General features: G+C 45.9%; 1 protein-coding gene across 1 annotated transcript; it reads left to right on the plus strand.

Annotated features, from left to right (window-relative positions):
• Positions 1–5,871: 5,871 nt before the first annotated feature.
• On the plus strand, positions 5,872–47,681 carry LOC144667692 (bone morphogenetic protein receptor type-2-like). Its single transcript, XM_078529145.1, has 9 exons — positions 5,872–5,890; positions 6,201–6,281; positions 7,498–7,586; positions 19,179–19,406; positions 20,379–20,493; positions 20,854–21,005; positions 22,168–22,315; positions 45,677–45,813; positions 47,183–47,681. The coding sequence occupies exons 1-9, from the start codon at positions 5,872–5,874 to the stop codon at positions 47,309–47,311; spliced, it is 1,098 nt and encodes a 365-aa protein (XP_078385271.1). The 3' UTR covers positions 47,312–47,681.
• The last annotated feature ends 19,951 nt before the right edge of the window (positions 47,682–67,632 follow it).

A 67,632-nucleotide genomic window follows, 5' to 3' on the forward strand; every position in this document is an offset into this window, starting at 1 on the left:
ATCAAGTGGGCTGCTGTGTCCTGGACGGTTTCAAGCTTCTTGAGTGTTGTGGGAGCTGCACTCATCCGGGCGAGTGGGGAGTATTCCATCACACTCCTGACTTGCGCCTTGTAGATGGTGGACAGGCTTTGGGGAGTCAGGAGATGAGTTACTCGTTGCACGATTCCTAGCCTCTGACCTGCTCTTGTAGCCACAGTATTTATATGGCTAGTCCAGTTCACTTTCTGGTCAATGGTAACTCCCAGGATGTTGATAGTGGGGACTTCAGTGTTGGTAATGCCATTGAACATCATGAGGCAATGGTTGCATTCTCTCTTGTTGTAGATGGTCATTGCCTGATACTTGTGTGACGCGAATGTTACTTTCCACTTGTCAGCCCAAGCCTGGGTATTGCTCAGGTCTTGGGCTGCATCAGTGTCTGAGGAGTTGCGAATGGTGCTGAACATTGTGCAATCATCAGCGAACATCTCCACTTCTGACCTTATGATGGAAGAAAGGCCATTGATGAAGCAGCTGAAGATGGTTGGGCCAAGGACACTACCCTGAGGAACTCCTGCAGTGATGTCCTGGAGCTGAGATGACTGATTTCCAACAACCACAACCATCTTCCTTTATGTGTAATGGGAGAGGTCTCTCTTACATCTACGTAATGTATGGTGAGGGTTGTGCCCCCTGGTTTGTCCCTACAGACCCCTTTAAACGCTGTGAGCAGCCCTGTCAGGTCTTCTCTCTGTTCTATGTTTAAATTTGAGTATTGTGTCTAATCTCCCTAATAGTTTGGCACTAGCTAAATGGACAGTAGGGGGCTCAATTTGGTAATTTTCCAAGCTTCATCCTCACTATCCCTTTTGTCCTCCATTATCTTTACTGCCTGACAGACCTGCTCTTATTTATGCTCCTTCCGGCTCTGGTACTATTTCAGGGTGTTGATGTGACACAGCCTGCTCCTTTTACTGCAGTCTGGGTATCAATTAAATAATTCACCTCACCATTCCTCTTTGCTACTCTATATGGGCCACTGAATTGGGCTTTCAGCAGTTCACCCCTCAACACTAACACATGGTCCCCTGGCTGAAATGTTTGGGTCTTGGCATGCTTGTCTGTTCGTCTTTTCAAGTCTGCCTCCGGAGTTTCAAAGTGCTCCTGAGCTAATTTACAGATTCTCCTGAGCCACTCCATAAGACCATAAGACATAGGAGCAGAAATTAGGCCATTCGGCCCATCGCGTCTGCTCCGCCATTCAATCATGGCTGATAGGTTTCTCAATCCCATTCTCCCGCCTTCTCCCCGTAACCTTTGATCCCCTTACCAATCAAGAACCTATCTATCTCGGTCTTAAATACACTGAATGACCTGGCCTCCACAGCCTTCTGTGGCAATGAATTCCATAGATTCACCACTCTCTGGCTAAAGAAGTTTCTCCTCATTTCTGTTCTAAAAGGTCTTCCCTTTACTCTGAGGCTGTGCCCTCGGGTCCTAGTCTCTCCTACTAATGGAAACATCTTCCCCACGTCCACTCTATCCAGGCCTTTCAGTATTCTGTAAGTTTCAATCAGATCCCCCCTCAACCTTCTAAACTCCATCGAGTATAGACCCAGAGTCCTCAAACATTCCTCATATGTTAAGCCTTTCATTCCTGGGATCATTCTTCTCCTGGAACAGGGATCACTCCTGGAACAGGGATATTTAATCTAACATGGAGGATTCGTCCCTTTGTTCTCAGAACCTTTCCTTAATTAGTTTCACAGGACGTCTGACGTCGTGTCATAAACTAATTCATAGGGACTAAAGTTGGTGGATTTATTGGGTGAATCCTGTGTGGCAAACAGGAGAAGTCCCAGCCCTTTGTCCCAGCCATGGGGTACTCATGGCAGTAGGCCCTGATTATTGTCTTCAGGGCCTGATGGTACAGTTCAAAAGCCCCTTGTGACTGTGGGTGTAGGCTGAGGCCTTTAGCTGGGTTATACCCAGATTACTCATGTCTTTCTGGAAAATTTTGGACATAAAATTGGTGTCCTGATCCAACTGGGTCTCAGCTGGTAATCTGTATCAGTCAAAGATCTGGGTTAACTTCTCCACTCCTACCTTGGCAGAAATGGTTCTCAGGGGAATGGTCTCTGGGAACCAGGTAGCTGGAGAATACTGCTGGCCCTTTTTTGTTTTCAGCAGGGGCCCCACACAATCTACCAACACCCTGCTGAATGGTTCCTGAAAAGCTGGTATGGGAATCAGAGGTGCTGGTTTTAATTACAGGTTGAGGTTTCCCCACAATCTGGCATGTGTGGCATGTATTACAGAACTGTGCCATGTCCTTGTGGAGGCATGGCCAGTAAAAATGCTGGCTTATGTGGGCTTGGGTCTTCTGGATAACCACATGCCTAAACAAGGGGATTTCGTGGGCTATCCTCAATACCTCCCTATGGTTCCTTGGTGGCACCACTATCTGGTGGACCACAATCCACTTGTCACCTGCGTGTCTGTGTGGGGGGTCTCCATCTGCACCCCATTTTAAAAATAGTGGCACTCCAGAACTCCCTCTGCTTCAGCTTCAGTTTGGGCGATTTGTACTAATTTTTTAACCTCTGGGTTAGTTTGCTGAGCCTTGACCAGGGTCATCCAAATTTCCAAAAAATATGTTTGCGATTGCCAGATGGCAGAGTCATCCATCTGTGGTTCCAATTTAGCCTTTGATAGGGCCTGTTTGGCTGTCGGCCAGATCACTACACAGATAGGGAAAATGCCAGGAATCTCTTCCTTAACTGCTCTGATTCCTTGACCTCACTTGGTCTCTCTGAAACTACTGGGGAAGTCACTATCTTCACCCCCACCAAGTAATTTCTGAGGAGTAAGTCGATTCCATCCACAGGTAAACTATGGACAATCCCCATAGTGACTGGCCCAGACACTAGGTTGCACTCCAGATGCACCCAATATCTCCCAATACTGTTCACTATAACCTTGGCATTCAATGCACACTTTGGCGGAAAGGTCATACCTTTCTCTAACAAAAGGATTTGGGTGGCCCCTGCTTCCATACATGTGAATATGGGTTTACCTGCCGCACTTGAGGGGTAGGGAGTCATTTTTAGGGTATCTGTCAAGGACCTTGTTCACCTCACCTGCACCCATAGCTACGTTTTTACCGGGACTTACTACCACGGACAGAGCCATAGCTTTGTCTGCTCTGATTTCAGTCAGGGCCCCTGTTCCTGCACTGACCTGGTGTACCCCAACAAGGTTTTCCATGTAACTTCTAGCAATCAGCGCAGAGATGTCCTATCTTGTTGCAATGGAAGCACATAGGCTTTTGGGCATCACTGACTCTCAGCACCTTCCTCTTGGCTTGAGGAGGGGAATCCCTTAAATTCCTAGCTTTCTCTTCTTGCCCTTAGCTGTTCACCTTCCTTTCACCCTCCCACCTTCTATCCTTCTCTGGCTTGTGGGGGTGGCAGAAAAAGGTTTTCTTTGAGTTAAGGGCTTGTGAACAAGCTCATAATCATCAGCCACCTCAGCTGCTTGTCTAGCTTTTGAAACCTTTTGGTTCTCTACCTGTGTCCTTACAGAAGTAGCGAGTGAGTTTTTAAATTCTTTGAGGAGAGTTACCTTTCTGAGGCTTTCATAGGTGGTCTCTAATGTCATTGCCCGCATCCAGCGGTTGAAGGCAAGTTGCTTGAACCTTTCAAACTCAGCGTAAGTTTGTTCAGCCTGTTTCCAGAGGGTTCAGAATTTCTGTCTATAAGCTTCACTCACTAACTCATAAGCGCTAAGGGATAAAAGCAAAACATTGCGGATGCTGGAAATCTGAAACAAAAACAGAAAATGCTGGAAAATCTCAGCAGGTCTGACAGCATCTGTGGAGAGAGAAATAGAGTTAATGTTTCAAGTCCATATGACCCCTCTTCAGAGCTGAAGAGGAGTGGAAATATGATGAAATTTATACTGTTTAAAGGGGGTGGAGCAGGTGAAGCTGGATAGAAGGCCAGTGATAGGTAGGGGCAAAGGAGAGATTGACAAAGATGTCATGAACAAAAGGACAAAGGGAGTACAATGGTAGTGGTAAGGGCTAAAAAAAAAGGTGCTGATAGTGGCACTATCAGAACTAAGGAATAGCCTTTCTGGCTATCTCAATCTGCTGAGGTCTCCTCAGAAATCATGGCATAAACCTTGTGGGATTTGCCTGTTAACCCACATTGCATTAGCAGCAGCCAGCTTTCTGCTGGCCATTTCATTTGTTTTGCAATTTTCTCAAATTAAATGAAAAATGCCTCGATATCCCTCTCTTCAAGTTTTTGGAGGCTTGTGCAAATTCAAACAACTCAGCACTTGATCTTGAGTTGGGGGCAGGTCCCTTCCTATTGGTACCTTCCCTGGATCTAGGGAGAGTCTCCCGCTATTTTAATTGAAACTCTCATTCTTTCCTCTATTCCTGCCTCTCTCTCTTCTTTTTCTCTTTGAAATACTCTTTCTCTTACCTTTTCCTGAAATTCTAGCTCTAGCCTCTTCTGTTCCAAATATTTGCGAAGGACACATACTGCTTTATGGAGACACCGAGTCAATGGAGCTCTCTGACAGGTCACATGTTCCAGCTCATGGGTGAAAGGATACTGAATTTAGAATAGCCAGAGAGAGAGAATAAAGAGATATAGAGTAAGGTTATTGCTAAAGCTAGTTTGTCTTTTTTCGGTTCCATGCTTATCTCTAGCTCTTTCAATTCAAATTCAAGATTGCTGGCCACTAGTTTTTGAATTTCTTGTTTCCTCACTTTTGGTCAAAATTCTATCTCCAAGTGCCTAGCCACACTTTTCAATTCATCAGTGGTCAATGCCTTTAAACTGTTGCAAGTTATTCCACTCTGTTTTAAAAACGCACTAGTATAGAAAGTGGGCATTTTGGTTAATGTGCAATCACTCAAGTAAACAAGAAAACTGTGCTGATATTTTAAAATTATGTCAAGGGATTAATTTAGTTTCCACTTCCACTTATACTCATTTGTCTATAGTTTCAAATGCAGAACATAAGCACCCAAATACCTGTTACAACCAGGTTAGCAGGATTTAACTGACTTCTCTCTTTGTCCTACTCCTGAGTTGGTTATAACAGAGTTTGAATTTAAAAGGGAGGTGATATTGCCAATTTAATATATATATTATATATATCTGTATAACTTGGTACAAGAATTAAGCCAGCCAGGTTCCTTAAGTTAACAAGTAAGGAGTTAGTTTTATTGCTAAAACTCACTCAGGTAAGGCTGCAGAATAACCAAGCATGCAAAAAAGTAAAACTCTGCAGAGTATCAAATATTAAAAAACTTGGCAAAGTAACAAGTAATGTTGAAAAAAAGTACCCAGATGCTTGTTCACAGCTGAAGGGTTCCAGTCACAGTAGCTGCTGGTTCTTGGGGTTTCTCACTAGAGACAGTGGTGTTGTTCAGAATTCCTGTTTAAGAACTCTTGGCTTGCAGCAATGAGGTCTTCTGGTGGGTTTTTCAAATCACTAAAGCTCAGCTTTGATGAGAGGGGTTTCAGAAGAAAGAGATATAGGGTAAGGTTGTTGCCCCTGTGGGCAAAAACTATTCTAAATTCGGTATCTTTTCACCCATGAGCTGGAACATGTGACCTCTCTTTGAGAGCTCCATAGACTCGGTATCTCCATAAAGTAGTACGTCCTTCACAAATGCAACATAATGGCTGCTGTAAGGCAGTGTCCTTTGTTCAGGAAATGTGTTCTTTTCAAAAAAGTTCAATATATATGTACATCCGACCAATAACATAAATTAATATTTTGTACAACATCTACATAACAAGGCAGAAACTCTCACCATATTTACCAAGTACTTTGGTGTTTACTTGAAGAACTGTGACCTGCAGGACTATGGACCTACTACAGGAAGGTGGGAATGTGGGCAGCTCTTAATCACCAGCGTAGACACAATGGGCCAAATAGCCTCCTGTCTGTCAGAAATTTTCTCTGATTCCTTTGTGCTGTTGACTCAATGTGATTTGATAGTTCCAGCAGAGGACACCAGCTGTACACTAGTCCCAGTATTGGAGCGTTGTTAGTTCTCACCTCATCAGCACCTCTCTTGACCTCTCCACTATCTCAGGTATCATTGCTGCTTGTTTGACATCCAGTCCTGGGTGAGCAGACCTTCCGTAAGAGATAATATTGGCCAGCCTAATGTTTTTCTTGTTGAATTGTAGGGTTTTTGACTGGAATCCTCTGCCTCATTGTGATCCTACTCATTTCAACATTCCTGGGACTGTTCTTCATGTATGCTGGAGGTACGTCATCATATCTTAGCATGATAATATCACAGACGAATTTCCACAGGGGGCCTGACAAACAAAGATTCACAGATAAATTGTACAAATGAAATAAATGCCCCTCTGTTCTTTCATGGATCCTCCAGATGTCACCATCCACTAACATTCAGCCCTGAAGCCTTTGTTTGGAAATCTGTCATGTGGAACTTTATTAAAAGCTTTCTGAAGTTCACATGAGCTGTATTTTACAGAGGTCAACTCCTTGTTTCATTTTAGTGTGCCCTAAGATGTTGAATTAGTCTTCGACACTGCGGCGCTCCCTCAGTACTGGCATTCTGACAGTGCAGTGCTTCTTCAACACTGACCCTATGACAGTGGGGTGATCCCTCAGTACTGCCCCTCTGACAGTGCAGTGCTCCCTCAACACTGACCTTCTGATAGTGTGGTACTTCCGCAGTACCGACCACCCAACAGTGCGGCTCTCCCTCAGTTGCGATCTGCCAACAGTGTGGCACTCCCTCAGTTCTGACTCTCCAACAGGGCAACGTTTCCTCAGTCCTGATCCTCCAACACTGCAACGATCCTCAGCCCTGACCCACTGACAGTGCAGCACTCCCTCAGTACTCACCCTCTGACAGTGCAGCGCCCCTCAGTATTGACTCTCTGACCTTGTGGCACTCTCTCATATTTACCCTCTTGACAGTGCGGCACTCCCTCAGTACTGACCCTCCAACAGTGCGGCACTCCCTCAGTACTTACCCTGCGACAGCTCAGTGCTGTCCACGGTGATGCAGATTTGATGAGGGCTGTAGATTCAGCCCCACTGAGTCCCTCTATTGCCAAATGGGATCAGATTCAGCTGGTGAGGGGCTTTCATTTGTCGCCCAAAGACCCTGCTGCTGCCCCCACAGCCCCTTCCCCAATGATTGAAGAGTCCTAACTCACTCTGCCCGCCACTGTCCAAGCACCTCACCATCACATCTCCTTCCCCATTGACCCAGGATCCCTCCCCTCTCTCTCCCCTGCTTTTACCCCAGACCTCTCCCAAACTCTCCCTTCCTATTTCTCCTCTTCTTTCCTTTCCCAAGCATCCCTCCCTCCCCGTAACTCCACCATCACCTAAGGCACCTTCCCAACATCCCCTTCCCCAACGCCACCCTGCCCCTCTCCAGCCCCAGAACTGAAAATAATAATGTTTCCTTTGTACACTGTCCATTCTCTTTCTCTATTCCAGTGCGAAAACAGCTAAAGTGCTGCTTCTCCTCTCGCTCAACAGCCCCACTCATTGATAAGGGAAATCCGATGACCATTGAGCTCACTGAGGTAAGAATAACATTTATCTGCTGCCCTCTTTATAAGGGCACTCACAGTCCAACAGGGGTCAGATCCGCCCTATATACTGGGGTTAATGGGTCTGATCCCCCCTGTACACGGGGTGTTTTGATCCTGGACCAAACCCCCAAATTTTTGTCATGATCTGATTAGGGACCAGTAACTTTTTGTTAAAGTAGACTAAGTTTGAGATCCAAGGTTGTTACCAAGAGAATAAACTGATTCGCTGTCTCTCGCACCCGAAGCTCAAAATGAGTGCTTACTGGTGGCTATAAGCAAATAAAGGAAACATGTATCCCTTCTCCAAAGCTCATAAAAGGGTAGAAGAGAAAACAGATTATAGCCATATGAACTGAGATAAATACTAACATGCTTACGAACATATGAATTAGGAGCAGGAGTAAACCACTTGGCCCCTCGAGCCTGCTCCGCCATTCAATGAGACCATGGCTGATCTGAATGTAACCTCAACCCCACATTCCTGCCTACCCCCGATAACCTTTCACCTCCTTGTTAATCAAGAATCTATCCACCTCTGCCTTAAAAATATTCAAAGACTCTGCTTCTACCACCTTTTGAGGAAGAGAGTTCCAAAGACTCACAACCCTCTGAGAAAACATTTCTCCTCATCTGTCTTAAATGAACGACCCCTTATTTTTAAGCAGTGACTCCTATAAAGAACAAAGAAAAGTACAGCACAGGAACAGGCCCTTCGGCCCTCCAAGCCTGCGCCGATCATATTGCCCGTCAACTAAAACATTTTGCACTTCCGGGGTCCATATCCCTCTATTCCCATCCTATTCATGTACTTGTCAAGCTGCCTCTTAAACACCACTATCGTACCTGCTTCCACCACCTCCTCTGGCAGCGAATTCCAGACACTCACTACCCTCTGCGTAAAAAACTTGCCCCGCACATCTCCTCTATAGTTTTCTCTTCTCACCTTAAATCTATGTCCCCTAGTAATTGACTCTTCCACCCTGGGAAAAAGCTTCTGACTATCTACTCTGTCCATGCCACTCATAATTTTGTAAACTTCTATCAGGTCGCCCCTCAATCTCCGTCGCTCTAGTGAGTACAATCCGGGTTTCTCCAACCTCTCCTCATAGCTAATAACCTCCAGACCAGGCAGCATCCTGGTAAACCTCCTCTGCACCCTCTCCAATGCCTCCATATCCTTCTGGTAATGTGGCGACTAGAATTGCACGCAATATTCCAAGTGTGGCCTAACCAAGGTTCTATACAGCTGCAGCATGACTTCCCAGCTTTTATACTCAATACCCCTGCCAATGAAGGCAAGCATGCCATATGTCTTCCTGACTACCTTATCCACCTGGGTTGCCACTTTCAGTGACCTGTGGACCTGTACACCCAAAAGTTCTAGATTCTCTCGCAAGAGGAAACATCCTCTCCACATCCACCCTGTCAAGGCCCCTCAGGATCTTAAAGGTTTCAATTCTTACTCTAAATTTCAGTGGATGGATACAGGCCTAACCTGCCCAGCCTTTTCTCTTAAGACATCCCCCCCCATTCTTGGTATTAGTCTAGTAAACCTTCTCTGAACTGCTTCTAATGCATTTACATCTTTCTTTAAATAAGGAGAGTACATAGTACTCCAAATGTGGTCTCACCAATGCCCTGTATAACTGAAGCATAACCTCCCTACTTTTATATTTAATTCCCCTCACAATAAATTATAACATTCTATTAGCTTTCCTAATTACCTGCTGTACCTGTATATTAATCTTTTGTGATTCATGCACTAGGACAACCAGATCGCTCTGAATCTCCGAGCTCTGCAATCTCTCACCATTTACATAATAAGCTTCCTTTTTATTCTTTCTGCCAAAATGAACGATTTCACATTTGCCCACATTATACTCCATTTGCTAGATCTTTGCCCTCTCACTTCACCTATCTATGTCACTTTGTAGCCCCTTACATGCTCTTCACAATTTACTTTCCTACCTATTTTTGTGTCATCAGCAAATTTAGACACCATTCTTTCAGTCCCTTCATCCAAGTCATTTATATAAATTGTAAAAAGTTGAGGCCCCAGCACTGATCCCTGTGGCAAGCCACCCGCCACATCCAGCCAACCAGAAAAAGACCCATTTATGCCAACTCTCTGCTTTCTGTTAGCTAACCAATCTTCTATCCATGCCAATATGTTACCCCCTATACCACGAGCTTTTATTTTCTGCAATAATATTTGATGTGGCACTTTATCAAATGCCTTCTGGAAATCTTAAGTATAGTACGACTTCCGGTTCCCCTTTATCCACAGCACATGTGACTCCTTCAAAGAACTCCAATAAATTGGTTAAACATGATTTCCCTTTTACAAAACCATGTTGACTCTGTCTGATTGTCTTGAATTTTTCTCAGTGTCCTGCTCTAACATCTTTAATAAAGGCTTCTAACGTTTTCCCCATGACAGATGTTAGGCTAACTGGCCTATAGTTTCCTGCTTTCTGTCTCCCTCCCTTTTTGAATAAAGAAGGTATATTTGCTATTTTCCAATCTAATTGAGCCTTCTCTGAATCTAGGGAATTTTGGAAAATTATAACCAATGCATCAACTATCTTACTAGCCACTTCTTTCAAGACCTTAGGGTGAAGTCCATCCAGACCTGGGGATTTGTCAGCCCACACCCCAACAGTTTGCTCAGTACCACTTCCCTGGTAATTGTAATTTTCCCGAGTCCCGCCCTCCCTTCCATTTCTTGATTTACAGCTATTTCTGGGATGTTACTTGTGTCCTCTATAGTGAATACCTAAGCAAAATACCTGTTTAATTCATCCGCCATCTCCCTACTTTCCATTATCAATTCCCTAGATGCAGTCTCTGTAGGACCAATGCTCACTTTGTTAACACTTTTCTTATTTAAATATCTATAGAAACTCTTACTATCTGTCTTTATATTACTAGCTACCTTTCTCTCATACTCTAATTTTTACCCCCTTATTAATCTTTTGGTCATTCTTTGCCGTTCTTTATACTCTTTCCAATCTTCTGACCTGCCACCCGTCTTTGCATAGCTATATGCTTTTTGTTTAAGTTTGATACTGTCTTTAACTTTTTTAGTTAACCACGGGTGGTGGGCCCTCCCCTTGCAATTTTTCTTTCTCATTGGAATGTATATATTCTGTGTATTTCGAAATATCCCTTTAAATTTCTGCCGCTGAATCTCTGTTGACCTATCCTTTAACCTCAGTTGCCAGTTCACTTTAGCTAGCTGTGCTCTCATGCCCTCATAAAAGTTTAAAATACTAGTCTTAGATGCACTCATTTCTCACTCAAACTGAATGTAAAATTCAATCATATTATGATCGCTGCTACCTAGGGGTGCCTTCACTCGGAGATTATCAATTAATCCTATCTCGTTGCTCAATACCAGGTCTAGTATAGCCTGCTCTCTGGATGGCTCCAGAATATGCTGTTCTAAGAAACTATCCTGAAAACATTCTATTAACTCCTCACCCATGCTACCTTTGCCCATCTAATTTTTCCAATCTATATGTAGATTAAAATCCCCTATGATTATTGCTGTACCTTTCTGGAAAGCTCCCATTATCTCTTTTATACTCTGTCCTACGTTGTAGTTACAATTAGGAGGCCTGTACACCACTCCCACAAATGACTTCTTGACTTTATCATTCCTCATCTGAACCTAAACTGCTTCTACATCCTGGTTTCCTGAACTTAGGTCATCCCTCTCTAATGTGTGTTATAGCACAGCCAATGGTAAATGCTGAACTGCTCAAATCCCAAAGGAAAACTTGAAACAACTGCCACAACTGTTTTGCAGTAGCTTTTAGCTTTTTGTTTTTATCTTTGTGTTTAATTGACTGCCACCCCTCTTCAAGAAATGCCCTCTTTGAAGAAGTACGGTTCTGTCCTCCGACAGGATTTCCGACTGTCTCTTCTGCCCTGCTCACCTTCATTGCTTTCCATTTCTCTCCTGGTGTTTGACAAGGTGTTTACTAAAACCCGCTTTCACAGCCATATCTCCTTTCTCAGTGACTGTCTCCGTCTCCAACTCACCCCACGTGGATTTCAACTGAAATTCCATCCCTCTTGTTTCGAACCCACCCAGGGTTACAGGTATCTCCGGGACATAAAACGTTTCTCGGACTGCTGTTCCCGTCGCATTCTGAGATCCACACTCAGTGCCATGCGCCGCCATATGAACACACTCGACCTCTCCCTCCAGCAGCACCGCCGCACCCTTTTTCAAAGCTGCGCGTGCCCCCAGTTTCATTTTATTCTTCGCCTCATCCGTCGCCTCAACAAGAAACTTTTTCTCTTTCTCTCAAGTGCTAAGGAATGCAAGCTGCAACAACTCATCGACTCCAACACCCATCTGGGACCCTCCACCCCTGCTTGTCCCTCCGTCCTCACCCCATCTTCCAATCCCAGCCCCAGCCGCGTATTCACTATACCCCCTGACCTTTCCCTCTCCGATGCTGAACGTTCAGTGCTCAGCAAAGGACTTAGTTTCATACCCTTACGCCCTCATCTCAATGAATTTCGGGCTCGGCATGATGCTGAACTCTTCTTCCGCTGTCTTCGTCTCCGTGCTCACTTCTTTGGGCAGGAGTCCTCTCCCCGCTCAACGGATCCTTTCACCCACCTCCAATATTCTCCCTCCACTTGGACCCCTCCCTCTGGATTCTTATCTTCTCTTGATCTTTTCATTGAGAACTGTCGGCGTGACATTAGCCGTCTCAATTTCTCTGCTCCTCTCACCCATTCTAATCTGTCTCTCTCTGAACTCACTGCACTCCGTTCTCTCAGGTCCAACCCCAACATTGTCATCAAACCCGCTGACAAGGGTGGTACTGTTGTTGTCTGGCGCATTGACCTCTACCTCGCGGAGGCTGAGCGTCAACTCGCAGACATTTCCTCCTACCTCTCCCTGGACCATGACCCCACCACAGAACATCAAGCCATTGTTTCCAGGACTGTCACTGACCTCATCTCCTCTGGAGATCTTCCTCCCACAGCTTCCAACTTGATAGTCGCCCAACCTCGGACGGCCCGCTTCTACCTCCTACCCAAAATCCACAAACAGAACTGTCCTGGCAGACCGATCGTGTCAGCCTGTTCCTGCCCCACGGAACTCATTTCTCGTTATCTTGACTCCCTTCTCTCTCCCCTTGTCCAGTCCCTTCCCACCTACATCCGTGATTCCTCTGACACCTTACGTCACATCAACAATTTCCAGTTCCCTGGCCCTAACCGCTTCCTCTTCACCATGGATGTCCAATCCCTCTACACCTCCATCCCCCACCAGGATGGTCTGAGGGCCCTTAGCTTCTTCCTTGAACAGAGGCCCCAACAATCCCCATCCACCACTACTCTCCTCCGTCCGGCTGAACTTGTTCTCACACTGAACAATTTCTCCTTTAACTCCTCTCACTTCCTCCAAATAAAAGGTGTGGCTATGGGTACCCGCATGGGCCCCAGCTATGCCTGTCTCTTTATGGGGTATGTGGAACATTCCTTGTTCCAGTCCTACTCCGGCCCCCTCCCACAACTCTTTCTCCGGTACATCGATGATTACTTCGGTGCTGCTTCATGCTCTCGTCGGGACCTGGAAAAATTTATTAATTTTGCTTCCAATCTCCACCCCTCCATCATCTTCACATGGTCCATCTCTGACACTTCTCTTCCCTTCCTTGACCTCTCTGTCTCAATTTCTGATGATAGACTGTCCACCAATATCCATTACAAGCCTACCGACTCCCACAGCTACCTCGACTACAGCTCCTCACACCCCGCTTCTTGTAAAGACTCCATCCCATTCTCTCAGTTCCTTCGCCTCTGTCGCATCTGTTCTGATGACGATACCTTCAAAAACAGCTCCTCTGACATGTCCTCCTTCTTCCTTAACCGAGGTTTTCCATCCACGGTCGTTGACAGGGCCCTCAACCGTGTCTGGCCCATATCCCGCGCATCCTCCCTCACGCCTTCTCCTCCTTCCCAGAAACATGATAGGGTCCCCCTTGTCCTCACTTATCACCCCACCAGCCTCCGCATTCAAAGGATCATCCTCCGCCATTTCCGCCAACTCCAGCTTGATGCCACCGCCAAACACATCTTCCCTTCACCCCCCCTGACGGCATTCCGTAGGGATCGTTCCCTCCGGGACACCCTGGTCCACTCCTCCATCACCCCCTACTCCTCAACCCCCACTTATGGCACCTCCCCATGCCCACGCAGAAGATGCAACACCTGCCCCTTCACTTCCTCTCTCCTCACCGTCCAAGGGCCCAAACACTCCTTTCAAGCGAAGCAGCATTTCACTTGCATTTCCCCTAACTTAGTCTACTGCATTCGTTGCTCCCAATGCGGTCTCCTCTACATTGGAGAGACCAAACGCAAACTGGGCGACCGTTTTGCGGAACACCTGCGGTTTGTCCGCAAGAAAGACCCAAACCTCCCTGTCGCTTGCCATTTTAACACTCCACCCTGTTCTCTTGCCCACATGTCTGTCCTTGGCTTGCTGCATTGTTCCAGTGAAGCCCAATGCAAACTGGAGGAACAGCACCTCATCTTCCGACTAGGCACTTTACAGCCTTCTGGGCTGAATATTGAATTCAACAACTTTAGATCTTAAACTCCCCCTCCCCCCATCCCCACCCCGTTTCTTCCCCCCCCCCTTTTTTTTCAATAATTTATATAGATTCTTCTTTCCCCACCTATTTCCATTATTTTTAAATCTAAACTAAAACCTTGTTAGTCTTTCCACCCCACCCCCACTAGAGCTGTACTTTGAATATCCTGTCTTCCATTCTTAATTAGCACTTTTCTCAGACAAATGTCACCACCTTCGACACCTCTTTGACCCTTTTGTCTGTGACATCTTTTGATTATCTGCTCATCTCCACAATCACCACACCCTCAATGTGTCTCTCCGGCCCCCCCCCCCCCCCCCCCACCCACCTTAAACCAATTTATATTTCTCCCTTCTTCTAACTATGCTTCAGTTCTGCCGAAGGGCCATAAAGCTTGAAACGTTAACTGATTTCTTCTCCGCCGATGCTGCCAGACCTGCTGAGTTTTTCCAGGTAATTCTGTTTTTGTTTTAAACTTTGTGATGCATGACTTGAATTCAGTAGTAATAAGATCACCGAGTTTTATAGGTATCTTATGAAACTAAATTATACCTTTATTAGTGGAAGAAATTATTAAGTACATACATAGATCTACAAATTACTACTATGATAACTTCTAAATCCCATAGTTAATCTAACTCCCAGTCACACTTTCGTTAAGGCAACAGTAAGATAGATAGATTTTAAAAGATCCAGGCAAAGAAACACGATACCCTGAACAATCCAATTCAAAGTGAGTTTTCTTAACTTCAGTTCTTTGTAGACAGCAGCTCGAAGCTTGGAGGCTGGAGGCTTTTTCACACTTGTTTTAGATCTTAGAATGCCTTCCCTTGCACACAGTCGTCTCTCCCTTAACCTTATTTTCCCTTCGAATGCAAATCCCCATTGTTTCACTATGTCTTTGGACTTTACCTCTTATATAATAATCTGTCATAGTACCAATTTTACCAGTAATCTTTGGGAAAAATAAACAAACTGTTTCTTAACTTCTTGCTAGCTGAAACATTTCACCCCTCCTTTGAAATAAATCTGGTCTGGTTTATTTAAAAATGCAAATGTTCCCTTTACGCCTATGTTTACCTACTTAACATTTCAAACCTAGTTTATCTTCTGTTACATCAAAGCCTTCAGCCCAGCTGCCTTTAATTCAATTCAGTCACACACACACACAGTATTCTACTTTAGAATAATTTCTAATAACATCATGAAAATTATTGTATCTTACTGACATGTGCTAATACCATAATTAATTAACAGAGCCACCCCTCCACCTTTTCCTAACTTTCTGTCCTTCCTAAATGTCACATACCCTTCAATATTCAGGTCCCAATCTATGTTGTCCTGTAGCTATGTCTCTGTAATGTCTATCAAATCGTACTTATTTATTTCTATTTGCACTGTCAGTTCATCTGTTTTGTTTCCAATACTATGTGCATTTAGATACAGAACCTTTAGTTTTGTCCTTTTATTATTTTTGTAACGTCTAGCCTTATCTGCTGATTTACTCTTAGAATTGTACTGTCTGTCCCTTCCTGTCAGAGCCTGTTCATCATTTTCCATATTAACACCTATCTCACTTGCCTTGTCTCTACTCTTTGGTTTAGCACATATTCCCAAATTTGATCCCTTGCCCCGACTGTTCAGTTTAAAACCCTCTCCACTTCCCTAGTTAGTTGGCTTGCGAGGACTCCAGCACAGTACTTGTAGACCGCCACAACGGTACAGATCCCACTTTCCCCAATACTGGTGCTAGTGCCCCACGAACCGGAACCCACTTCTCCCACACCAGTCTTTGAGCCACTCATTAATTTCTCTAATCTTATTTGTCCTATGCTAATTTGCACGTGGCTCAGGTAATAATCCAGAAATTATAACCTTTGAGGTTCTGCTTCTTAATTTGGTGCCTAGCACATCATACTGACTATGTCATTGGTACCTACATGGACCACGACCACTGGATCCTTCCCCTCCCACTGCAAGTTCCTCTCCAGCCCTGAGCAGATGTCCCAAACCCGGGAGGCAACAAAGCCATCTGGACTCTTGCTCTTTGCTACAGAGAACAGTGTCAATCCCCCTTACTATACTGTCCCCTATCACCACTACATTTCTTTTTGCTACCCCACTTGGATGGTTCCTGTACCACAGGGCTATGGTCAGTTTGCTTATCCACCCTGCAGTCTCCACTCTTATCCAAAGAAGCTGAGAGAACCTCAGATCTGTGGGACAATTGTAGAGGCTCACACTTCTGCAGTGCTGCCCTCTGGGTCCCCTTACCTGCCTCACTCTATCCTAAGACCCTATCCTAAGTGGTGTGACTGCCTCCTGGTATAAAGCATCCAGGTAGCTTTCCCCCTGCCTGATGTTTTGTAGTGTCTGCAGCTCAGCCTTCAGCTCAATGACTCTAAGCGGAAGCTCCTCAAATCGCAAACACTTACTGCAGATGTGTTTGCCCTGGATCACAATGTTATCCAGGAGGTCCCACATGCTGCAGTCTAGACACATCACCTGTCCTGCCACTCTTACTGTGTTTTAAATAATTACTTAATTATATTAATCACTTATTTAATGTTGCTTTTGTATATACTTTATTAACTTTACCACAAAATTGTAAACTATTTTAAACTTTAGGGATGGAATAGAACTTACCCACTTACCAGATACTCACCAAACAGCTAGCTCCTCTCCCTGTAATAGAGCAAGAACCAATTTCTATGGGGTGAGAAAGATAGGGAGAGGAAACAAACAACTCCTTCTCCCCCCTCACTGAACTCCAAGTCTTCACTCTGTTAGTCGGCTGCACTAAAGAACCCTGAATTTGTAGTAGACTGAACTGGGGCTATAGCATCCATATTAAACCAGTTAGCTAATTAACTACTCAGCTACAACAGAGAGTGAGCTTACCTTGTCTAAACTGCAAGAAAGAAAGAACTTAGCCTGCTTACACAGTACTTTCCAGTTACTGCTAATTAGAGACTAGATTAGATCTTAACAGCAAAATTTAAGAACAAAATTAACACTTAAAACTCCCCTCTCACCAAACTCCAAGTCTTTACTCAGCTAGTCGGCTGCACTCTGTTTGCCAATGCAGTGGGCCAGGCGACCGGAAGCATGGTGTGGGCTCAGCACTGCCCGTTAGCCTCAGAGATGGCAGCGCTGACCTCAGTAGCAGCGACAAGGTGGCTTTTATTCCAACTTTCATTCACCACAGAGGGGCAAGATGAACTATTCCAAACTAGTTAACGTCTTTAAAGCCAGCATATAGCGCATAGCGTCAAACCTGCGGGGTAAGTCACTCACGTGCTGTGTTTATTTTCGATCCTGGGCAATTGAAACCATCCGCTTCTTATTTTATTTTTCTTCCAGTACACATTTGCAACTAACATTTGCTTAACTTTGGAAAATGTGCGAAGTCGAATTAATTATTGTGTCACATTTGTAGTTTTTTTTTAAAGTCATCCTCACTCTAACCTTTAGGCCTCAATGGCTACCCACCTCCCAGGGTTTCAATCCTGTCTCCTGAGACTGCATTCCCCTGGATTCCTGAGTCTACACTTCAGAACCAATTCACAGGCACAACTTCAGCTCCTCTGCTAAGCTGAGCAGAGCACTACTACTCCAAGGGTTATTCTTTCCCCAGTAGCCTGCAGCACAGAGTCACCAACCTTCTGCTGCCTTTTAAGCTCTCCAGGACTTCTCCTGAGCCCTCACTACTTGAAGCCTATCAACTGCAGCACTTATACTGCTTGTAGCCTCTTTGCTCTTCTCCCAAGTGGTTTCTCTCCCCGATGGTTCCTCCTGGTGGTCTCCTCCTCCGGGTGGTCTCCTCCCAGTGGTTCTTTCCCCTGCTTTGGTAGAAACTTCTCTTTGCCTGGGACCTCTCCCTGTCCCCTCTCCTTGGTTTCCCTACCCTCAGTCCTTGTGGTGTCCAAACCTGGGTCTTGTGATCAGGTTTTTGCACCGTTTTTCTTTGCAAGCACACTGCTGATGTCCTGGATGCCATTTAACTGAAGAAGGAAAAACACTAGAATGAAGCGTTTGCAGTTGTGACCTTGCCCACGCTCTGCGAATGCCCAGTACCCTTGGGCCTGCCAGGGATTGGAGTCCTCAGCCTCCGCCTGGAACTGGGTAAGTTCCTATTTCTTGACATGGAGTAAACAGGGGCCTGATCCCCCAAGGGTTAATGGGACTGATCCCCTTGGATACTGGCATTAAAACAGTCATCTGATTCCCCTGTGTCCTGGTGTTAACAGAGGACTGATCTCCTCTGGGCAAAGAATTCATCTGTAGCCCAGTGAGTGTCTGCAGCATATTCATCCAAAAGGGGTATTGTAAAATGAAATTGATCACGTTTTCACCAATGTGGATATCGAGGAGGTCTGGGATAAACGGCTGTTGTTTTCCCTGGGTAACCCCACTGGATCCAGCACAGAAAACAATCATCAGAAAATCATTTGTAAGTGCAATTTTGTATAAACAACAGGCTGGGGCTGAAAAAAATCCATATGTCTCTGAGATTACGAGCAGGGAGAGTAACCCCTGCTGAATTCCTAGGGAACCCTAACCCCTAGGATGAGCCCTGGGGTGATATCCTGGGCTTCTGTGTGTTTCTGTTTTGCCATCAATCTTCAATCTGTGACTCAGGAGAACATCCTGATTTATTTATAATAACACAGAAAGTGCTAGAAAAACTCAGTAGGACTGGGAGCATCTGTGGAGAGAGAAACAGTTAACATTTCGAGTCCATAAGACTCTTCTTTAGAACTGAGGAGAGGTAGGTTTCATGTTGTTTAAAAGGGCGGAGGGTCAGGTAAAAGAAGGGGGGATTTATTTTATTCTGATTTATTTTAATGGTCAATTTTTAAAAAAAATTCTGCAGTATAGCTCCTGCCCTGCTGCTGTCAATTAGTTTCTGATGGAGCTGCAGTGACATTAACACATTATGCCTTTGTGAAATGAACAGGTCATTGGTCATGGAAGATATGGCGTAGTCTGGAAAGGGTTACAGGCGCAAAGAGAGGTGGCTGTTAAATTGTTCTCTGCTGTCAACCATCAGCACTACACAAATGAAAGGAATTTTCACTCTCTCCCACTGATGGAACATGAAAACATTGTGAAATTTATCAATGCTGGGGAGAGGAAACACATTAACTCTGTGGATTACTTTCTCATAACAGAATACCATGCTCAGGTAATCACATTAACGCCAACACAGGGAATGCATAAAGGAGTCAAGGGGGTAGAAACCATTAAAATCACATGGGATAATGAGGCCATAAAAATAATCAAACAAAGCTTTGGGTTTCATTTCTACAGGGATAGTTTTGAAAAGCACATAAGTTGTGTTAAATTTGTGTAGAACCTCAGTTAGACTACACTTGGAGCATGGTGCAAAGCTCCAGTCTCCACATACTTGGTTAGACCCTCACTTGGAGGACTGTGCGTAGTTCTGGTGACCATATGCCTTGGTTAGAGCACACTTGGAGCACTGTGCACAGTTCTAGTCTCCATATTACCAAAAGGATATAGAGACATTGCACAAGGTGCAAAAATACTTTACAAGGATGATGTCACAACTGAGAGGTTACAACCATTAGGAAAGACTGAACATGCTGGGGTTCTTTTCTCTAGGAAAGAGAAGGCTGAGGAGTGACTTGATTGAGGCCTTTAACATTAACGGTTTCAATCGGGCAGACGTAGAGAGGATGTTTCCACTTATGGGGGAGAAAGACCAGAACTAGGGGCCATCAATATAAGATAGTCATTAATAAATCCTGTTGGGAATTCAGGAGAAACTTCTTGACCCACAGAGTGGTGAGAATTTGGATCTCGCTGCCACAGGGAGTGGTTAAGGTGAATAGCATAAATTATTAAAAGGGGGAAACTGGATAAACACATGAGGGAGAAAGGAATAGAAAGATATGGTGATGGTAGTGAGATGAAGTAGGGGGTGGGAGGAGGCTTGTGTGGAGCAGAAACACCGACATGGGAATGACGAGCTGAATGGCCTGTTTCTGTGCTGTGATATTCAATGTAACTTCTTTCCTCTTGCCTCCTTGGGGGGTCAAGATGAAAGAATCAAGTCAGGTGTCAAGTCGCTGAACGATAAAGTGACCTTTAATCTATGTTCTGAATTTTGTAAAAATGAGTTTCATTCCAACAGGGATCTCTGTATAGCTACTTAACAAAACACAGCAGTGACTGGAGAAGCACATTGAAATTGGCACAATCTCTCACCTCAGGCCTGAGCTTCCTTCACACTGAGAACTGGTGCAGAGGTGAGTTCACCATTTCTACAACTGTTAAAGTCACAGAAACAAAACAGAATCTAGGAGACTATTATTAACACAAGGAAGCAGAAAACAAGAACAGGAGGAGGCCATTCATCCCCTCAAACTGTTATACAGGAAAAGGAGGAGCCTATTCAGCCCCTCAAGCCTATTACACAGGAACAGGAGGAGGCTATTCAGCCCCTCAAGCATGCTCTGATCATGGCTGATCTGTATCTTAGCTCTATTACTACTGGAATATAAGAAATCCTCCCTCATCTCTGTAATCTAACCCATACCAAACTCCTCTCTGTCATTCCCAAGTGGTAAATATGTCATGGTAACAAAGGAGATGACTCTCTTCCCCAGGTTTATACAAACCAGCTATTGTCCACCGAGATCTAACCAGTCACAACGTCCTGGTGAAGGAAGGTGGAAGTTGTGTCATCAGTGACTTTGGTGTCGCAGCTGCAATGAGCAGCCATGGTGCGGAAACCTACAAAACCATCCGGGTATACACGGTAAATGAACAAACACATCTTCCCACTGTGCAAAAACTTGACTGGAATTACAAAAGAACATTACTATAGTGACCAAGTGTCACAGAAAGTAGCAGAAAGTCTCAGGAGAGAAAGGAAAGCCAGTTGTGAAGATAGGGAGAGAGGGACGAAGGCAGGACTTTTTTGTTCTAAAAATATACTTTATTCATGAAATTTGTAAAGATATGGAATCACAGAATTGTTATAGTGCAGAAGGAGGCCATTCAGCCCATTGTGTCTGCACCAGAGAAAAAAACTTTTTCACACAATAAGTGGCTCAGGCCTGGAATGTGTTGGCTGGAAGTGTGATGGAGACAGGTTCAATTGAGGCATTCAAGAGGGCATTAGATGATTATTTGAATAGAAACAATGTGCAAGGATACGGGGAAAAGGCAAGGCAATGGCACTAGGTCATAATGCTCATTTGGAGAGCCAGTGCAGACAGGATGGGCTGAATGGCCTCCTTCTGCGCCGTTAAAATTCTGTGAATGAGCAATTCACCTAGTGCCACTCCTGTGACCCTGGACATTCTTCCTTTTTAGATAACAGTCCAATTGCCTTTTGAATTCCTTGGTTGAAGCTGCCTCCACCACGCTCTCAGGCATTGCATTCCAGACCTTAACCATCCACTGTGTGAAAAATTTTTTTTTCATGTTGCTTTTGCTTCTTTTGCAAATTACTTTATATCTGTGCCCTCTCATTCTCGATCCTTTCCTTCCTATACATGACATAACAGTTCAAAATTGACATTAAATAAATTGCAATACAGATCACAGCAGGCCGTGGGTACAGTGTCAGAGCACTAGGGTTCAGACGACTAAAAGTTTTACCACTGATGGAGTGAATTGGAATGGGAGTGATGCACAGTCACAGGAGTCAATTCTCTCATAGCTCCAAGAATTGGTGCTCCGAATACTTTGGCCTGGAATGGGATGAAGGCCGGTAATGTAAGCTTGCTTAGGAAACTGACAGAATCAGACAGCAGCAGATCTGCAAAGAGACAGTAACTCCTAAAGTACCAGGTATCCAGCGGCCGTTAGAGCACAAAGATTCATCCGTTGAGTACAGTACACAAGCAATGGGTAAATGATTATTGATTTGGACAGAAGCATCATTCTTGTGTCTGGGTTCCATATTTCTGCAGGTGGGGACACACCGCTATATGGCCCCTGAAATTCTGGATGGTTCCATAAACCTGCGGGACTGTGCATCCACTCTGAAGCAGGCAGACGTCTATTCACTGGCTCTCATTCTCTGGGAAATCTTCATGAAATGTACTGACCTGTTCTCTGGTGAGCAATCAAGACAAGAAAGTCAAGGGCTATAGCGGGTGGGGGGCAGGCAACGAGGCTCGAAGGGCTGAATGGCTTACTCCTACTTCTGTTTCTTGTTTTCTTACGTACAATGCAGAAAGGGTTGGGCTTTGACTAAAAACATACACGAATTCCAATATGCAATGGAAGAAAGCTGGTTCTCCTCCCCACAATCTGCAGCTTGTAAACATTCTTCAATGTATCGCCTCCCAGCCCTAGTGGTGTCCCAACCTATTGGGAGAAAGACTTCCCCAAGTTACATAAAGTCACGTCTGGGATTATTTAGTGTCTAGCAGTAATAGTCACCATGTACGAAACGCTGTTGAAGGTGTTTTGCTATTTTAGTTTATTTGTTAAACCCATTTCTGAAGTTTGTTCCTCTGCCATTGGTTCACCATCACTTGCTTTGACAAATTAAAAACCTCCCTGCACTTGCTCACCTCAACATCTCCATCCCACTCTGACTGCAGGCTCATTAGGACACTCAGCAGAAAGTGGAAGAAAGCTGAGAGACAGGAGGTCATTAATGAATGATTGTCTTTGGAGAATGTGTGAGGAGAATGCCTGAGGTTCAGATCAGAAACTACAGGAACAGAAACATCAAATTTCCACACAAATTAATGACACTGAATGTCAGCTGTAGCTCACTGGGCAGCTCTGTTGCTCTGAGACAGGAGGCTGTGGGTTCAAGTTCCACACCAGAGAAGTGAGAACAAAAATCAAAACCGTCACTGCAGCCCAGGGAGCACTGGACAGTTGGAGAGTCAAAACTGAGGGAAGCTGCACTGTCGAATGGTCAGTACTGAGGGAGTGCTGCACTATCGAAGGGTCGGTACTGAGGGAGCACTGTACTGTCAGAGGGTCAGTTATGAGGAAGTGTTGCACTGTCAGAGGGTCGGTACTAAGGGAATGCTGCACTAATGGAGGGTCAATACTGAGGGAGTGCTGCACTGACAGATGGTCAGTGCTGAGGGAATGCTGCACTTTCAGAGGTCAGCACTGAGGGAGTGCTGCACTGTCAGAGGGTCCGTACTGAGGGAATGCTGCATTGTTGAAGGGTCAGAACTGAGGGAGTGCCACACTGTTGGAGGATCAGTACTGAGGGAGCGCTGCACTGTCGGAGGTCAGTTCTGAGGGAACACCGTTCTGAGTGAATGCTGCACTGTTAGGGTCAGTACTGAGGGAGTGCTGTGCTGTTGGGAATCTGCACTGAGCAAGCGTTGTGCTGTCAGAGGGTCAGTACTGAGGGATCGCTGCACTGTCAGAGGGTCAGTACAGAGGGAGTTCTGCAATGTTGGAGGGTCAGTACTGAGACAGTACTGTACTATTGGAGTGTCAGTACGTCGGGCCTGCTGGACTGTTGGAGAATCAGTACTGAGGGAGTGCTGCACTGTCAGAGGGTCAGACCTGAAGGAATGCTGCGCTGTTCAAAGGTCAGTACTAAAGGAGTGCTGCACTGTCTGAGGGGCAATACTGAGGGAGTGAACATTGGAACAGAAGAAGATAGGAATATAGGAGTAAGAGTAGGCCATTTGGCCCTTCGAGCCTGCTCCACCATTTAACTAGACCCTGGTTGATCTTCTACCTGAATGCTATCTTTCCACCCTATCCCCGTATCCCTTGATGTCATTGGTATCTAGAAATCTATCGACCTCTACTTTGAACATACTCTGAGCCTCCACAGCCTTTTGGGGTATAGAATTCCAAAGATTCACCACCCTCTGAATGAAGAAATTCCTCCTCACCTCTTTCCTTAATGGCTTACTTCTTATTCTGAGACTGTGCCCTCTGTTTGTGGACTCCCCCTGCAGCCAGGGGAAACATCCCCCTGCATCTATCCTGTTGAGCCCTGCAAGAATTTTGAACACTTCAATGAGATCACCTCTCGTTCTTCCAAACTCTAGAGAATACAGACCCAGTCTCCTCAGTCTTTCCTTATAGGACAATCCTGCTATCCCAGGGATTAGTCTGGAAAACATTTGTTGCACTCCCTCTATGCCCAGTATATCCTTTTTTAGGTAAGGGGACCAAAACTACACATAATGGGCGGAATTTTACACCAGTGGGATTTTACAGTCCCGCTGAAGCTAATGGATTTTTGAATGGCTCGCTGCAATTTACAGCCCCACCCACACCATGACAGGGCTGTAAAATTCTGGCCAATACTCCAGGTGTGATCTCACCAAGGCTCTATACAACTGCAACAAGACTTCCTTACTCTTGTACTCAAATCCTCTTGCAATAAAGGCTAACATACCATTTGCCTTCCTAATTGCTTGCTGCTCCTGCATGTTAGCTTTCAGTGACTTACTGGATACCAATTCCTCCCCATTTAGGAAATACTCTGCATTTCTGTTTTTCCGACCAAAGTGGATAACTTCCCATTTTTCTATATCATATTCCATCTACCATGTTCTTGCCCACTCACTTAGTCTGTCTAACTCTCCTTGAATCCTTTTTGCATCCTCCTCACAACTCACATTCCCACCTAGTTTTGTGTCATCAGCAAACTTAGAAATTTTACATTTGGTCCCCACATCCAAATCATTGATATAGATTGTGAACCGCTGGGCCCAATGGTATCCCACTAATCATAGCCTGCCAACCTGATAATGATCTATTTATTCCAACTCTGTTTTCTGTTCATTAACCAATCCCCAATCCATGCAGGTATCTTTCCCCCAACCTCTAATTTTGCTTACCAACCTCCTGTGTGGGATCTTATCAAAAGCCTTCTGAAAATACAAATACACCACACCCACTGGTTTGCCCTTATCTATCCTGCTAGTAACATCCTCAAAAAACTCCAATAAGTTTGTCAAACACAATTTCCCTTTCATAAATCCATGTTGACTCTGCCCAATCTCACCATTATTTTCTAAGTGCCCAGTTATCACATCCTTTAGAATAGATTCTAGCATTTTCCCCACCACTGATGTCAGACTAACAGGTCTGTAGTTCCCTGTTTTCTCTCACCCTTTTTTCTTAAATAGTGGTATTACATTTGCTACCTTCCAACCTGCAGGCACTATTCCAGAACCTATAGAATTTTGACAGATGATCCCCAATGCATCCGCTATCTTTACAGCCACCTCTTTCAACACCCTAGGATGTAGATCATCGGGCCCGGGGGATTTATCAACTTTCAGTTGCATTAATTTCTCCAGTGCTACTTTTTTACTAATACTAATTTCTTTCAGGTCCTCAATCTCACTAATCCCTTGGCTCCCCAATATTTCAGAAGGTTTCTTTGTATCTTCCTCCGTGAAAGGCCTGGATTTTCTGTGCCCGACGGTGTCGGGCGTGTTCAGTGGCGTGAGCAGACAATATAGTGCGATCGGTTTCACGACGGCGTGAAACCAGTTTGCAATCGTCTGCTCAGCTCGCCGATGGCAGGCCGCATTTCCTGCCGTTGGACGTCGGGAACCTCATTGTAATACATCAGCATATCATTATTAGGCCAGCCCGCTGGACTCATCCCCCCTTGCTGGATCGTCTGCCCACATCGGGAAAACATGCCGACATGTTTCACAACAGCACATAAGTGACATGCACCTGGTGGGCTGCACTTCTCTCGGGACCAACAACATAGGCAGGACAAAAAAGGAGGTTCTGCATAGTCAGTATGAGAACCTAGGTACCAAATTAAGAAGCAAAACCTCAAGGGTCATAATCTCTGGATTATTACCTGAGCCACATGCAAATTGACATAGCACAAATCAGATTGGGGAGATGAGTGTGTGGCTGAAAGACTGGTGTGGGAGAAGTGGGTTCCGGTTTGAGGGGCACTGGCACCAGTACAGGGGAAAGTGGGATCTGTACCGTTGGGATGGTCTACACCTGAACCGTGCTGGGATTGGTGTTCTTGCAAGCTGCATAAATAGGGAAGTAGAGAGGATTTTAAACTAAATAGTGGGGACGAGAGATCAAATTTGGGAAGACGTGGTAAATCAAAGAGTAGAGACAAGACAAAAGAAAAAGGTGTTATTATGGGAAATGAAAAACAGACCGTGACAGGAAGGGATAGAAAGTATAAACCTAACAGTAAACCAACAGATCAAACTAGAGGTTATAAGAAGAATAAAAGGTTAAAACTAAAAGCTCTGTATCTGAATGCACATAGCATTCGAAACAAAACAGATGAACTGACAGCGCACATAGAAATAAATCATTATGATTTCATAGCCATTGTGGAATCATGGCTGCAGGCGGACATGGATTAGGGCCTGGATATTGAAGGGTAAAGGATACTTAGGAGGGACAGGAAGCGAGGAAAAGGTGGAGGGGTGGCTCTGTTAGTTAATGATGGTATTGGCACAATAGAGAGGGATGACCTAAGTTCAGGAAACCAGGATGTGGCATCGGTTTGGGCAGAGATGAGAAATGGTAAAGGCAAGAAGTCACTTGTGGCAGTTGTGCACAGGCCCCCTAACAGTAACCACATGGTAGGGTTGAGCATAAAGGAAGAAATAATTGGAACTTGTCAGAAAGACATGGCGATAATGGGAGGTTTTAATTTACATATAGACTGGAAAAGTCAGTTGGGCAAAGGTAGTCTAGATGAGGAGTACATTGAATGTTTTCGGGATAGTTTCTTAGAACAGCATGTTCTGGAGCCAACCAGAGAGCAGGCTATACTAGACCTGGTATTGTGCAATGAGATGGTAGTAATTAATGACTTCATCGTGAAGGCACCCCTAGTTAGCAGCAACCATAATATAATTGAATTTTACATTCAGTTTGAGGGAGAAAGAAGTGGGTCTGAGACTAGGATTTTAAACTTAAATAAGGGCAATCATGAGGGCATGAAAGCTGAGCTGGCTAAAGTGAATTGGCAAATTAGGTTAAGGGATAGGTCAAAAGAAATGCAGTGGCTAATGTTTAAGGGGATATTTCAGAATGCACAGAATAGATACGTTCCAACGAGTAAGAAAAAGTCCAAGGAACGGACACACCATCCATGGTTATCTAGAAAGTTTAAAGATAGTATCAAATGTAAAGAAAAAGCATATATTTGTGCAAAGATAGGTGGAAGGCCAGAAGATTGGACAGAATATAAGGAACAGCAAAGAATGACTAAAAGACTAATAAGGAGGAAAAAATTAGAGTGTGAGACAAAGCTAGCCAGAAATATCGGGGAGAATTTTCCCCCTATCAGGCGGGTCGTGCGGGAGTGGGCACAGGCGGGCGCAGACTTGATCACTGCCCGCGATCGAGTCCACGCCACCATTTTACGCGGGCGGGCCAATTAAATTTAAATGAAGGCCTGGCAGCCTTTGCAAGGCTGCTCACAATGGCTGGGAGAAGAGCATATCAGAGAGGCAATGTGCCTGACGCAACTCTGGAGAGTAGGCCATCGGAGCAGGCCAGGCTGGAGGGTAGGCCAGTGGGGCAGGCCAGGCCAGAGGGTAAGCCAGCGGGGCAGTGTGCCCCTCATTTTCCTGGAGGAGGTGGCAGCGCGGTGGGAGGTCCTTCTTCCGAGGGACAGGAGGCAGAGGCCTCCCCACCTGACCAAACGTGTGTGGGAGGAAGTGGCCGAGAGTGTTAGCTTCCATGATGTGGTGCGGCGCGCATGGGTCCAGTGCTGCAAAAGAGTCAATGATCTCCTGCGCTTGGGAAGGGTGAGTACCATGTTGCCTCAAGTCACTTAATGCAGCCGTCACCCTTTACCCCCCAACACCGCCCCCCAAGGCAACTCTGAGTACTGTAACAGCATTGAATCCTTCACGGCATGTATACCTTGCTGGGTGTGCCAGCAGATATTGCCCATGCCCAGTTCACCCTGAAAGGGTTGAGCTAGGATGTGTTCTGCCTCCGCAGCATGTGTGACACTGACACCCAGAATATAGAATGGGGTTGAAAGTCAAGGGTCTGCACCTAGGCAGAGTGCTGGAACTGTGAAGCATGTCAAAATCTGGGTGCTAACACGCTGGGAGGGGAGCTTCCAGTTGGCGGGGCACCAGTCCATCTGCTGGTCTTTGCGCTCCATGTGCTTGTACCTCCTTGCTTAGCAAAGTGACACCTTGTGGTGCCACATGTGAAGGAGGCAGCATTTGGGCAATGATTGGGGGGGGCCAGCCCTGGCTTGTTTGGGTGAGTGTGCGGCAGCTGCGGGGTGACAAAGAACTGGAGTCCTGCAATGTCCCACTCAGGCTGGGTTGGCAGGGATGTGATGGGAATTCAGGTGCAGGCTGGACTAATCAATGCTCTTCTCTCCTTTTCAGGAGAAGACTGTGCATAATGCCTCTGAACGAATGCGGACTGGCGGAGGCCAGGCTTAGTTCGCCATCCTAATGGCTTACAAGCAGCGGACCATGGATCTGGAGAGGCACCATGCGCCCAGGTCCACTGGTGGCAGTGAGGCTGGGGTGCCACGGGGAGCTATGTTTGGGGAGCACTCAGGTCACCATGTGTCTCCCAGAAGCCATGGCACTACTGAATGCTCAGTGATTGGAGTTAGCAACATGGGTTTACCATTGATTATGGAAGGATGAGTGCATAGTGATCTGGGGGAGTGGCATGCAAGTTGACATTGTCTGCACTGTAACTAATCAAATGTCTTTTCTCTTTCTTTCAGCATCACCGGAGCAGGGCTGGGAGGAGGAGGCAGAGGGCCTATCTCTTACCCCTGAAGCCCCAGAGCAAATCCACTCACCAGCATCACACCATCTCAGCCAGGCAGGCACCAGTGCAGATAATAGCACCCCGGTGGGAATTAGATATTCGGCTAGTGTCCCGGGGCACAGCGGTGAGGGCTCTTCACTCTTGCTTGAGGTGCGGTCAGAGACAGAGAGTGCCCAGGGCGCCGCCAGTCGGAAAACTGCTGGGTACTAGGTACATGCAGGGTTGGTGACTGATGATGTGCTTCTGGAGTCATCCGTGAGGCAGCAAACGCTGAAAGTGCAGCAGGGTATGCGGGATGATCTGGCAGAGATACATGAGGCTGTGCTTGAGGAGTCCACGCGGCGCATCACCGATGCAATGAGCTTCATGGCTGAGTGCCATGCTTCCCCATGGAGAGAGTGGTGACTCTCATGGAGAGGCTCCTCCAGAAGACCAATCAGGGCCTCCTGGGGTTGCGCTCAGACCTGCAAGCCCTCACAGTGGCATTGGCCTCAGCTGATCATTGCCAGTTTGGGAGATGGTTTGGGCACCAAGTATCCCAGCTCAGTGCCCATTCATTTACGGTGAGCAGGGAGGTCCAAAGTGACCTCACGTCGGTGCAGCAGCTGCCTGTCGTCTTTGTGGGCTCCTCTCAGGGCGCTCTGGATGAGGGCAGCAGCTCCTCCACCCCTCTCCCAATAACCGTTGCATCCCATGAGGCTGCGGCCTCCATGGGCCAGAGGACGTCTGCCAAGGTCATTGAGGCCAACAGGACAGCACAGTGAGCAGGCTGTCTCAGATGCCAGTGCCAGCGAGCGGACAGCACTTAGACGTAACACGCGTAAGCGTAAATTTAAGGCACCTTAGGCACACCACGTGTTTCTCACTGGTGCTTTTATGTTGGTCCATAGTTCTTTCTGGAAGACTTGGTGTGATGTCCAACACCGTTTTTTTTTGCTTTATGAAGTTATAATTGTTCACTCAATAAATTTTGACATGTTGCCATGCTTCAGGGTGATTCCTTACTTCTGCAAGTGGACAGGAAGCCATGATGTTATGAGTAAGTTGTTTAACATTGAGCTTTATTGACAAGGGCCTTAGTTAATATTATTATCCAGGCTCATTTAGCACTCAGATATCGAGTATGGAGCCGGGAGCCCTGGCGTGTGTTGAAGGTCCATCTGTGGTGGGCTAGCTGAAGGTTCTTTGGATTAAAGCCTCCCGGGTGTCCTTACCTCCCTGGAGTATGCCCGGGTCAGCGTCTATCCCCTCAGCGTTCTCATGTGGGTGCTTATCCTCGGGACTCATTGCTGGACTCATTGTGTACATCCGGAGCAACTGCGTCTACGCCTTTCTCGTCCACTGCGTCGTCCCTTTCCAGCGCTTGATTGTGGAGAGCGCAGCATGCAACCACTATCAGCGACACCACGATCTGGGGGGGTATTTGAGTGCGCGGTCCAGGCATCAGAAGCGCATCTTGAGAAGACCGATGGTTCTCTCCACCGCATACCTTGTGTAGGCATGGCTCCTATTGTACCGTTGCTCAATCTCTGTTCTTGGATGGCGGAGAGGTGTCAGGAGCCATCTTTTGAGGGGATAGCCCTTGTCACCCAGCAGCCATCCATCCAGCTGGGCTGGAGCACTGAAGAGCCTCGGCATCCGGGAGTGTCTGAGTATGTAAGCGTCGTGGGAGCTGCCTGGGTACCTTGCATAGACTTACAGAATCAGCATCCTGTGATCACAGAATATCTGCACTTTCAAGGAGTGGAAGCCCTTCCTGTTGACAAAGGCTCACCTGCTGGCACCTTGATGGCCACATGCATGCAGTCGATTGAATCCTGGATGTGGGGGAAGCCAGCAATCGCTGTGAAGCCTCTGGCTCGCTCTGTCTAGCTGGCCTCGTCCCAATAGTAGTGGATAAAAGTCAATGCATGTCTGAACAGAGTGTCTGTCACCTGCTTGGCACAAGTGTGGACAGCTGATTGGGAGAGTCCGCAGAGACCACCCACTGACCCCTGGAAAGAGCCGGAGGCATAGGAGTTGAGGGCAGCTGTGACCTTTAGAGCCACTGGCATGGGGTGCCCACCCACACAGTTTGCAGAGATCCCGGGGTCTACCGTCTGACAGATGGAGGTGACTGTCTCCCTTGAGAGACGGAGACTCCTTCGGCACTGGACCCCAGACATATTGAGGTAGCTGCTTCGCCTCCTATATACCCTGGCAGCAGGATATTAGTGTCTTCTGCGGCCCTTCCACCTTTCACTTCCTGTTGGCCCTGCGCCCCTTGTGCCTGCGCCTCTCCTCCCAAAGGTGACTCCCCTGGAGGCTGAATGTGGACTCCTGGCCTCCTCCCCCTTCTGGCCCTCCCTTCCTCCTCAGAGGAGGTGCTTCCAGTGGAGAGCACAACTCCCATTCCCAGGCTAAGGGAATGCTTCCTGAAGGCTGCAGGCTCCAAAAATGATCTTTACTGCAGAGTCCTGACCAAGGTGTTTACTCCTGTCCAACAGCTGGTATGAGTTTTGAAGTATTCCAGCTCACACAGGCAAGTATAAGTAACTTTCAAACTTAAATACTTGAAATATCACATTTGCGACCCCACTCACCCCTCTTATCCCGCCCATGGATGAGGTTTATACAAATATCTCCTACCTGCCTGCCCGTTGCACCCGTGTGACGTCCTGAAGATCGCATGAGCTGCGAAAAATCAAATTCAATTGCTGCCTCAAGGGCCTTAATTGATGGCGAGCGCGCATCTGAACTTATAGTGCGCCTGCCTTCCCAAATATCGCAATGGGGCACGGTGACGTCAGGAAGCACGCCTGATGTCACCACGCGTCATTTTACACGTCGGCGTGCAGGGCCCTCCCCCGCATGCCAACGGGAAAATCCTGCCCATAAAAACAGATAGTAAGAGTTTTTATAAATATTTCAAAAGGAAAAGAGTTAAAGTGAATGTTGGTCTTATAAAAAGTGAGTCTGGAGAAAACAAGGAGATGGCAGATGAATTGAACAGATATTTTACATCAGTTTTCACTGTAGAGGATACAAGTAACATCCCAGAAGCAGCTATAAACCAGGAAATGGAAATGGGGAAGGAACTCAGGAAAATTACTGTCACCAGAGAAGTGGTACTGAGTAAATTGTTGAAGCCGCGGGCTGACAAGAGCCTGGGTCCTGATCGACTTCATCCTCAGGTCTTAAAAGAAGTGTCTAGTGAGTTAGTTGATGCATTGGTTTTAATTTTCCAAAACTCCCTAGATTTGGGGAAGATCCCATGAGATTGAAAAATAGCAAATGTAACTCCATTATTCAAAATGGAAAGGAGACAGAAAGCGGGAAACTACAGGTCAGTTAGCTTAACATCTGATGTAGGGAAAATGTCAGAAGCTATTATTAAAGAAGTTATAGCAGGGCACTTGGATAAGTTTGAGGTCATCAGGCAGAGTCAACATGATTTTTATGAAAGGGAAATCATGTTTAACCAACTTATTGGAGTTCTTTGAGGAAGTAACATGTGCTGTGGATAAAGGGGAACTGGTGGATGTACTGTGCTTAGATTTCCAGAAGGCATTTGATAAAGTGCCACATCAAAGGTTATTGTGGAAAATAAAAGCTCACACATTGGCATGGATAGAAAATTGGCTGGCTAACAGGAAGCACAGAGCAGGCATATATGGGTCTTTTCAGGTTAGCAAGATGTAACGAATAGCGTGCCACAGGGATCAGTGCTGGAACCTCAATTGTTTATATAAATGACTTGGATGAAGGGATTGAATGGATGGCTGCCAAATTTGCTGATGACACAAAGATAGGTAGGAAAGTAAATTGTGAAGAGTACATAAGGAGGCTACAAAATGACATAGATAGATTAAGTGAGTGGGCAAAGATCTGGCAATTGGAATATAATGTGGGAAAATATGAGATTGTCCATTTTGGCAGGAAGAATAAAAGGAGAATATCTAAATGGTGAGAGATTGCAGCGCTCTGAAGTGCAGAGGGATCTGGGCGTCCTAGTGCATGAATCACAAAAGGCTAGTATGCAAGCACAGCAAGTAATTAGGAAAACTAATAGAATGTTATCATTTATTGCGAGGGAAATTGAATACAAAAGAAGGGAGGTAATGCTTCAGTTGTGCAGGGCATTAATTACTCCACATTTGGAGTACCGTGTACAGTATTGGTCACCTTATTTAAGGAAGGATGTAAATGCATTGGAAGCAGTTCAGAGAAGGTTTACCACACTGATACCTGGAATGGGTGGATGGTCTTATGAGGAAAGGTTGGACAGACTAGGCTTGTTTCCATTGGAGTTTAGAAAAGTAAGAGGTGACTTGACTGAAACATATAATATCCTGAGGGGTCTTTTCAGGGTGGATGTGGAGAGGATATTTCCTCTTGTGGGAGAATCTAGAACTAGGGGTCACTGTTTAAAAATAAGGGGTCGCCCATTTAAAACAGAGATGAGGCATGTCAGGGAGATATAATCATTCTCATAATGTTTTTGGAATTTATTGTGAAATAGTGGTGTGTGTGTGTTAATTGGATTAAAGGCAGCTGGTCTGAAGACTTTGATGTAAACATGTTAAACATGGGGGAAGTTAGAATGTATGGTGCAAAAGGACATTTGCATTTTTAAATAAACCAGACTAGATTGTTTTCAAAGGGGGGGTGAAATATGTCACCTAACCAGGCGAAGCCTAGAAACAGTGTGTTTATTTTTCCCGACAATTACTGGTAACACTTAGTGCTATGAGAGATTTTTATCATCAGAAAGATAAAGTCCAAAGACATAGTGAAACAATGTGAATTTGCAATTAAAGGGGAAAATATGCATAAAGGAATGACGGCTGTGTGTAAGGGTAGGCATTTTTAAGATCTAACAAGTGTGCAAAGCTTTCAGCATCTATGCCTCAAGCTGCTGTTTTCAAAGAACTGAAGTTAAGAAAACTCACTTTGAATTTGACTGGTTCAGGGTATTGTGTGTCACCTTTCCTGGGCCTTTTAAAATCTATGTGTCTTACTGTTGTCTTAATGAAAGTGTAACTGGGGGTCAGATTAAGCAGGGGATTTAGAAATTATCATAGTAGTAATTTGTAGATCTATGTATGTGTTTAAGATCATTTCTCTTATTAATAAATGTTTGATCTAGTTTTGTAAAAACCTATAAGACTTGGTGGTCATTTTATAACTGAATTCAAGGCACACATCTCAAAATTTATACAAACTGCAAAACAAGTTGTCATAGTTGTTTCAAGTTTCCCTTTGGGATTTGAACAACTCAGCATTTACCATTGGCTGTGCTATAACAGGCAAAAAATTTTCACTCATAGGGTTATGAGTCGTTGGAACTCTCTCCCTGAAAAGGTGGTTGAAGCAGAGTCTTTAAATATTTTTAAGGCAGAGATGGATAGATTCTTGGTAAGCAAGGGGGTGATAGGCTACTGGCGGTAAGCTGGATGCAGATTTCAGGTTACTATCAGATGAGCCATGACCTTATTAAATGGCGGAGCAGTCTCGAGGGGCTGAATGGTCCACTCCTGCTCCTTATTTATATGTTCATATGTTTGTTTGCCTACCTTGCTTCGGTCAGCACTCACAGTCATCAACGCCAGGCTTCACAGGCAGCACCACATCACTTTTAGTGGGGCTCACAGGTAGATATCTACCTACAAGATCAGCTATATGTAGATGGATTTTCAATGGCTGCAGAACAAGGTCTTGCTTGAGGAAAGGGGAGAAGTGGCCTCAGGCAAAGGAAGAGGCTGCAGGACGAGAGCTGTACTGGAGAAGGAGGGTATCCCAGGGTGTGTGTGTGGGTGAGCACGTGTTGATCTGTGCAAGTTGCCTCAAGATGGTGAGGTCTGAGGAGGTAGTCTCCAGAGGAGATGAGGCCAGATGGACATGTGAGGGTATGCGTGTGAGAATGGGTGGTGACATCCCTTGAGCTGCCAGTGAATGTGATGCCGGTGAAAGTGTGATGAGCTTGAGTGTGTGAATTTAGAGTGATGAGATAGTTGCCATACCCTGGCTGCACGGATGAGATCATTCATCCTCTATCTGCATTGGATGGCCAACTTCTCCTGTGCAGCATTGCCACTGACCACCACTGCCACCGCCTGCCATGGTGGATTGGTGATGCCGCTACCCGTCTTGCGGGCAGAGCAGCGGTAGAGGACATCATGGCGGGCCTCCCTGGCATCCAAATGGCATTCCAGTGACACATAATTAAATCTGGGGTCTGCAGTCTTTTTGTCTTTTGTGGACATCTTCCCTGCAGTAGTCAAGGGCTAGAAGCACTGAGATGTGTGCGTGCAGCTGATCTTTAAGAATGGTGCCAGGCCTGATGAAGCGGCGAGGTGATGGTGTGGCGGGAGAATGAGAGCTGGGAATGCATTAGTAACGCAGCGGGTTTGGAATGCAATGGCGTGAAACCCGCCATCGCGGCTGGCGGGTAAAATTACCTGCCCACTACCACACTTAGAGCAGATCTGGGACAATTCTGCCCAAAGCTTTTGTTTAGTTTCTGTGCCATTTCCTTATTAGCCATTATAAACTCTCTGTTCTCTGCCTGTAATGGGCCCATTTTTTAAATTCATTCACGGGATGTGGGCTTCGCTGGCTGGGCATTTATTGTCCATCCCTATTTACCCTTGAGAAAGTGGTGGTGAGCTACCTACTTGAACCACTGCAGTCCATAAGGTGTGGCAACAGTGCTGTTAGGGAGGGAGTTCCAGAATTTTGACCCAGCGACCGTGAACGAACAGTGATATATTTCCAAGTCAGGATGGTGGGTGACTTGGAGGGGAACTTCCAGGTGGTGGTGTTCCCATCTATCTGCTGCCCTTGTCCTTCTAAATGGTAGAGGTCGTGGGTTTGGAAGGTGCTATCTAAGGAGCCTTAGTGAATTCCTGCAGTGCATCTTGCAGATGGTACACACTGCTGCTATTGTGTGTCGGTGGTGGAGGGAGTGAATGTTTATGGATGTGGTGCCAATCAAGCGGGCTACTTTGTCCTGGACGGTGTCAAGTTTCTTGAGTGTTGTGGAAGCTGCACTCATCCAGGCAAGTGGAGAGTATTCCATCACATTCCTGACTTGTGTCTTGTAGATGGTGGACAGGCTTTGGGGAGTCAGGAGGTGAGTTACTCGTCGCATGATTCCAAGCCTCTGACCTGCTCTTGTAACCACAGTATTTATATGACTAGTCCAGTTCAGTTTCTAGCCAATGGTAACCCCCAGGCTGTTGATGGTGGGGGATTCAGTGATGGTAATGCCATTGAACATCAAGGAGCGATGGTTAGAGTCTCTCTTGATTGTCTACCTTTTCCTTTTTACATACCGGTAGAAGCTTTTACAGACTATTTTTATAACCTTTACTAGTTTAATTTCACATTCTATTTTCTCTTTCTTTATCAATTTCTTGGCTCACCTTTGCTGAATGTTAAAATGCTCCCAATCCTTGGCGGCTTTACATGCCTCTTCCTTTTAATTGATAGAATGCTTAACTTCTCTTGTTAGCCATGGTTGAATCACTTGACCTGCTGATCTTTTGTACCTTAAAGGAACATAGGAACGTAGGAATATAGGAACCTAGGAGCAGGAGTAGGCCATTCAGCTCATCGTACCTGCTCTGCCATTCAATACGATCATGGCTGATCATCCACTTCAATGCCTTTTTCCCCACACTATCCCCATAACCCTTTATGTCATTGGTATTTAGAAATCTGTCAATCTCTGCTTTAAACATACTCAATGACTGAGCTTCCACAGCCCTCTGGGATAGAGAATTACAAAGATTCTCAAGCCTCTGGGTAAAAAAAATTCTCCTCATCTTGGTCCATCTAAATGACTGCCCCCTTATTTTGAAATGGTGTCCCCTGGTTCTTGGCTTCCCAACCAGGAGGACAATCTTACTTGCATCTAACCTGTTAAAGTATTTTATAGGTTTCAATGAGATCACCTCTCATTCTTCGAAACTCAAGAGCAAGGGTGTGGAACCTATGGCCCATGGGTCGGATCCGGCCGGTTGCTCAACTTTATCCAGCCCGCAGCAAGGTTTCTAAAAATATATGGCAGTAGCATTTATCATCATCGTTATGAATTTACTTTAGATAAATGCATCAGCTAAATTACTATCATATTTAACAATATGATATTCAAATTCAGCCATCGCATTAAAGCAGTGGGTTATTTGAATGTTTCTGTATTCTCTGTAAAAAAAAAACTAAATTAGGTTGATTTTTGTGTGTGTGTGGCATGTGACTGATTTTGTCTATGTCTGCATGGCCCGTAATAAGATAAAGTTTCCCCACTCCTGCTCTAGAGTATACTGGCACAGTTTCCCCAATCTTTCTCCATAGGACAGTCCTGCCATCCTGGAACAACTCTGGTGAACCTTTGTTGCACTCCCTCAATGGTAAGGGGACCAAAATTGCACACAGTACTCCAGGTGCAGTCTAACCAAGGTTCTATACAATTGAAGCAAGACTTCGCTACTCCTGTACTCAAATCCTCTTAATATACCATTAGCCTTCCTAATTGCTTGCTGCACCTGCATGTTAGCTTTTAGTGACTTATTGACGAGGTCACCCAGGTCCCTTTGTACATCTACACTTTCTAATCTTACTATTTAAGAAATACGCTGCACATCTGTTCCTCCTACCAAAGTGGATAATCTCACACTTTTCTACATTGTATTCCATCTGCCATGTTCTTGCCCACTCACTAAGTCCGTCCAAATCCTCTTGAGGTCACTTTGCATCTCCCTCTCAGCACACAATCCCACCTAGCTTTGTGTCATCTGTGAACTTGGAAATATTACATTTGTTCCCCACATCCAAATCATTGATATATATTGTGAACAGCTGGGGCCCAAATACTAATCCTTGTGGTCCTCCCTACTAGACGCAGCCTGCCAACGCGAGAATGACCTGCTTATTCCTACTCTTTGTTTTCTGCCTGTTAGCCGATTCTTGATCCATGCCAGTATATTACCTCTTATCTCATGTACTTTAATTTTGCTAACCAACCTCCTGCGGGGGACTTTATCAAAAGCTTTCTGAAAATCCAAGTATACTCGTCCATCAACTCCCATTTATCAATTCTGTTAATAATGTCCTCAAAACCTCCAACAGGTTCGCCAAACATGATTTCCCATTCATAAATCCATGTTCACTATGCCGAATCAGATCATTAATATCCAAGTGCCCATTTATCACGTCCTTTATAATCAATCCTAGCATTTTCTGTAATACTGATGTCAGGCTAACAGGTCTGTAGTTATCCGTTTTATTTCTCTCTCCCTTCTTAAATAGTGGGGTGATACTTGCTATCATCCAACCTGCAGGAACCATTCCAGAATCTATAGAATTTTGGAAGATGATCACCAATGCATCCACTATTTCCACAGCTACCTTTTTCAATACTCTGGGATATAGAATATCAGGTCCTGGGGACTTATCATCCTTCAGTCCCATTAATTTCTCCAATAAAACCTTCTTACTAACACTAATTTCCTCTAATTCTTCATCCTCCCTAGTTCCCTGGAATGTAAATATATTACAAAACATGTATTAATTCTTTAAATGCTAGCCATTGCCTGTCTACCGTCATACCTTCTAATGTAGTTCCCCAATCTGCCTATGCTAACTTGCCCCTCATACCTTCATAGTTACCTTTGTTTAGGTTCAAGACCTTAGTTACAGATTGAAATACATCACTGTCGGCTGTCAATACTGAGGGAGTGCCACACTGTTAGAGGGTCAGGACTTAGGGCATGCTGCACTGTCGGGGGGTCTGAACTGAGGAAGTGCCAGACTATCAGAGGGTCAGAGCTGAGGGGGTGCTGCACTGTTGGAAATGAGCACTGACAGAGTGCTGCATTGTTGGAGGGTCAGTATTGAGTGAGGGCTGCACTGTTAAACAGTCAGTACTGAGGGACTGCTTCACTGTTCGAGAATCAGTGCTGAGGGAGTGCCACACTGTCAGAGGGTGTCAGGAAGATATAATAATTTCCATAATGTTATTGTAATTGTTATGACACAGCAGTTGGTAAAGCTGAGTAATTTAAAAAAAAACTTTAAACAACTGTCATAACCTATATTTTTAAGTGGTAAGTTTGAGATGCAGCTCTAAATTCAGGAATCAGGCCACCAGTCCTTGAGAGGTTTTATATCAAAATACATGAGACATCTATTAATTTAACAATTTAAATATATACACATGGCTACAAATTACTACTATCATAAATTTTAACAAATTCCCAAACTAATCTCCACTAAGGCAACAGCAACCCATAGACTTTAAGCAGACCCCAGGCAAAGCATTTTCACCTTAAAAATTGAAAATGAGGTTCCTTTCACTTTGGTTCCTTTTCAGACACAGTGGTAGGCTTACAGGCTTTGATCTTACATGCCTCTCCCTGCACACACAAAACTGCTATCTGTTATACCCAGCACTCCCCCTAGAATGCAAATTCTCACTGTATCATCAGGCCCTTTGAACTCCACCTCTTCTAACAGTAAAACCTCTTTCATAGCACCAGTTTTATTAGTAATATAAACATTGCTTGGTCTCTGCTAGCTAGGTGCCAGATTTCACCCCCCTTCTTGAATGCTCTATTCAACAAAATGCAAATGCACTCTACCTCTCTTACATCTCAAAACTAGTATGCATCAAAGCACCCAGACTAGCTGGCTTTAATCCAATTAAGACACAACCACAAACTAACCCTCTATTTAAAAAAAAGATTCCAATAATATACATTATAGCTTCATGACATCCCCCTCTCTATCAAAAAATGAACCATCATAATTCTAAAAGGTGGCTTCATTTTAATAACCCATCTCACACTATCTCCTATACTTATTACATGTCCACATCGGCATGCTTTCCCATGACGTGTTTCACAACAGCGCGCAGGTGATGTGCACTTGGCGGCCTTCACTTTGGGGGAACTGGATGTAAGTGAACAGCATCGTTCTGCAGAGCTCGCCAGGGCCGCCTGTTGCCTTGCAGGCTTCAGGGCCGCCGGGGGGCCAGGGTGAAGTGCTGCCCTGCCACAGAGGTGACTGTTGTCGGGGGAGTTGAACGGGGGCAACTGCTGTCCAGGAAAGGTGCTAAGTACACCCATGATAACCACATCTCTCTCTCTTTCATGCTGCAGGAGAACAACATCAGGACCATGGAGCCTGGTGACCTAGCTGTATGCCTGATGGCCTACAGAGAGCAGAGAAGATGGAGGAGAGAGTGACTGAGGCTCCTACCGCACAAAAGCAGGAGCAGCAACCTCAGGAAGAAGGGGCTGCTGGAGCTCCCGCATATGCTGCCCAGGAGTGACAGTGAGCCGTGGCTGGTCAGTGCCTAGCGACACCCAGGGTGTATAGATGCTGCCCAGGGCCTATAGACTGAGAACCAGTGTCACTGACGACTGCGCATGTCTAGGGACCTGGCTGCTCACATCTGCCACTTACTGCAGCACTTGGCACCAAGGGGACATGGAGGGCGCCCACTGCCAGTGGCTGTGAAAGTGACCGCAGCGCTCAATTTCTATGCCAGTGGCTCCTTTCAGGGCTCTGTGGGATACCACAAGCCACCATCCACAAATGCATCCATGAGGTCACGGATGCCATCTTCTCGAGTGCACACAGCTTTGTGCATTTCTCCCAAAACCATGACAGCCAGGATGCAAGGGCCATTGGATTCTCCCAGATCTCGGGATTCACACAGGTGCAGGGTGCGATTGACTGCACCTATGTGGTGCTCAGGTCTCCATTGCTACACACAGTGGACTACATCAACTGCAAGGGATTCCACTCACTGAACGTGCAGCTGGTATGCGACCACCAGAAACGCATCCTGCAGGTATGTGCATGGTTTCAGGAAGTGTGCACAACGCCTACATCCTCAGTTGGTCACAGATCCCTGGAATCTTCCAGGGTCTGCAGAAGCTGCAGATGGCTCCTCAGGGACAAGGACTACCCGCAGAGGCCGTGGCTGATGACACCCGTGTGGTGACCTCAGGATTCAGCAGAGCGACGGTATAATGAGGCTCATGCTGCAACTCACAACTTGGTGGAGCAGACCATCAGGATGCTGAAGATGAGGTTCCAGTGCCTGGACTGGTCTGGTGGAGCCCTGCAATACAGTCCACAGAGGGTGTCACGCATCGTCGTCACCTGCTGCGCCCTTTAAAACTTGGCGCTGCAACAGGGTGAGGAGCTGGCTGAGCAGATAGAAGAGCTGCAGGTATCCTCCAATGAGGAGGATGCTGACAGGGATCAGGCTGAGGAGGTCCTCAGAGTTGACGGTCACAGGGATGAGGCTCTCGCACCGGCTAGACAAGGCAGGTGCTCGGGAGGCCCTCCTAACTGCTAGATTTGCAGAGGATGACGGCAACATGCAATGAGGTGACCCCATAGATCCTCACATCGCATTTGTGAACATTTGATTCCAGTCTGGCTTATGGCAGCGCGAATACCCTCTGTGAAAATGCTCTTGTCATAGAGATGCAGTGGAGGCCCTGAAAGTCGCTCGATTGCAGGAGGATGATGATGACATGCAGCAAGGACACTCCGTAAATCTTTACTTAGCCTCTGAGAATGTCTGACTCCTGTCTGGCCAAGGGCAGCTCGCTTGCGCTCCATGATCAGGGTCATACCATAGAGACAAAGCCGTGAAACTTTCGAAGTTCTGATGTTTTGTCTGCCTTCAGCACCTGAGCCCTTCAAGAGCTGGAGCACAGCATCAGTTGTCATAGATGCTGAAGAGATAGGGGATATCCCCTCCATAAAGGGCACACAGAGAGAATGAGAGAACTCTGTGGCGCCTGCCCACTACATTCTGGCAGCAATGACAAGCACTGCCGAGATGCAGGCATCAGCAATGTGCCCAGGGAGTGTGAGGCTGGATCATCAATTTGGCCTGAAGGCTGCCCAGAGCACAGGGAAGAGTCCTGGACTGAGGCACCTGCCTTTATCTTCTAGAGAAAGCTTTCACATCTGAGTGACAAGAACACTGTTCATCAAAACCAGATGCCATAGGCAAGGAGACATTCTTGCGAATTTATTGACAATAGTGAAGAGTATGTACAAGTGATTAACAACTGTGCCCAGGCTGTGCAACTAATTCTCCTTAACTTTCTTAACCCTGCCGCTACATCTTATTGCTTCCTGGACATCCACAGCGGAGGTGGAGACAGCCTGCCTGACAGTGAAGCCCTGTCTGTGATGACTTTGGCAGCTGTCCTCTAGAGGGCTGAGACTTGGAGGGCCCCAGCCTGCTTTCGGGGTTCCGTTGTGTGGCAGTGGCATCCTCCTCGGCCTGTGGATCTGGAGCTGCCGAGCTCACAGGGAGAGTGGAGTCGGATTGGCCGGACACACTCGGAGCCACCTGGATGGATGGGCCCGGACTGTACACCTGCTGATCCTCTTCCCCATGGGTACCCGAGGGCCTCTGGCTGACTCCGTGAGCGGAAGGGGTAGCTGGAGTGAGATCGAGCTGCCCAGCATCCCTCTCGCGTGCACACTGTTGGAGGCCAACTACGGCATCAGTGATGGAGTTGAACCCACACAGCAGTGCAGGAGCGAAGAGCTGGACCAAGGTCTCCATGGCGGCTGCCACCCTACCAGTGTTGACCCAGTATATTGGCATGCCGGCGCTATCACCTCAGGCTGAAGGTGGACAGACACCTCCATCGTGCCTTGCAATCTGAGGAGTGCAGTAGACATCCCCTCCTGATGTTCCCTAGCTTGCCTTTGCAGCTCCAGCAACTGTGACATGACTGAGTACAGAGGCTCATCATCTGACTTGGACTCAGCAACGTTCTGGCCTCCAGCAGTTCTCCAAGTGCCGGACACCTGGGAAGTCCCTGCCGCCACCTGCTGTGGATCAGACAGTGCGCTGTGCTCACCAGATTGTGATCCTGGGGCTAATCTAAAGCTAGGTCCCACCAAGGTGTATGCCTCTGCACTGGTGGAGGTTGCAGGTGAGCGCTGTGATGGGAGTTCAGGGAGGATTCCTCCAGATTCATCCCCATTCCTCTTCGAAGCTTGATTGGAGGCCCTGGGTCATGGACTCTGTCTGCAGTTTGGCAGATGTGCCTGCAAAAGCAAGGAGAGATAATTAGTGCATTGCATTGGCCTGTGAAAGAGGACACATCACTCATGGCATGGTTGTCTGATGGATGTTGCACTGCTGACCTCACCATCAGCCCAGGACAGGTCCAGATCATGGCCGGCCAGCTGGATAGCTCTGTTTTCAAAGTTCGCGAGGACCTTGATTTTGGGCATTCTGTCGCTGGTCTGCGAACTTTCTCTCTTGTTGTGTGCCAGCTTGTCCTGCATGGATTAGATCTCTGAAGGCGGAGGGGCATGTTAGTGGGGTGGTGAAAAAGGCATATGGGACACTTGCCTTTATCAATCGAGGCATGGATTACAAAAGTAGGGAGGTCATGTTGGAGTTGTATAGAACCTTGGTGAGGCCACAGCTGGAGTACTGTGTGCAGTTCTGGTCACCACATTATAGGAAGGATGTGATTGCACTGGAGGGGGTGCAGAGGAGATTCACCAGGCTGTTGCCTGGGATGAAACATTTAAGTTATGAAGAGAGGTTGGATAGACTTGAGTTGTTTTTGTTGGAGCAGAGAAGACTGAGGGGTGACCTGATCAAGGTGTACAAGATTATGAGGGGCATGGACAGGGTGGATAGGGAGCAGCTGTTCCCTTTAGTGAGGGGCAGGAGGTTTAGGGGGGATGTGAGGAAAAGCTTTTTTACCCAGAGGGTGGTGATGGTCTGGAATGTGCTGCCTGGGAGGGTGGTGGATACAGGTTACCCTTTAAAAAGTACCTGGATGAGCACTTGGCACGTCATAACATTCAAGGCTATGGGCCAAGTGCTGGTAAATGAGATTATGGAGGTAGGTCAGGTGTTTCTCATGTGTCGGTGCAGACTCGATGGGCCAAAGGGCTTCTCCTGCACTGTGTGATTGTGTGATTCTATGAAGACACGTAAATTTTAAAAGACCCAGGCAAAGAAACATGATACCCGAAACAAGTCGAATTCCAAATGAGTTTTCTTAACTTCAGTCCTTTGAAGACAGCAACTTGAGGCATAGATACTGAAGGCTTTTTATTATTCATTCACGGGAAATGAACTTCGCTGGCTAGGCCAGCATTTATTGTCCATTCCTAGTTGCCCTGAAAAGGTAGTGGTGAGCTGCCTTCTTGAACCGCTGTAGTCCATGAGGTGTAGGTACACCCACAAAGCTGTTAGGGAGGGAGTTCCAGGATTTTGACCCAGCGACAGTGAAGGAACGGCGATATATTTCCAAGTCAGGATGGTGAGTGACTTGGAGGGGAACTTCCAGGTGGTGGTGTTCCCATCTATCTGCTGCCCTTGTCCTTCTAGATGGACACACACGCCAAAGTTCCTTTGTTCCTCAGAACTTCCTCGTGTCATGCCGTTCATTGAATACTTCCTTGTCAAATTAGTCCTTCCAATGTGTATCACCTCACACTTTTCAGGGTTAAATTCCATCTGCCACTATCTGCCCATTTGACCATCCCATCTATATCTACCAGTAGCCCAAGACACTCAACCTCACTGCTAACCACCCAGCCAATCTTTGTGTCATCTGCAAAGCTACTAATCCTCCCCCCCACATAGTCATCTATGTCGTTTATATAAATGATGAATAATAGGGGACAGATCTCTGTGGTATGCCACTGGACACTGGCTTCCAGTCACTAAAGAATCCTTCTGTCATCACCCTCTGTCTCCTACAACTAAGCCAATTTGGAATCCACCTTATCAAATTACCCTGTATCCCATGTGCATTTGCCTTCTTTATAAGTCTCCCATGTGGAACCTTGTCAAAAGCTTTGCTGAAATCCATATAAACTACATCAACTGCATTACCCTCATCTACACACCTGGTCACCTCCTCAAAAAATTCAATCAAATTTGTTAGGCATGACCTCCCTCTGACAAAGCCATGCTGACTATCCCTGATCAAACCTTGCCTCTCCAAGTGGAGATAGATTATCTCCTTCAGAATTTTACTGTCTTACTGTTACCTTAACAAAAGTGTAACTGGGAGTTAGCTTGATTAGGGGACTTAGAAGTTATCATAGTAGTAATTTGTAGATTTATGCATGATTTAAAATCATTTCTCCTATTAATAAATGTTTAATCTAGTTTTGTAAAAACCTATAAGACTTGGTGGTCTTATTACTATGAATTCAGTGTATGCATCTTGAAATTTGTACAAACTGCAAAACAAGTTGTGGCAGTTGTTTCAAGTTTCCCTTTGGGATTTGAACAACTCAGCATTCACCATCAGCTGTGCTATAACAGAAGGTCTGTACTGTGGGAGTATTGCACTGTTGTACCATCAGTACAGAGGTGATGCTGCAATGTTGGAGGGTCATTACTGTGACAGTGCTGCACTGACGGAGGGTCATACTGAGGGAGCGCTGTGCTGTTGGAGGATCAGTATTCAGGGAGGGCTGCACTGTTGGAGGGTCAGTACTGAGGTACTGCTTCACTGTCGGAGAATCTATACTGAGCGTGTGCTGCACTGTTCAAAGGTCAGAATTGAGGAAGTGCCACACTGACAGAGCATCAGCACTGAGGGAGCGCCGCACTGTAGATCCACATTGACCCACACTCCTACTCCTGACCTCTGTCCTTCCCACTCTGAGATCCCTCTTTGATTCTACAATGTGTTTCGTTTTCTACAGGTGGGACCATGCCTGATTTCCAGGCTGCATTTGAAGCTGAGACTGGGAGCAATCCAACATTTGAACAGATGGTGACAATTGTGACAATAATGAGACTGAGACCTAAATTCCCAGCAAACTGGACGGAATGCAACACGGTTTGTAAATACAGCATGGAATTGATAGGCTGAATGGCCTCCACCTGTACCAGGATGATTCGATACATTTATAATAAAGGCTGATAGGTTTCAAATGTATAGAAACCTATCAGCCTTTATTTTATTGAGAATTATATAGATTAATAAACTCACAACTAATAAATCAGAACAAGAATACATACACACTGTCTAGATAAGGATAATGTGAGTTACTAGGTATATACAGAGCAAGAGATCATATTAGTCAGTATGTATCAGTGTCCTGGAATATTCACTGTGGGTCCGTGGGATTGTAATATTCAGTGTGGATCAGTGCCCTGGAGTATCCGCTGCGGATCAGTGTCCTGGAATATTCAGTGTGAATCAGGGTTCAGTGTCAGTCAGTGAGATTGGAATATCCAGTGTCTTTCAATGTCTTGGAGTATCAGGTATGGATCAGTGTCCTGGAATATCCAGTGTGGGTTAGTACCCTGGAGGATCCAGTGTGTTTCAGTGTCCTGGAGTATCAGGTATGGATCAGTGTCCTGGAATATCCAGTGTGGGTCAGTATCCTGGAGGATCCAGTGTGTTTCAGTGTCCTGGAGTATCAGGTATGGATCAGTGTCCTGGAATATCCAGTGTGGATCAGTGTCCTGGAATATCTGGAGTGGGTCAGTGTCCTGGTACATACAGTGTGGGTCAGTATCCTGGAGTAGCCTGTGTGGATCAATGTCCTGGAGTGTCCAGTGTGGATCAATGTCCTTGAATATCCAATGTGGGCCAGCAGGATCAGAATATCCAATGTGGGTCAGTGTCCTGGATTATCCAGTGTGGGTCAGTGCCATGGCATATTCAGTGTGGATCAGTGCCCTTGAATATCCAATGTTGGTCAGTTGGATCGGAATATCCAGTATGGGTCAGTGTCCTGGAGAATCTAGTATGGGCCAGTGTCCTGGAATATCCAGTGAGGGTCAGTGTCCTGGAATATCCAGTGTGGGTCAGTGTCCTGGAGTAGCCAGTGTGGGTCAGTGTCCTGGAATATCCAGTTTGTGGGTCAGTGTCCTGGAGTAGTCAGTGTCCTGTAGTAGCCAGTGTGGGTCAGTGTCCTGGAATATCCAGTATGTGGGTCAGTGTCTTGGCATATCCGATGTGCATCAGTGTCCTTGAAAATCCAGTGTGGGTCAGTGGGATTGGAATATCCAGTGTGGGTTAGTGTCCTGGAGAATCCAAAGTAGATCAGTGTCCTGGAGTATCTGGTGTGGTCAGCACAATCTGCCTATCTCTGTGTTTTGTGTTTAGTCTTGTCTGTTAGTTGTTCTCCCAGTGTTTGAATAGTTTCAGACCCTGAATTAAACTCCCTCCTTGATGTTGCTCTCTGTTTGATTTGCAGTGGGTATTGGAAACTATCAGAGATTGCTGGGACCAAGATTCTGATGCCCGCCTGACAGCTCAATGTGTGGAACAAAGGATGAAAAATTTTGTTCAACTGTCGCACCAGGAACAGCAAAACTCCAGTTAACCTGCGTGAATCATGATTGAATTTAGTGGTGTAAATCCGTATCCCAGTTCCCTGTCTGCAGCAGCTCATTGCGAAATCTCTGTTGGCAGGCATTGTATCCTATATGCTGATGACTCCACATTCAGGACTGTCTCTCTGTCTTTCCGGCTCTGGCTTTCAAAAACCTCCCCAAGACTGTTCTCTTCATTCGTGTCTTTGATCACTGCTACATCAACATCCCCTACTTTCCTTCTGTGCTTGATTCTCCTCAGGCAGAGAGGCTTTGAGATATGCTGCTGTTTCTGAAGTGTATTGATCCTGTCTGGATCTTATTAAAGGCTCTTGAGGGTACACATGTATAAAATAAATCAGTTTATCCTGCTGTTTATCTAATTTGGTTTGAGTCTCCTGTGGGACAACATTTTTCTTTCACTAGGACACAAATGTTGGACTTCAATCAGACAGAGGTGAACTCCCCTTGCTATTCTTCCAACTGTGGCCATGGTACATTTAACATCCACCTGAGAGAGCAGATGAGGTCTTGGCTTAATGTCTCATCTGAAAGGAAGCTCCCCTGACAGTGTAGCGCTCCCTTGGTACTGCATCTATGACAGTGCAGTGCTCCCTCAGTACTGATCTCTGACAGTATAGCTCTCCCTCAGTACTGACCATCCCATAGTGCAACATGCCATCAGTACTGACCCTCCCACAGTGCAGCACTCCCTCAGTACTGGCCCTCGACAGTGCAGCAGTATCTCAGTACTGACCCTCCCACAGTGCAGCATTCCCAAGTACCGACCCTCAACAATGCAGTGCCTGAGTTCTGCAACAGGTGAGTGTTAACCTGGGAATATGGGACTCAATTCTCTGGAGTGGGAGCTTGAACCCACAATACGAACGTATGACCATACGAATTAGAAACAGGAGTAGGCCACTCGGCCCCTCGAGCCTGCTCTATCATTCAATAAGATCATGGCTGACCTGAATATAACCTCAACCCCACATTCCTGCCTACCCCCAATAACCTTTCATTCCCTTGTTAATCAAGAATCTATCCAGCTCTGCCTTAAAAATATTCAAAGATTCTACTTCCACTGCCTTTTGAGGAAGAAAGTTCCAAAGACTCACTACTGTCTGGGAGAAAAAAATTCTCCTCATCTCTGTCTTAAATGAGTGACCCCTTGTTTTTAAACAGTGACCCCTAGTTCTAGATTCCCCCACAAGAGGAAATATCCTCTCCACATCCACCCTGTCAAGACCCCTCAAGATCTTAAAGGTTTCAATTAAGTCGCCTCCTACTCTTCTAAATTCCAGTGTTTACAAGCCTAACCTGTCCAGCTTTTCCTCATAAGACAACCCGCCCATTCCTGGTATTAGCCTAGTAAACCTTCTCTGAAATGCTTCTAATGCATTTACATCTTTCTTTAAATGAAGAGACCAGTACTGTACACAATACTCCAGATATGGTTTCACCAATGCCCTGTACAACTGAAGCATAACCTCTCTACTTTTGTATTCAATTCCTCTCACAATAAATGATAACATTCTATTAGCTTTCCTAATTACCTGCTGTACATTTGTGATTCATGCACTAGGACACCCAGATCCCTCTGAATCTCCGAGCTGTGCAATCTCTCACCATTTAGATAATAAGCTTTTTTATTCTTCCAACCAAAATGGGGAATTGATGGTGGGATGTAGGGGATGTTCGGGGGGGATCTTGAGGTGTTCCTCCCTAATTCAGGGGATGGTGCGTCTTCCTGGGTTCAGGGCGTCCCTGCTGTGGAGTTTTGGTGCTTTTGTGGATGTTCCTTGGTGGTGTGTTGGTGTGTTCCGTCCCTTCTTGGCAGTTGTACAGCTGGAAATCAAAAGAAAGAAGCCACAGCAGTATCTTCCCTCCCACCATGAGTGTTAGAGACTGAGACAACAGGGTAATTAAATCAACAGATCAGCCCAAACAAGACGGTGAGAATCGCAGCTGTTGCTCTGGGAGGGACTTCAGGTAAGGGTCAAGCTTCAGTACATGGACACTCTGTGCTTGGCAGCTTCTGAATGTAGTGGTCGTTGGGCAATAGCTGTTTCCTATTCATTATTGAATGGCTTCCTCTCAGACCAGTGACTGCATGTGGACCTTGTTTAGCGCTCTGCATGTTACTGCATTTTTAAGGTCCTGGTGACAAGGACAGGGAAGAAAAGTGTGTATGCATGTGTGCTAATGATAGAATAAATTACACAGTGCACTCTCATCTTCTGAGCACTTTAAAAATCCTAGGGCTTGCTTCTGTGTGATTTTGTTTTGTACATTGCTAATCATAATGTTATGGCTTGTTGAAGTGGTTCTGATGATTTTTTTTTCCTACTAACTTTATCACAGAAAGAACAGATTCTTAAACTCAGGTGTAACAGGAACAAATCTCGGCTTTATGCAGGAGGTAGCTGAGAATTTGGAAGTGTTTTGTGCAGATGATGGTTTGAGTAATTTAATAGCATCACAGAATCTCACAGCACAGAAGGTAGTCACTGTGGGCCCATGGTGCCTTTGCCCACAGTTTGAAAGAGCGATACAGTGAATTCAGTTTCACCTGCTGTTTTCCAATAGTCCTGACCACCTGCCAGAACTGTTCAAGCGAGTAAGACTGTGGATGATTGAGGTGCTTAAAATGATCAGGGGATTCAGTTGGAACGACAGAGAAAAAACTACTTGGGCGGCAGGGGGTGGCGAGAAGGAGAATTTTTTTTAACACAGCAAATTGTTGCATGGAATGCACTGCTTGAAAAGGTAACGGAAGCAGATACAATCGTCACTTACAAATGGGCATGAGATAAACACTTGAAAAAAAGGTTTGCATTTACATAGCCCCTGTCATGAGCACAGATCACTTTTAAATGCTTTGCAGTCAATGAAGTAAGTTTTGAAGTGTAGTCATTATTGTAAGGTAGGAAATAAAACAGTCAAATTGTGCACATCAAACTCCCACAAACAGCAATGTGTTTCATGAATCTGATATAACGAGATAATCTGTTTTTACAATGTTGATTGAGGGATAAACATTAGGCAGGATATGCTGTATAGCTCCCCTGCTTATTCCCTGAAGGGGAATAAATTGCAAGGCAATGGGGGAAGAACAGGGGAGTGGGAATTATTAAGGAGCTGTCACAGGTTCAGTGGGCTGAATGACCTGTATGTTTCTCTGATTTTAGAAAATAGCTCCTCTGGTGGGCAAAGAGCAGAAGAAGGAGGCATCATCTTTAAAATATAGGTATGTCAATCAGGAATGAAATTGCGAAAAAATTTGAAACCTAACCTTGTCCCCAATAAACTGTGGATGCTGACGGTCAATTGAAATTTTCAAGACTAAGTTTGATAGATTTTTGTTGGATAATTGTATTTTGAGAAAAGGTGGGTAAACAAAGTCTAGCGACCAACCATATGTCATCTGACTGAATGGGAGAACAGGCTTGAGGGACTGGCTGGCCCCTTCTTATTCCTACGTGGCTGGCTCAAGGTATTGAACTTCAGTCCCTGTGTAACTGCCTGAAAGGCCGTGCCCATCTCTGTGACACCCTTCGATCACACTGCCAGCTGAGATCTCTGGATTGCTCCAACTCTGTCCCTTTGTCTCACCTTGGCCTTCAGCTATCTAGTTGGCAGGTAGTAGACTTTCTTCCCATAACATGTCCACCTTTCCACCTCTCTGTCCTCCTTTTAGGATCCTCCTTAAAACCAACTGTTTGATCAAATTTTTGGTCATCTATTATAAGAATTCTGATGAAAGGTCACAGACTTGAAATATTAACTCTGTTTATAGTCATTTGGTGGTACAGAACTTGAGTATTGCAGAAAAAAGGAGACTTTTTGTTGATCCTTTTCATCTTGCACTCATCAGGAAAATTTACACGAATACCAAATATAAAGGGAACAAAAATTTATACTGTATGAGGAGAGGGTGCTTCTGATTGGTAGAGGAGTTGGTCTGGAGAATGCGCCAGTTGATGGTGACTGACAGCTAACTGCCAAGCATTGTTTGAAATTTAAACCAGGCAGCTTGACTCTGATTTGTCAAAGCATTACCCTGAAGAATGAACCAGTGAATGGCTGTCACTTATTTTGTAGAGCTGAAACAGGCGCAATGTGTGGACATGTTATTTCTGTCTGAAAAGAACAACGTCATGTGTATTAATACATGTACGATCCAGTAGATGCAAATGTGCCACATGTGAGCCTGACTGTCAAATTTAAATAGGTTGTCAGTGTAATTCTTAGCACACTGAGCATTATTTAGCAAATATTGTCCAATCGCGGAATTACTTCTAATGTTGGACACTGTGTTTTGAGTTTTGCAAGCCCGGTCTGGTTAGGTATGGTTTGTACCTTGCCTGTTGCGAAAGCGGAACGGATGTGCTGTTGATACGATCCGCCAGTCTTTGGGACATACAGCCTACATACCTAGCATCACACTGGCACTAAAATTCATGTACCACATTACTCATTTGTGTGAAAGGCAGAATGTATTTTTGGCTTGACTGCAGCATCCTTTTAATGGCGAATACCACTCATGTTGCTACTGCATAGTAGCAACGTGAAACAGCTAGCTTCACCAATTGCTCAAATTTTTGAGATACCTACCTTGCCCTTCCAGGGTAATATGAGGTAGACTGGGTACTTTTCAGGGCTGAAAGTGACAGCCTTAGGCCCGTTCGTGAGTTTGCATGAGATGATCTGATCACGGTAGCCATTATTCCACAGGATGCCTTTGATGCATCCTGTTTCAGCATAAAGTTTGCTTGATGAGCCAATGGATCGGGCCCTGTTTACGAGGTTGCCGACAAGGCCAACTTTATAGCGTGTGGAACTGTAAGAATCTTCAAAAGGCGTGTGGTAGACCGTGGTAGAGAACCCCCGGCAGATTTCTCAACCAGTACGTCAAGGAAAGGGAATTCATTTGACTGCTCCATTTCAAAGGTGAATTTGAGTGCAGGATGGAGCCCATTAAGGCATGTAAGGAAATGATTACATGCAGCTGCAGATTTAGATATAGCAAAATATAGCAAGCTCTGATTTTCTCACTCCTCAGATGCTGCCTGAACTGCCGATTATTTCCAGCATCTTCTGTTTATATTTCACATTTCCAGCATCTGCAGTATTTTGCTTTTGCTCTAATAGTTCCTTGGCTTCTGTGGCAGTTTTCCTTATGCCTATGTCAAGTGCTATGACCCCTTTTGTAAGTTGTGGAGGCTATATAAATGCAAGTGTTTGTTTTTGGGGTTAACTCATATTTTATAAGACAGAGAGAGACTGAGAAGCAGCATTAGTTCAGTATTGGTTGCTTTGTGCTGAGGGGGGTGCCTGTCGATTCAAATAGTAGTCATTTCCACTTTTGCTTTGTGTAAGTCTGCGAAGGAGAATTCTGCAAACAGCAATTACATCGGATATACAGCTCAGAAACAAGCCTTGCAGCCCAACCAGTCTATGCTGGCTTTTATGTTCCCATTGAGCCTCCTCCCATCTTTCCTCATCTAAATCTATCACTATAATCCTTTATACCCTTCTCCCTTACATGCTTGTCTAGTTTCCCTTAAATGCATCTATACTATTCGCTTCAACCACTCAATGTGATTGCGAGTTCCAGATTCTCAGCACTCTTTGGGAAAAGAAGTTTTTTCTTAATTGCTGATTGGTTTTCTCGGTGGCTGTCTTACATTAATAGCTTCTAGTTCTGCTCTTCGCTACAAGTAGAACCGTTCTCTCTGCATCCACTGTATCAAAACCTTTCGTTACTTTGATGACCTCTGTTAGGTCAACTCTTAATATTTTTTCAAGAGACAATAGACCCAGCCATTTCATGATATGTATACCCATGCATTTCTGGTATCATCCTTGTAAATATTTTCTATACCCTCTCCTGTGCCTCTATAACTGTTCCATAATATGGCAAGTAGAATTGCATGCATTGCTCTAAGAAGGAAGGTAAAAACTGCAGATGCTGGAAATCTGAAATGCAAACAGAAAATGCTCAATACTTAGCAGGTCTGGCAGCATCTGTCAAGAGAAAAATAGAGCTTACCTTTCAGATCGATGACCGGGTTCTGATGAAAGGTCATCAGCCTAAGCATTTACTCTGTTTCTCGCTCCACCGATGCTGCCTGACCGTTTGAATATTTGAAGCAATTTCTGTTTTTATTTGAATTTTATCTCTGTATTCTTAGTGTGATCTAATCAAGGTTCGATATAGGTTTGGCATTATTTGCTTACTATTCAACTTTATCTCTTTGAAAATAAAGCTTTGTATCTGGTTTGATTTTTCTGCACCTGTGGTGCAACTTGTAGTGATTATTGAATTTGCATTCCGAGATCCCATTGTCCCTCTCCCTCATCTAGACTGACATCTTCAAGTAATGGCACTTCTCTATGCTTCCTTCCAAACTATACTACCTCACACTTAACTTTGTTGAACTTAATTTGCCAATTATTTACTCACTCTTCACGTGTATTCATGTCCTCCCATAATTTGTTGGAAGTCCTTCTTGGTATTAACCATCTCCCCAATTGATGGTGTCACATGTAGGTCAGACCAGGATGGCAGATTTCCTACGCTAAAGGACATTAGTGAACCAGATGGGTTTTTGCAACAATTGACAATTGCTTCACAGTCACTATTACTGACACTAGTTTTCAATTCCAGATTTAATTAATTGAATTTAAATTCCATCAGCTGCCATGGTGGGATCTGAACTCATGTCCCCCAGAGCATTAGCCTGGGCACTTGGATTACTAGTCCAGTGACATGACCATGATACCACTGTCTCCCCTATTATGGGGAACCTTATCAAAGGCCTTTTGAAAATCACATCTGCTGCATTGCTATTGTTTACTCTCTTTGTTCCCTGTTCAAAAGATTCAATAAGGTTGGTTAAGCAATGTTTTTATTTTTGACATTCATGCCGACTAGTCATTATTTTATTTTTCTTTTCTTGTATTCTGTCCTTTCGTAGAGATTCCAATCTTTTTCCCACCACTGGTATAATTTCCTGGGCATGTTCCATCCCCTTTTTAAATATAGGATTTGTGGTAACTGTCCACTAATCCTCTGACAGAATACCTTTTTCTAATGAATTATTAAATAGTTATCGCAATCTTTCCATTATCTCTTCCCTAGATTCTTTTAAAATGCGTTGATGCCATGCTTCCAGACAAGGTTTTTTCCTATTTGAGTTTAGTTATTTAAAAAAAACTTCCATGGAATGTGGGCATTATTCTTAATGACAAGGCCAGCATTTTTTTCACATCCTGAATTGCCATTGAGAAGGTGGTGGTGAGCTGCCTTCTTGAACTACTGCAGTTCATCTAGTGCGGGTGCTCCCATGGTGCTGTTAGGGAGGGAGTTCCAGGATTTTGACCCAGCAATAGTGAAGGAACGGCAATATATTTCCAAGTCAGGATGGTGGGTGGCTTGGAGGGGAACTTGCAGGTTGTGGTGTTCCCATTGCGTCTGCTGCCCTTGTCCTTCTAGATGGTAGTGGTTGTGGATTTGGAAGGTGTTGCCTAAGGAGGCTTGGTGAGTTCCTGCAGTGCATCTTGAAGATAGTACACATTGCTGCCTCTGTGTGGCAGTGGTGGAGGGAGTGAATATTTAAGTTGGTGGATGGCTGCCAATCAAGTGGGCTGCTTTGTCCTGGATAGTGTCCAGTTTCTTGAATCCTGTTGAAGCAGCACTCATCCAGGTAAGTGGAGAGGATTCCACCACACTTCAGACTTGTGCCTTGCAGATGGTGGACAGGTTTTGGGGAGTCCAGAGGTGAGTTAGTTGCCTCAGAATTCCCAGCCTCTGACCTGCTCTTGTAGCCGCAGTACGCCGTGGGGCTGGCGCATTTCAGTTTCTGGTCAATGGTAACCCCAGGCTTTTGATATTGGAGGATTCAACAATGGTAATGTAAATGAAAATCGAGGAAAGATGGTTAGATGCTCTCTGGTTGAAAATGGCCATTGCCTGGCACTTGTGTTGCGTGAATGTTATTTGCCACTTTTCAGCCCAAATCTGAATGTTGTCCAGGTCTTGCTGTATATGGGCACGGACTGCTTCAGTCTCTGAGGATTTGCGAATTGTTCTAAACATTGTGCAATATGGGGAGGTGGTGGCATAATGGAATTGTCACTGGGCTAGTACTCAGGAAACCCAGGGTAATTCTCTGGGGACCTGGGTTTGAATACCACCATGGCAGATGGTAAAATTTGAAATCAGTAAAAAATCTGGAATTAAAAGTCTAATGATGACCATGAAACCATTGTTGATTGTCGTAAAAACCCACCTGGCTCACTGATGTCCTTCAGGGAAAGAATCCATACCTGGTCTGGCCTACATGTGACTCCAGACCCACAGCAATATGGTTGACTCTGAAATGGCCTAGCGAGCCACTCAGTTCTCAAGGGCAATTAGGGATGGGCAATAAATGCTGACCCAGCCAGCAACGCCATGTGTTCATTCCTTGAACATCCCATGAATGAGTATAAAAAAAATCATCAGAAAACATCGCCACCTCTGACCTTATGATCGAGAGAAGGTCATTGATGAAATAGCTGAAGATTGGACTTAGGACACTACATTGAGGAACTCCTGCAGAGGTGTCCTGCAACTGAGAGGATTGCCCTCCAACAACCAGAACTACCTTCCTTTGTGCTACATATGACTCAACCAGTGGAGAGTTTTCCCCCTATTGCCATGGACTTCAATTTGTCAAGTCCTGGAACTGAGATGATTGACCTCCAGCAATTACAAGTATCTTCCTTTGTGCTAGGTATGACTCCAACCAGTGGAGAGTTTTTCCCCCGATTCCCATTGATTCCAGTTTTGCTAGAGCTCCTTGATGCCACACTCAGTCAAATGCTGCTTTGATGTCAAGGGCAGTCACTCTAACCTCACCTCTGGAGTTCAATTTTTTTGTATATGCTTGGACCAAGGCTGTAATGAGGTCAGGAGCTGAGTGGTCCTGCCAGAACCCAAACTGAGTGTCAGAGAGCAGGTTATTTGTGGGTAAGTGCCGCTCGATAGCGCTGTCAAGGATCCCTTCCATCACTTTGCTGATGTTAGGTCCATAGCTGAAATTAACTCCTAGATTGATAGATTTCTTTTGGTAATCCAATGCATGTAGGGAGATGGTGTTAAGTTACAGATCACCCCAGATCAACTGAAAATGTGGAACAGGGATTCCCTCTGTATCTGTGTAGAAATTTTCAAAACCAAGATGCTGAAAAACATATACACCTTTGGCTGATTTGAATGTGCATTCTGGCCTCAGACTTCGGCATACCCAGAAAGCTAAGGCACAGTTTGAGAAAGCCCATGAGGAGTGCATGTTGTGTTGGCGATGAAAGGGGCCACAGGTAGAACTTGATAAGTTGGGATCACAGCTCATCAGGCTAGGAATTGCCAATCCATTCAACCATTGACGTCCAGCATTATTGGTAGTAGTGAGTCAATTGTCTTTGAATCCAGGGGCATGGCCTGTCCTGGGTATCAGACTGATGTAAAACTACGCATAAGTCACAGAGAATAAGAGCAAAATGAGAACAAACAACAGATTCTTGAGCTCTCAGGAAGTCCAGAAGCATTTTACAGCAAGTTATTTATTTTAGAATGCACATGCCTGGCTGTTTTTGTTATTGACAATACAAAACAATTAATTTGTGCATAGCAGGTTTCCACAGCAAATGGCGAGTTACTTTGTTTTTGTGATGTTGATTAAGCAACAAATGTTAGCCAGGACATTAGGGAGAGCTTATATGCACTTATTTGAAATAGTGCTTACGGGATCTTCAACATGCATGTAAACAGGCAGATGAGGCATCGGTTTAATGTCTCATTACAAGACAGCTCCTCTGACAGTGCAGCACTATCTCAGTACTGCATTGGGAATGTAATCCTGGATTTTATGGAATGGAGCTGAAACCCATAACTTTCTGACTCAGAGGTGTTATGGACAGGAGAGGGTTTAATTTAAATAGCCCTGATTTCTCCTCTCACCACCCGCCTGTAAACAGAAAGATGTTTTGATTTTTGATTTCCCCCTTTTTATGCGGTGGCCTATTTCCCAACCCCTCAGTTTTGGTGTGATCCAACTTCTGTTCCTAACCCCACAGCAAAGTCAAGCTAGTGTAAACTGAGAGGGTTAGTTTATTCTCACATAGTCAAACATGAGAGGAAGGGTTTAATGTAGCTTCCTTTTTCACTCATACAATAAAAGAGAGATAGAGAAGGAAAGATTTAAAAGGCAAAGACCACAGAATAAAGAATTATTGTTTCACATGAGTCTAGAATCCAGACTCAAAGCCCAATGGTATTCTCTTTCACAGAGGTTGGTAGGCTGGATAATTCACTTTTCCAGTAGAGATGACTTCTACGATGGAATAGGCATGTAGAGATGAATTAGGCGCTGGCACAGAAATTCAGGAGTTGCAGTGTAGATGGGCGCCAGGCATTCAGCTGGACTGAGCCCTTGTTCTGAGCTCCTGCTTGCTAGATGGAAGATGGCAGATGGATTGGCAGTGCAGCAAAGCAGTGTTGCAGGATTCTCCAGCTAGGGGTGTCATGTCACAGAGCTAAACGGAGCCAAAAAAATCCAAACTAAGACTGGCAGAGCCAATCAGAACTAACCAGAGCCAAACAGAGCTTGGCAGAGCCAAACAGAGCCTTGCGGAGCCAAACAAAGCCAAGCAGAGCCTGGCAGAGTGAAACAGGGCCATTCAGAGCCAAACAGAGGCAAACAGAGCCTGGCAGAGCCAAACAGAGCCAAGCAGAGCCAAACAGAGCCAGGCATAGCCAAACAGGGCCATACAGAGCCGAACAAAGCCTGACAGTGCCAAACAAGGACAAACAAAGACTGGCAGAGCCAATCAGGGCTAATCAGATCAAACCAGAGCCTGGCAAAGCCAAACAGAGACCAGCAGAGGCAAAGAGAGCCTGACAGTGCCTGGCAGAGCCAAACAGAGTCAAACAGAGCCTGGCAGAGCCAAACAGTGCCATACAGAGCTAAACAGAACCAAAAAGATCCAAACTAAGACTGGCAGAGCCAATCAGAGCTAACCAGAGCCAAACAGCGCCTGGCAGAGCCAAACAGAGACTTGCGGATCCAAAAAGAGCCAAGCAGAGCCTGGTAGAGTGAAACAGGGCCATTCAGAGCCAAACAGAGGCAAACAGAGCCGGGCAGAGCCTGGCAGAGCCAAACAGAGCCAGGTGTAGATAAACAGCGCCATACAGAGCCATGCAGAGCCGCAAAGAGCCTGCCAGAGCCAAACAGTGGCTGGCAGCGCCAAACAGAGACAAACAGAGCCTGTGAGAGCCAAACAGATCCTCGCGGAGCTAATCAGAGCCAAAGAGACACAATCAGAGCCTGGCAGAGCTAAAAAGAGTCAAAAGGAGCCTGGCAGAGGCAAGCAGAGCCAGGCAGAGCCCGGCAGACACAAACAGAGCCAAACAGAGCCTGGCAGAGCCAATCAGAGCCAAACAGATCTGAACAGTGTTTTGCAGAGCTAAACAGAGACAAACAGTGCCTGGCAGAGACATAAAGCGCCAATCAGAGCCTTGCAGAACCAAACAGATCAAAATAGACCCAAGTAGTGCCAAACAGAGCCAAACAGCGCCTGGCAGAGCCAAACAGAGCCAAGGAAAGGCTAGCAGAGCCAAACAGAGCCAAACAGAGCCTGGCAGAGCCAAACAGTGCCATACAGAGCTTAACAGAGCCAAAAAGATCCAAACTAAGACTGGCAGAGCCAATCCGAGCTAACGAATGCCAAACAGAGCTTGACAGAGCCAAACAGAGCCTTGCGGAGCCAAACAGAGCCATACAGAGCCTGGCAGAGTGAAACAGGGCCATTCAGAGCCAAACAGAGCCAAACAGAGCCTGGCAGAGCCAAGTAAAGCCAAATAGTGCCAAACAGAGCCTGGCAGCGCCAGTAAGCTACAAACAGAGCCTTGCTGAGACAACCAGAGCCAAAGAGATCCAAACAGAGCCAAACATTGACTGGCATAAGCAAACAGAGCAGAACAGAGCCTGGCAGAGCCAAACAGGGCCAAACAGAGCTGGGAGTAGACAAACAGGGCCATACAGAGCCACACAGAGCCAAAGAGAGGCAAACAGTGGCTGGCAGCGCCGAACAGAGCCAAACAGAGCCTGTCAGAGCAAAACAGATATGAAGAGTGTTTTGCAGAGCAACATAGAGCCAAACAGTGCCTGGCAGAGCCACACAGAGCCTGGCAGAACCAAACAGATCAAAACAGACCCAAGAAGAGCCAAACAGAGCTAAAGAGCGCCTGGCAGAGTCAAACAGAGCCAAAGAGAGGCTGGCAGAGTCAAACAGAGCCTGGCAGAGCCAAACAGTGACATATAGAGCCAAACATGACCAAACTAATACTGGTAGAGCCAATCAGAGTTAACTAGAGGCAAACAGAGCTTGGCAGAGCCAAACAGAGCATTGTGAAGCCAAACAGAGGCAAACAAAGCCTGGCAGAGTGGAACAGGGACCTCCAGGGGCAAAGAGAGCCTGGCAGTGCCTGGGAGAGCCAAACAGAGACAAACAGAGCCTAACAGAAAGAGGCAGAGACCGACAGAGGGAAACTGAGCCAGAAAGAGCCTTGCAGAGCTAAACAGAGCCTGGCAGAGCCAAGCAAAGCCAAATAGTGCCAACAGAGCCTGGCAGAGCCAATCGGTTACAAACAAAGCCAAACAGAGCCTTGCAGAGACAACCAGAGCCAATCAGAACCAAAGAGCTCCAAACAGAGCCAAACATTGACAGGCAGAAGCAAACAGAGCCGAACAGAGCCTGGCAGAGCCAAACAGAGCCAGGAGTAGACAAACAGGGTCATACAGAGCCATACAGAGCCACACAGAGAGAAACAGAGCCAAACAGTGGCTGACATCACCAAACAGAGCCCGTCAGAGCCAAACAGAGCCTGGCAGAAGCACACAGATCAAGACAGACCCAAGCAGAGCCAAACAGAACCAAAGAGCGTCTGGCAGAGACAAACAGAGCCAAAGAGAGGCTGGCAGAGCCCAACAGAGCCTGGCAGAGCCAAACTGTGCCATACAGAGCCAAACAGGTCCGGACTAATACTGGCAGAGCCAATCAGAGCCAGCCAGAGCCAAACAGAGCTTGGCAGAGCCAAACAGAGCCTTGTGGAGCCAAAGAGAGGCATAAAGAGCCTGGCAGAGTGAAACAGAGACATTCAGAGGCAAACAAAGCCCAACAGAGACAAACAGAGCCTGGCAGAGCCAAGCACAGAGAGGCAGAACATGGCAGATGCAAACAGAGCCAAACAGAGTCAAACAGAGCCTGGCAGAGCCAAAAAGAGTCTGGCCGAGCCAAACAGAGACAATCGGAGCATGGCAGAGCCTGGCAGAGCCTAACAGGGCCAATCAGAGGCCAAGGGTGTCTGGCAGTGCCTGGAAGAGCCAAACAGAGACAAACAGAGTGAAACAGAGCCTGACAGTTCCAAACAGAACCAAACAGAACCTGGCAGAGGCAAACAGTGCCAAAGAGAGCTACAGATACTGGCAGAGACAATCAGAGCAAACCAAAGCCAAACAGACCCTTGCAGAGACAAACAGAGCCTAACAGAATCGGGCAGAGGCCGACAGAGCGAAAGAGAGCCAAACAGAGCCAAACAGAGGCAAGCAGAGCCAAACAGAGTAGAATAGAGCCAAACAGAGCAAAACAGAGCAAAACAGAACCAAACAGAGCCAAACAGAGTAATCAAGAGCCAAACAGAGCAAAACAGAGCAAAACAGAGCCAAACAGAGCCAAATAGAGGCAAACAGAGCAAAACACAGCAAACGAGAGTCAAACAGAGACAAAAAGAGCACAGCAGAGCCTAAGAGAGGCAAAACATAGGCTAACAGAACCAAAGAAAGCAGAACAGAGACAAACAGAGTCAAATGGAGCGAAACAGAGCCAAACAGAGGCAAGCAGAGCCAAACAGAGCCAAACAGAGGCAAGCAGAGCCAAACAGGGCCAAACAGAGGCAAGCAGAGCCGAACAGAGCAGAGTAGAGCCAAACAGAGCAAAACAGAGTCAAACTGAGTCAAACAGAGCCAAACAGAGCAACACGGAGCCAGACAGAGTAAAGCAGAGGCGAACAGAGTAAAACAGAGGTAAACAGAGCAAAACAGAGCCAAACAGAGCAGAACAGAGCCAAACAGAGTAAAACAGAGCCAGTCAAAGCCCAAAGGCGCCAAACAGAGCCAAACAGAGCAAAACAGAGCCAAACATAGCAAAACAGAACCAACCAGAGCCAAACAAGGCCAAACAGAGCAAAACAGAGCCCAACAGAGCAGAACAGAGCCAAACAGAGCACAACAGAGCAAAACAGAATGAAACAGAGCCAAACAGAGCCAAACAGAGCCAGACAGAGCGAAACAGAGCACAGCAGAGACAAACAGAGTGTAACAGAGCCAGTCAAAGCCCAAGAGGGCCAAACAGAGCCAAACAGAGCCAAACAGAGCACAACAGAGCCAAATAGAGGCGAGCAGAGACAAACAGAGCAGAATAGAGCCAAACAGAGCAAAACAGAGTCAAACAGAGTACAACAGAGCCAAACAGAGGCAGGCAGAGCCAAACAGAATAGAATAGAGACAAACAAGGCCAAACAGAGCAAAACAGAGTCAAACAGAGCAAAATAGAGCCAAACAGAGGGAAGCCGAGCCAAACAGAGTGACACAGAACCAAACAGAGCAAAACAGAGCCAAACAGAGCCAAACAGAGCACAGCAGAGCCTACCAGAGGCAAAACATAGGCTAACAGAGCCAAACAGAACAGAACAGAGCCAAACAGAGTCAAACAGAGCCCGTCAAAGCCCAAGGGGGCCAAACAGAGCCAAACAGAATGTAACAGAGCCAAACAGAGTCAAACAGAGCCTGCCAAAGCCAAAGAGAGCCAAACAGAGCAAAACAGAGCCAAACAGAGCAAAACGGAGCCAAACATGGCCAAACAGAGTCAAACAAGGCCAAACAGAGCAAAACAGAGTCAAACGGAGTGAAACAGATGCAAACAGAGGCAATCAGAGCCAAACAGAGGCAAGCAGAGCCGAACAGAGCAGAGTAGATCCAAACAGAGCAAAGCAGAGTCAAACAGAGCCAAACAGAGCAACACGGAGCCAGACAGAGCCAAACAGAGCCACGCAGAGCAAAACAGGGCCAAACAGAGCAGAACAGATCCAAACAGAGCCAGTCAAAGCCCAAGGGCGCAAAACAGAGCCAAATAGAGCAAAACACAGGCAAACAGAGCAAAACAGAACCAACCAGAGCAAAACAAGGCCAAACAGATGCAAGCAGAGCCGAAGAGAGCAGAGTAGAGCCAAACAGAGCAAAACAGAATGAAACAGAGCCAAACAGAGCCAGACAAAGCGAAACAGAGCACAGCAGAGACAAACAGAGTGTAACAGAGCCAGTCAAAGCCCAAGAGGGCCAAACAGAGCCAAACAGAGCAAAACAGAGCCAAATAGAGGCGAGCAGAGACAAACAGAGCAGAATAGAGCCAAACAGAGCAAAACAGAGTCAAACAGAGTACAACAGAGCCAAACAGAGGCAGACAGAGCCAAACAGAATAGAATAGAGACAAACAAGGCCAAACAGAGCAAAACAGAGTCAAACAGAGCAAAATAGAGCCAAACAGAGGGAAGCCGAGCCAAACAGAGTGACACAGAACCAAACAGAGCATAACAGAGCCAAACAGAGCCAAACAGAGCACAGCAGAGCCTACCAGAGACAAAACATAGGCTAACAGAGCCAAATAGAACAGAACAGAGCCAAACAGAGTCAAACAGAGCCCGTCAAAGCCCAAGGGGGCCAAACAGAGCCAAACAGAACATAACAGAGCCAAACAGAGTCAAACAGAGCCTGCCAAAGCCAAAGAGAGCCAAACAGAGCAAAACAGAGCCAAACAGAGCAAAACGGAGCCAAACAGAGCCAAACAGAGTCAAACAAGGCCAAACAGAGCAAAACAGAGTCAAACGGAGTGAAACAGATGCAAACAGAGGCAATCAGAGCCAAACAGAGGCATGCAGAGCCGAACAGAGCAGAGTAGATCCAAACAGAGTCAAACAGAGTCAAACAGAGCCAAACAGAGCAACACGGAGCCAGACAGAACCAAACAGAGCCACGCAGAGCAAAACAGGGCCAAATAGAGCAGAACAGATCCAAACAGAGCCAGTCAAAGCCCAAGGGCGCAAAACAGAGCCAAATAGAGCAAAACAGAGGCAAACAGAGCAAAACAGATGCAACCAGAGCAAAACAAGGCCAAACAGATGCAAGCAGAGCCGAAGAGAGCAGAGTAGAGCCAAACAGAGCAAAACAGAGTCAAACAGAGTCAAACAGAGCCAAACAGAGCAACACGGAGCCATACAAAGCCAAACACAGCCACACAGAGTAAAACAGAGCCAAACAGAGCAAAACAGTGTCAGACAGAATAAAACAGAGGCAAACAGAGCAAAACAGAGCCCAACAGAGCAGAACAGAGCCAAACAGTGCACAACAGAGCCTGGCAGAGCCAAACAGGGAAAAACGGAGCCAAACAGAGCAAAACAGAGCCCAACGGAATGAAACAGGGCCAAACAGAGCCAAACAGAGCCAGACAGAGCAAAACAGAGCACAGCAGATCCAAACAGTGTAACAGAGCCAGTCAAAGCCCAAGAGAGCCAAACAGACCCAAACAGAGCAAAACAGAGTCAAACAGAGTACAACAGAGCCAAACAGAGGCAGGCAGAGCCAAACAGAACAGAATAGAGACAAACAAAGCCAAACAAAGCGAAACAGAACCAAACAAAACGAAATAGAGCCAAATAGAGGCAGACAGAGCCAAACAGAGCAAAACAGAGCCAAACAGAGCACAGCAGAGCCTACCAGAAGCAAAACATAGGCTAACAGAGCCAAACAGAGCAAAACAGAACCAAACAGAGCCAAACAAGGCCAAACAGAGGCAAACACATACAAGCAGAGCCGAACAGAGCAGAGTAGAGCCAAACAGAGCAAAACAGTGTCAAACAGAGCCAAACAGAGCAACACGGAGCCAAAAAGATCCAAACACAGCCACACAGAGTAAAACAGAGCCAAACAGAGAAAACCAGTATCAGACAGGATAAAACAGAGGCAAACAGGGCAAAACAGAGCCAAACAGAGCAGAAAAGAGCACAGCAGAGCCAAACAGAGTGAAACAGAGCCAGTCAAAGCCCAAGAGAGCCAAACAGAGCAAAACAGAGCCAAACAGCGGCGAGCAGAGCCAAACAGAGCATAGTAGAGCTAAACAGACCAAATCAGAGCACAGCAGAGCCTAACAGAGGCAAAACATAGGCTAACAGAGCCAAACAGAGCAGAACAGAGCCACACAGAGTCAAACAGAACCCGTCAATGCCCAAGGGAGCCAACAGAGCCAAACAGAGCACAACAGAGTGAAACAGAGACAAACAGAGTCAAACAAGGCCAAACAGAGCAAAACAGAGTCAAACGGAGCGAAACAGATGCAAACAGAGGCAAGCAGAGCCAAACAGAGGCAAGCAGAGCTGAACAGAGCAGAGTAGATCCAAACAGAGCAAAACAGAGTCAAACAGAGTCAAACAAAGCCAAACAGAGCAACACGGAGCCAAACAGAGCCAAATACAGCCACACAGAGCAAAACAGAGTCAGACAGAGTAAAACAGAGGCAAACAGAGCAAAACAGTACCAAACCGAGCAGAACAGAGCCAAACAGAGTCAAACAGAGCCAGTCAAAGCCCAAGGGCGCCAAACAGAGCCAAACAGAGCAAAACAGAGCCAAACAGAGCAAAACAGATCCAAACAGAGCCAAACAAGACCAAACAGAGCAGAACAGAGTCAAACAGAGCCAAACAGAGCCAAACAGATGCATGCAGAGCTGAACAGAGCGAAACAGAGCACAGCAGAGCCAAACAGTGTGAAACAGAGCCAGTCAAAGCCCAAGAAAGCCAAAGAGAGCATAACAGAGCCAAACAGAGCAAAACAGTGCCAAGCAGAGGCGAGCAGAGCCACACAGAGCAGAATAGATCCATGCAGATCACAACAGAGCCTGGCAGAGGAACACGGAGCAAAGCAGAGCGAAACAGAGTCAATCAGAGCCAAACAGAGCCAAACAAAGCAAAACAAAGTCAAACAGAGACAAACAGAGCCAGACAGAGGCAAGCAGAGCCAAACAGAGTAGAATAGTGCCAAACAGAGCAAAACAGAGCACAACAGAACCAAACAGAGCCAAACAGAGTTAAACAGAGCCAAACAGAGCAAAACAGAGCCAAACAGAGCCAAATAAAGACAAACAGAGCAAAACACAGCAAAAGAGAGTCAAACAGAGACAAGAAGAGCACAGCAGAGCCTAAGAGAGGCAAAACATAGGCTAACAGAGCCAAACAAAGCAGAACAGAGTCAAACGGAGCGAAACAGAGCCAAACAGAGGCAAGTAGAGCCAAACAGAGCCAAACAGTTGCAAGCACAGCCAAACAGAGCCAAACAGAGCCAAGCAGAGCCGAACAGAACAGAGTAGCGCCAAACAGAGTAAAACAGAGTCAAACAGAGTAAAACAGAGCAAAACAGAGCAACACGGAGCCAGACAGAGCCAAACAGAGCCACGCAGAGCAGAACAGGGCCAAACAGAGCAGAACAGAGCCAAACAGAGTAAAACAGAGCCAGTCAAAACCCAACGGCGCAAAACAGAGCCAAATAGAGCAAAACAGAGCAAAACAGAACCAACCAGAGCCAAACAAGGCCAAACAGAGCCAAACAGATGCAAGCAGAGCCAAACAGAGCGGAGTCGAGCCAAACAGAGCAAAACAGAGTCAAACAGAGCCAAACAATGCAACACGGAACCATACAGAGCCAAACACAGCCACACAGAGTACAACAGAGCCAAACAGAGCAAAACAGTGTCAGACAGAATAAAACAGAGGCAAACAGAGCCAAACAGGGCCCAACAGAGCAGAACAGAGCCAAACAGTGCACAACAGAGCCTGGCAGAGCCAAACAGGGAAAAACGGAGCCAAACAGAGCGAAACAGAGCAAAACAGAATGAAACAGGGCCAACCAGAGCCAAACAGAGCCAGACAGAGCAAAACAGAGCACAACAGATCCACACAGTGTAACAGAGCCAGTCAAAGCCCAAGGGCGCAAAACAGAGCCAAATAGAGCAAAACAGAGGCAAACAGAGCAAAACAGAACCAACCAGAGCCAAACAAGGCCAAACAGAGCCAAACAGATGCAGGTAGAGCCAAACAGAGCAGAGTCGAGCCAAACAGAGCAAAACAGAGTCAAACAGAGCCAAACAGAGCAACACGGAGCCATACAGAGCCAAACACAGCCACACAGAGTAAAACAGAGCCAAACAGAGCAAAACAGTGTCAGACAGAATAAAACAGAGGCAAACAGAGCAAAACAGAGCCCAACAAAGCAGAACAGAGCCAAACAGTGCACAACAGAGCCTGGCAGAGCCAAACAGGGAAAAACGGAGCGAAACAGAGCAAAGCAGAGCAAAACAGAACAAAACAGAGCCAAACAGAGGCAAACAGAGCCAGACAGAGCAAAACAGAGCACAGCAGATCCACACAGTGTAACAGAGCCAGTCAAAGCCCAAGAGAGCCAAACAGAGCAAAACAGAGCCAAAATAGAGGCGAGCAGAGCCGAACAGAGCAGAATAGAGCCAAACAGAGCAAAATAGAGTCAAACAGAGTACAACAGAGCCAAACAGAGGCAGGCAGAGCCAAACAGAACAGAATAGAGACAAAACAAGGCCAAACAGAGCGAAACAGAACCAAACAAAACCAAATAGAGCCAAACAGTGCAAAACAGAGCCAAACAGAGGCAGACAGAGCCAAACAGAGCCAAACAGAGCACAGCTGAGCCTAACAGAGGCAAAACATAGGCTAACAGAGCCAAACAGAGCAGAACAGAGCCAAACAGAGTCAAACAGAGCCCGTCAAAGCCCAAGGGGGCCAAACGGGACATAACAGAGCCAAACAGAGTCAAACAGAGCCTGCCAAAGCCAAAGAGAGCCAAACAGAGCAAAACAGAGCCAAACTGAGCAAAACGGAGCCAAACAGAGTCAAACAAGGCCAAACAGAGCAAAAGAGAGTCAAACGGAGCGAAACAGATGCAAACAGAGGCAAGCAGAGCCAAACAGAGGCAAGCAGAGCCGAACAGAGCAGAGTAGATCCAAATAGAGCAAAACAGATTCAAACCGAGTCAAACAGAGACAAACACAGCCACACAGAGCAAAACAGAGCCAAACATATCAAAACAAAGTCAGACAGAGTAAAACAGACGCAAACAGAGCCAAACAGTACCAAACCGAGCAGAACAGA

Source organism: Cetorhinus maximus, chromosome 25, assembly GCF_964194155.1.
Source record: "Cetorhinus maximus chromosome 25, sCetMax3.hap1.1, whole genome shotgun sequence".
NCBI lineage: Eukaryota > Metazoa > Chordata > Chondrichthyes > Lamniformes > Cetorhinidae > Cetorhinus > Cetorhinus maximus.

Coding starts and splice junctions, on each gene's coding strand:
- LOC144667692 (XM_078529145.1), top strand. Junction 7,587..19,178: donor TGACCATTGAGCTCACTGAG/GTAAGAATAACA, acceptor TGAAATGAACAG/GTCATTGGTCATGGAAGATA. Junction 22,316..45,676: donor ATGTACTGACCTGTTCTCTG/GTGAGCAATCAA, acceptor CGTTTTCTACAG/GTGGGACCATGCCTGATTTC.